At 33.5% G+C, this 59,600-nt stretch overlaps 1 protein-coding gene across 2 annotated transcripts; it reads left to right on the plus strand.

Moving 5' to 3' along the window:
• The first annotated feature begins 6,786 nt into the window (after positions 1 to 6,786).
• Positions 6,787 to 47,344, plus strand: LOC113231676. 2 transcript variants are annotated; one of them, XM_026466133.1, is made up of 7 exons: positions 6,787 to 7,035; positions 24,951 to 25,111; positions 25,863 to 26,037; positions 26,962 to 27,193; positions 30,417 to 30,560; positions 43,108 to 43,891; positions 46,596 to 47,344. In XM_026466133.1, the coding sequence occupies exons 1-6, from the start codon at positions 7,018 to 7,020 to the stop codon at positions 43,863 to 43,865; spliced, it is 1,488 nt and encodes a 495-aa protein (XP_026321918.1). In that variant the 5' UTR covers positions 6,787 to 7,017; the 3' UTR covers positions 43,866 to 43,891; positions 46,596 to 47,344. The 2 variants fall into 2 exon arrangements, with proteins under 2 accessions (XP_026321918.1, XP_026321919.1); XM_026466134.1 differs by lacking the exon at positions 43,108 to 43,891.
• The last annotated feature ends 12,256 nt before the right edge of the window (positions 47,345 to 59,600 follow it).

Raw genomic sequence — 59,600 nt, forward strand, 5'->3', positions numbered from 1 at the left:
GGGCCGTGAGAAATATTTGTATGGCCTATATTTGTTTCTCTCGAGAGTTTGGGTGTAAATTATGGTTGTTGGTGTGTCCATGGCACCCCCGATACAGGGTCTCAATAGTTTCAGGGTTTCGGTATGTTTTTAATCACTACTAGCTATGATAGAATATCACTTAGGGGTATATAACCCATAGTTCTCCATCTAAGTAAAGTTTCATTTCGGTCGATTTTAATTTTGATCTCGTACAATTCTGACCTTCTCAACTTTATTCGATTATCAAATTCAATCAGACAACATTTTTTTTTCGTTTTGCTAATGTGGTATTAGTTTATAACTTATAACCGAATGAACTTATAACACAAAGGGTGCGTTATGTTAGTTGTTTCTGTTCTGTCATCAGATGTTCTTTCACTGGTTACTTTACCATTGACAATCGTCATCATTTATTGCGTATAGCCTTGTAAGCGGTATTTTTTTTTTCAAAAAATTCTGAGTGGTGTTTGTAGCAGGTGTACTGAAAAGTGACATAACGAAAAATAGTTAATTTTCATTACGTGAAACGATAACGAATAATGTCTATTACATTACATCATTATTTCTCAATCAAATAATTGACCGAGAGGTACAGTAACATACTTTTGATAATCCCATACGAGAGTGTTAGTGCATCCGTATAGCTGCGCAAGAGACTGAATAGCTTGTACTTTATATTGACGAGTTATCTGGCTCAATGGTTAGCACTTTGGTCGTTTAACAAGAAAGTCTTGTGTTCGATTCGCGGTAGGATCTATTTGGGAAATTAACTTGTCTGAATTGGTCTGATATCAACGGAGGGCATATTTTTGGTACTCAGTAGTACAGGAAATTCGATAGTGTGTGATCAAAAATTGGTGTGGTGCTTAGGCACGTTAGTAATATGGGTACTGTGAAAACATTCATGGAGGTTTAATTATAGCCCATGCCAAGCGAAGCTTCATGGTCCGACTATATTTCCTTGCCGGTCGATTTATACTGGGTACTGGATACGGAGATCCCGAGTTAAATTCCCGGTAGAACCAATGTCGGAAATGAACTTTTCTAAATTCATTCTGGTCCGGGTATTCTGGGAAATGCCCCAGAGTGAATTCCGTTACTCCGGTACAGGGAATTGCCTAGTTTCGGATCAGGCAATTGATGTGGTTATGTCACATTATTTATTCATTTTAACCGAATTCAAAAAAGGAGGAAGACCTCAATTCGACGGTAATAATTTTTGTGTGTATAAGAGGGTACCTTGGTATTAGTCCCATTTAAATTCGAAGAAAATTACCTCTAAGGGTGGCAAACTAACTTCATGTGATAAAACTTTTGACTTATTTTCACATGTGATTTTCTTATACCAAGGGAACAGGTTTTATCTTTCAGTCTTTATCTTAGCGAATACAGATAGTTATCAATAAAAACTTCCACAATAACATTTTTGGAGGACGTTTCGAGTCCTTTAGTTTACGGAGAGATGTTGGCTATTTATGTATGTTCTACTGTCTGTGTGGGAGAGCTCAGTGTAATATAAATAAAAACAAAAAAACACTAAAATAGCATACGAACGTTTATGCGAAATGCAAAAGTGCGTGGCATATGCAAAAGGATCTCATTCAGCTAAAGCCACAGCCGAGAATGGGCTGTGACGCTGGTTTTCAATGCATCCTAGCGAGTAGTGAACGCGTTCTTCGCGAAATGAAATAAAATACTACGTAAACAACAGAGGAACGTTTTGAATAGATGCCACCGTCACATTTCCACCACCGTACCTTCCGCCAAAGGAGTAGAGGCCATCTCCACGTCCTCGATGCTTGGCATACAAAGTTCCTTCATCAAACTTGCAAGGTATGGAATAGTCTTCTACCTGAAATATTTCCTTTGCACTGTGACATGGGGTTCTTCAAAAACCTAGTCAACAGCGCTCTCAAGGGCTGACAATGCATAGGCAGCTACCCTAATGTTGCAGAGTTCCATGGGCGACGATGACCACTTCCCATCAAATGGCTCGTCTGATCGTTTGCCTCCTATTTTGCATTTTTTTTAATCCTTAAAGAAGACCTGTGTCCAATAGCGGAGCGTAAAATGAGATGATGATAATGACTCTGTTGTTTGGCAATAGTTGATATCGATTAAGGCCGCATTTCTTCCGTATATCATAAAGCTCGTAAACCATTGTGCACTAATAAATTGCATTGTCACAAAGCTCAAATAACTGCCTCTCGTTTCCCATTTTTTTGTTTATTGTAAAAAAAAGACAAACGATCTATGTCAGTTTCATCAGAAACAGATTTCATAGCAATATGATTGATCCGTTCACAGCTTAAGATTTTGTAGTGTAATCTTTAAGGGTAACCTGTTTTAAGACGACGACTTAAGGTGTAACACGATGTAGAATGAAAACAAAAACTGTTAGAAAATTAACACTGTTTTATTTATAGTCTACTTATTTTAGCCCTTACATACTGACGTTAAAAATTGTTAAAAATTCTCAGCTAGAGTGGTATATTTCTATAAGCACACTTGCAGTCAATATTTCAGACATATTCGCAGCACATGTCTCAGGTTTGTTAAAGCTTCAAAATTACTATAACTCTAGCAAAAGGTGTCAGTTGATTTAGAACGAGTCACGTGACAGGATATTTATTCAGAACTACACTATTATAAAAAAAATTGAGTAAAACTACGTGTGGACTCTTGCAATACATAGAGTTGTGAATTTATGCCACTTTCACTCCACTTGGCCTATAGACGAGTTTTTGAACGATTTGACACAAAGTCAGTTTTCAAAAAATATGCTTAGTTTAGTCTCACTCATTATTTGAAAATATCAAACAGTTTTAAGCAAATACGTAAAAATGTTCAGACTTATGCTCTTAGACTTGAGACTTGAGACTTATGTCTCGGAAATCTACATTGCGTACTCTTAGCGGATCCAGACTACTCTAAATATTGAAATTGAATTGTCATATTATTGCCATTTGCATAAATGTCAATCAAATTTATTGCTCCATTACGTAACGTACTTACTGAACTTTTGCTATCATGAAAGAAAAATCGTAATAATAAACAATGTACTTCAAACATAAATAATTTACAGCACATCTCTGTAACTCGCTCAATGATGTGAGATGCTCATTATAAATTGTTCGAATAGGTTAGCACATTATAAAAATATAATCTTCATAGCAGATATTTTCAATATATTAACGCAGATGCATCATATATATTTTGCATTTACATGTACGTACAGGCACGGATTTAACTGCACAAACTGTATTTTTTAACCGACTTCAAAAAAAAGGTGGAGGCTATACGTTCGGATGCAATGTAATTAATTATCTATGTTTTCTAATTTCTCCGTCAACTATGGACCGATTTTGAAAATCTATTTTTTGTTTGAAAGTGTGCACTCTCGTGGTGGTCCCATTATCACCAAGTCAGAATCTAATGAAGGAATCCCATAGAAGTCAAGGGAAATCCTCAAATATTATAGGCATGTCAGTGTATTCCCCAATTTCTCCGTTAATTGTGGACCTATTTCTAAAATTCTTCTGACTATCGAGGTGGTCCATGACGGTGACGATGCTGTTCCGGGTCCGTTTCGGCTATCACAAATTACTGATTATTCATACAATGTAATTGTACGCTGTGTAAATAACATAAGGTACCATTTTTAACTAGTTATTTTGCATTGTGGCAAATCCTGCGGTCACCATAATGATTAGGTTATACTAATTCACTGAAAATAAGGACTTGGATAGTTTAAATAACAATGTTTTTGGACATTTTTGGTTTCGCAAAGAAAAATCAGTTTAAAAGTCAATAATTATAACGAATTAGTGGAGTAATTTCACAAAAAAAATAATTGAATATTATGGTAGCAAAACATAGTGTCATTCAACAAACTTTAAAAAGTCAATTGTCTTAAAAACGAATGACAGATACATAAAAAGAGGAAACAAAAAAGTGACATCATTGGTTCCACAATAACTAAACACGGACCCAAAAATTGTATATATAAGTAAATATATATAATTTTTTACAACTAGTAAGGTGTAACTTAATTTCTTATTTTCTGAAATTACTTTACTTTTTCAATTCCATATTTTCCAGCTGACTACTCAGCCGTGCTGTCTTCTCAAGTAAATCTATAAACTATATCACTAAATATCGTACGTATTCCACTAAACTAATATAATATACATACAAATAATAAAGATGTCGCACTGCAAATAAATACAAAATAAGCTATTCAGTACTCTTGCGCAGCTACAGGGATGCACACTCTCACATGAGTGTACTGAAAGTATGTTCCTGCACAACTCAGTATTTTTTTTAGTGAAATATGACGTAATGTAATAGACATTTTTATTACTAGTTTTATTAATATTTTTTTGTTTTAATATTTAAACCATATTTTTAATTAAAAGAAAGACACTGTTTATCTACAACCTATGCTAAGAATTGTAAGGATTGTAGCAATAACGGACCGAATTTTGAGTGGTCTTGTTGTAGAGTGCATTTTTTGGAACTAATTTTGTTATGATTACGCAAAAATTCATTTGGTACGTTATTATTATTATCATTATGTATTGTATAAGTTTATAGAATACAATGAATTAAAACACGCGATTTATATATATATATATATATATATATATATATATATATAATTATTATAGTTTTATATATAACTCTCGTTACAGGTGATAAATAGTAAAGGCACTGAAAAGAAAGATTGCATGTTTAACCTGCTCTAGGACATATTTAAATAATAGCGCACCTAAAATGTCACTATTTTCCTTAACGTACTGCTTACATTCATTCAATATAAAATGTTCATTGTAAATTATTGAACTTTGTCAGTGCGTTGTTGGTACATTTTAAGGAGACGCAGTAAGCGGCAACTACACAGAAAGCAATTAGGAATTGCACTGTACCGCTTCTGTAGTCATCTGTCCGTATATGAGGCACTTTTGTGTGCATTGCATTGTACCCTACTAACATTAGTATTCAGTAATTTACTAACAATTATATTAGTCAATGTTACTTGAATTAATAGTACATTGTGTATTAAGGGCGGAAAATAAGAATTTACTAACGAGAGTCTATTAGAAACCCGAAGCCGAAGGCTGAGGGCTTTAAAATTCTAAGTTTGTAATTCTTACCACCCATGCTACATACAATGTTTTTCATCATATTTGCTAGGAAATAGATACGATAATTTATTTCTTGTATGAATAAATATAAGAAATTTTTTTTAAACAGATTGCCATAATTTCTTCAATAGATAATACTATTAAAATAAATAACTAAATAACCAAAAAAAAATAACCAATAAATAATAACTCAATCTAAAATGTTATAAAAGGCACAGACGCATGCAGCCACAATGTATTACACACTACTTAATAATTAATAATGACACTAATTCATAATTTCCAAATTCTAAAAATACTGCAGAATTTGAATTCATAAAATAAACTTAGTTAAATATATTTAAATTGCAAATATGTTTAGTTTATTTTATACTTCAGGCTTATGAGAAATCTTATAAATCTCAGATTTTTGAGCATAAAGACTTTTTGCTTTAATCTTGACGTCGAAAATCAATAGGGCAATAATGTAATGAAAAAGTCCGTGGACATAATAGAGGACATTACTATCGACTTTGCTTGCATGTTATTACACTGTTTACGAGCAAGTGTGATTTTTGACATTATTCTAATATTCTGAGAGAGTATTATAATATTCTGATATTTTAGTTTACGGTAAACGCGTGACTGTCCACGATCGAGTTAACGCTCGTAATGGGTTAGTCTGTTGATGGTAAGTGTAAAGGTAATACCGAATGGAGAATGTAAGGCGGAAATGAGGTAAATGGAGATTTGAATGCTTTTATGGTAGACCAACGTGTCGAAAAGAGGTGCTTTTGACTGATTATTGGGGCGTGTTGGACCTTGATGCTATAGTGAATGTTGGATGTATCAAAAATAGCGTAGAACAAGTAGGGTGAATGTTGTAGAAATTAGAGCGTTGCGCAGCCCATGTGGTGTAAGCTATTAGAGAAAACCAAGGAACAGTATAATAAATTGTTATTGTGGTGTCAAAGATGTAGTGAGTAGATACAATAATACGGTTTTTTTGGTCTCTAACTAGGGAATTCCCTGTCCTATGGGTACAAGAGCAACGGAATCCACTCAGGGGCACTTTATACCCAGAACCAATTTAGAAAAGTTCATTTCTCGAATTGGTCCAATCGGGAATCGACCCCGCCACCTCTTCATACGTCCTGGTACATGTATGAAAATCCTGATGCTAGTGGAGGAATCAAATGGGGTGTAGCAGGAGTATGGCTGGTGGAGGGTCGCAGTCCCTGCCTCCAGCAATGGGAGACATACTGTGTTATTTATTGTATGATGATTTAAGTAAATAGTTATCATTATTAATTAGTTTAGAATTGCGCAATGTAGTGGTACCTGTGTCAAGCACCTTATTACAGTTTTCTAATACCTGCAACTCTAGGAAACTAGTTACGCTACTCTGTGGTCACTTCTGGATTAACAAGTTCAGATGAAACCGAAAACTCCCTTTCGATTTCTATCGAGGCCACGTCTTAAAGCGGATCACTTTGATTCCGGTCATCGTCCCAAATTACTATCAATATCATGATGCTATTATGTTATAATACACAATCGTGCAAAAAGAGCGGGGAGTCATAGCTTGAATAAAAGAAAACACCACGTCCACGGCTCGGTGAGAGTGACTGTTGACTCCGTCCATGACGCACGCATTACTGACGCGAGAAAGTTTTTACGAATTTGGCGGTAATTCAAATTTAAAACTCAATCATACATTTTGGAACACTACGTCTGAGTAGTGATCTTATTGGGTTATAAAGTGAAATTGAAAGTCTAGCTGTGTCCCTTTTGCACTTAGGTGATAAGTGTAGTGACAGACGTGTGTGTAAGGTGCGAGATACTTTCGCCGCTTAGTTCACAATACAGGATGACGCGTTATATCAAGGTAAGGATTAAATAGACATTGACACTAGAAAGAACATAACTTTCATAGCAATAACAATGGTTTAACTCAAGGAAACACTTAACAGTAAAATAGTTAAGCGTGCGGTAGAAAGCCCTGGGTTTGCATTATTTTCCATTTTACTTTCTTACCACGCTGTTAATTGTTTACTGAGGAAAAATATAAAGTATTTAATAAGATGCTTTTACTGTAGAGTTAATTTCATATAGTAATAAACCTATACAATATATAGCTTATTCTAACTGGATATAATTAAACACGCGTACTTTTGTACTCTGTCAACTTATATAGGTACGTTTTACTTCTGGGCAGGATTCATACCAAAACGTTTCTTTTAGGCGATATTGCTGGTACAATGTGGATTGAGTTTTAGTAATACAGGGTGTAATATAATACAGGGTAATAATTAAGTGTGCCCATACGATTATTCCGTAAATACATGAGATATAAAAAACCTTAAAACTGATATCGAAAGTACGTTACATAATGAGTAAAACGACATTAATAACTTTTTTTAAATAAAACTAGAAATATACAAAATTTTAACTCTAAACGCTCCCACACATTTAGTATTGGTTTTAGTTTCGAACAACTGCTGATACAATATTTTGTAGTTATATAAAAATAAATATCACTTTGTATTTATTAAAAAAAAATAGTTTTATTACTTTATTTATAGCAGCTTCGTTATCTGTAAACTTATTGTTACCTCTTAAGGTAGATCACAAAAATTGAGAATTCCTGGCATTATGAGTAGCAGAGTAACGGAACTCACTTCTAGTCACTACCCAGAACACACAATTGAACCTGGTACCTTATCCAGTTATTTCAATCACAGAGGTCCACATAGTTTAGAGATAGTTTGATAAGAAACCCAAAAACGTTTAACCAATTTATAGTAAGTATTATAGGTAAATTTAAAAAAACTGTTTTTACTGTTGGTGGTCATGCAGTTTTATATACTAAATCATTACAAGTTTACACTCTACATGATCACGGACTGACTGGGTCCCTTCCGAAACATCGTAAAACAATAAGAAATCTAATGTGGTAAGTAACCCTATGATATGATTAATGATAAACAACTAAGGGCGCGTTCCCATTATGTCGTGACGACAGATAATCATGTGGTTTAAATTAGCTTGTACATTTAAATAAAGTTGTTCACACATAGAACATCACGATTAACTGTCGTTCACGACTTTTTTGACGTTACGACGACAGACTTTCGTGACAATGGGAAGAGCCAGAACGACAGTCGTCTGACGATAAAAGAATCGTCATGATAAAAATGTGACAAGGCGGCTGCGTGGACAGATAAATAGTCGTCACGATGTAGTGGTAACAGCTAGACACTACATTCGCTCAACGATAAAAAAATGTCCACGACACAGTTACGACAGATAGTCGTGACATGGGAACAGGCTAGACGCGACAGTCGTCTAACGATAAATAAAACGTTACGACATGATGGGAACGCGCCCAGAATATCCACGAAAGTTTTAAGGCCAATAAATTGCGTTGGTAGCGCGAAATAATAGCTTTTTACCATTTTTTTTACAATTTTCACGAAATTGGCAGCCAAAAGTTACACCTTTATTGCACACGCGTTTGGGGCAATTCATAATACATCTAAAATTCATATAATTTTTCACGTACAATCTTTAAATTAATCAAAATATCATTGTTCGCAAATAATAAATACGAAGGTCGCGTCTTTGTCTAAAGTATAAATACTGAAATTCTCGAGTTCATCAGGTAATCGAATTTTTATTTCGCTTTTCTTTAAGTTACTAGTCAGAATTTTTCTTTATTATTATTTGTAAATGCAATAAAACACCTTTCTATTACCAAGATGCTTTCATTAAAATGTTATATCAAATCATGTGTGAATAAGAAAGATTGTACATATATATCTCTCACACATTCGCCAAGTTTCACTCATCAAAACAATAGTTTAAAAAAAGTGTGATCCGCCGTCGGCATAGATGGTAATTATCAGGTAGGTACACGTCGTATCACAAAAGGTTTTCTTTAGAATAATAAAAAGTTCTCCAATCTTTTAAATGATATGATTTCATAGTGTTAGTTAAAATGCTTATTGTTGTTGGTTTACGTTATACGTTGGAACAAACTTACATAAACTTATTAGTCATAACATTTCTACTTAATTCTATAACTGAACGAAACTCAAAGTAAGTTCAGTATTGAATGTCTTCTGTGTTGATGCTTTTTTAAAATTTGCATTTAAAAGATTGGCGAGCTTTTCAATTTTTAAAGGTAAGCTAATGGGTTTTTTACGGGCTGTAGAGTATCTTTTTTGCTGACGTAAAGCAGCACTGCTGCTACATTCATAAATATTTCTTTTTTATGATACTAATTGGCGGGAGGAAAAAGTCGTACACGTGGTAGTAAGCGCCATACTTGTCCATAGCAGTTGCAGCGCCGTCCAGAGCTTTAAATCGCAAAAATCTGAGGGACACTGCCACTACGCCCATCACTCTGAGATATACGTTGGCAAGCCCCATGTGCATGTAATTTCCAAAACGGTACACTTGGCGGCAAAAATAGGTAAGGTGGCAGTACTTCCCTAGACGAATTCTTTCATATGGAGCTCTACTGTTGCTACGATTAGGACTTTGAAAAAGAATAATTAGCACGTGTCAAAGGTTAGGGTTCTCCCGGCAGCAGACCTTACAGTGAGGTGGTTTTTGTACTGTAGAGTAAAGGAGAATCATATATTTTGACCATCATTAGCTTACACTACGTTTTTCTTGGCATGGCCTCCACTCTAGAAACACAAGTCTGCTCCATTACGGCCATCCGCCCTTTTGCAGACATGTTCGCTCACTGCCACTTAAGTTTACTGATTTTGCAAGTTATGTCGATCACTTTAGTTCTCTGACGTATGTTTTCGTTAAGAATTCGATCCATCAGAGAAACCCCAAGCATAGTTTGCTCTGTCACACGTTGAGCGACTTCGAATTTGTGGATGAGGCCTGTTGTTAATGGCTACGTCTCGGCTCCATAGGACATAATTTTAACCATAAATATAATATTAAAATATAATTCTTAACATGTCCTAGTGTAAACTTTTCATAGTAGACATAGAAACGAAACTCCAATGACTGTTACAAATTATCCAAACAAAACTAAACCACGTCCTTTCTCGTCAAATATGTTTTTCACAATGGCGGCCGCCGATCGATGGCGATGATATCGATTTATTTTTTATTTAGATAAAACTAATTCTTAATGACGGAAAGTAAGTTTTCTAATAAAATAAAATAATAAAAAAAAAAAAAAATTACTTAATGTCACGATTCGCTAACACAAGAGTATGTTGGGAAGTAGGTCAATAATTCTGGATTTTACCTTACCGTATGTATATAAAATATCTAGCAAACCCACAGCTTATATTGTGTACGTAATTCCTGTGTAGTAATAAATTAAAAGCCACAAGGTTCATTGAAGATTACGTTACATGAACAGAATTCTCGCTGCGGGAATTTACCCTTTACATAAAAACAATAACAATTGTAAAAATTTATACAATATACATTAATGAAAAATTTTCATGATAACTATTTCCTCCATCATTAGAAACCAGAACAATTGAATTGGACCATTTTTGTTACGATGTGACGTGACGTGACGTTCAGCTAGTAACAGATTATTTGGTCTGTGGTAACACATCATTATTATAGTAATAATAAAGCGACGTGTTTCCTACGTGTTTAATAAAATATTGAAACACACTTTAGGTTTCGTTTTTAGAGGGAAAAAACCTTAACCAATATCTCGGATCGTTCTTTTATTTAAAGTTATGTAAAATTATGTAATACGTAGCTAAAGACTTGCATAATAATACCAATCATTTAAGTTAATTAACTGTATTGATTTTTTTTACGTAATTACTCCACTAGTATCTTAAGTAAAATTAATAATTATCAATAATAATAACGTTCACACTCAACATAGCCCCGCACTAGGGAAACCCTGAGTCGCGGGTGCCATGGCCGTACACATATAGAAAAATTACACCCAAACTCACGAGAGAAATAAATGTAGGCCATATAAATATATTCTAGGGTCTGCTAAGTGGTAATCGAGTATGGTAACCGTTCGGCCACAGAGGCAGTAGCAGGAGAGCTCTTTGCAGAAGAGTTCGTCTAGGGAAGTATTGCCACCTTACCGGTTTCTGCCGCCAAGCAGTTATGTATGCATTACTGTTTGTACTGTGTTCCGGTTTTGAAGGGAAAGGGTGCTGATGAAATTACAGGCACATGGGACTTGTCAACTTATGTCTCAGGGTATCTATTTTTATCACATAAAAGTCCTAATATTAATAACAATATCGGCCGTAATAACGCCGCCGATACCTTTGTATTTTTTTTTGTATTTTACACTTTAACATGTATTTTAGCAGGTATAATGAACGTAAATGTACTTAATATTACATTTAAATAAAAGTATGAATAGGATGTACAGTTGAAGATAAGTCTAAGGTGAAGAAGAGATCATTGTTCACTAATGATACAATCTGGAAGTCATGCCAAATGAATTTTACGACTTACAGGTTAAATGTTAAGCTTGTTGTCTATGTCTGTGTCCATGGCACCCGCGATACAGGGTTTCCCTAGTGCATTAATATTATAAATTATGACACGCTGGAGTGGAGATATCAAAATAACGTAATACTATTGATTCCTGAAACACCTCTTACACTACTTTTGCGTTGCTAAATAATAAAGTTGACAACTCCACAAGTAAGGAAAAGTTTCATCTTTGTAACCAGTCTGGTCACGCAGTGAATGTTACTTTCAAACATTTTAAAAACGAATTAGCTTTTAACTACCTCTTTAGTAAATTTTGTAATCTTTTATTAGAACGTACCTCGCAGGAAGTGAATGGTGTCTTCGAATTTCATAACAGAATATAAATAACTGTATGGATATATACGTAAGTGAGTGCTCGTCAATTCATAAAGCTGTTATATATATATATATGAAATGTAACTTCCAATAAGTGTAAGGTGAAATGTAGCGATTGTAGATGGTACAAATATATTTTCAACTCACGTAGTGAATTTGAAATTAAAGATTTACAGATTCATTTACAAAGTATACGTAACCTATATTTACTTATATATTGAATAAAAAATATTTAACTAGGTATAAAACAGAAAGACATTACTGTAAGATAGATACAATGATAATGATGGACCAGAAAACTAAGGAATCCCATGAAGTAATGTATAGTAACAGTATTAAATCCGGGATAATACATAGAACACAAAGTCTTACTGTTCCCTTTCTTAACATTAGAGATCCAAACACACTGGAGGCATATCGTGTATTTTTATCATGCATTAAATAATAGTAATCAGAAAACTGAACTAGGTACACATTTTTTTCTTATTATCGTATAAATGGCATACATGATAATGCTTGCCATAGCGGTGAAAGGATTTGCCAATCGTCTGTTGACTGTTGTCGCTTTTTTTTCAATTACATTACATGCAAAAACAATAAAATTTGATAAATATATGGAAGTAAACATTATAACACATTTATTCTCTTCTTACATATTCAGTAATCAACTATTATATACATATATTTATTTAAAAGTTGTTTAGACGATATCGATGGCCCAACTATTTACTTTGTGGACACTGGATGAGGAGGTTTGAAAGCCTAGCAGCATTATTTGGGAAATGAAGTTTTTTAAATTAGTTCTGTTCCAGGTAAATTACAAAAAGACTTAGGTGTTAATAGAAACACTGTATTTTTGTAAAATCTGACGTTGTTTAGGAATTGAGCTATACCTCTATAAAGGCTACTAGCGTTAATAAAAAAATTCTCTGAATTACACTGTTTTAAACAATCTGTATATTGTAATAGTAAATAATTTTTATGTACGAGTTTTTCGAAGTCGATATCGTAAACGCCTTTGCCTTTAGGCAAAGTAAGTATGTTGGCGGCAGCGAAGTATCGCCTTTAGAGCATTTTTACTTTTTCTAAACCAACGAGCTGTTTCTAGTACTTCTTCTTCTTATCATATCAATGGTATACACTGTAATGCTTGCTAATATTAATAATAATAATGTTTTTTTTAATTTGTACTAATTAATTAATTATTGTTTACATAGTAATATTTTCAGCGGCAGCGGCGCGTCACACTCTAATACGTACTAATCCGAAATGTATTGTTTGTTGTAATGTATTGATGTCATTTCTAGTGTGATGTAATCTTAATACAAATCTATATTTTTACATGTACGTTATCAAATCAAAACACAGTTTCCAAATGGCAATTTTTTGCAATGACAAATGACCATATGGTGTACACGTACAATCGAATAGGCCATCGACTTGGTAACGTAACCGAATGAAAGTGAAGTCGTCTTGCTTTCTGACTGCAGCGCTTGCGCTGGTATGCTGAATTATAGGTATTATACCATTTGTCATTGCCACATATTGCTGTGACATATTGCCGGAAAGATATCGGTGGAAAGTTGCACAGCCCCAAGAATAAACGATGACAATTGATGCTTTGATGCCAACGACAAGTCTCTGTGATGCGTAAATATTACAATCCTCGTAAGAAACTGTATTTACAATTATATACCACACCTTTGGTGTAATAAAACCTACATAAATAAATATGACTGCATCCGTGGCCAAACGGTTACCATGATGGGCTGCCACTCGGAGGTCCCGGGTCCGGTTATGTAAATATTTGTATGCCCTGCATTTATTTCTCTCGTAAGTTTGAGTGTAATTTGTGGTTGTCTATGTGTGTCCATAGCACCCGCGATACAGGGTCTTCCTAGTGCGGGGCTAAAAAACGCATTTGCAAAATAACAACTTTTGAGAATAAAGAAAATTTTCACGTATACATAACTCCGTGTAACACGATTTTTGTATCTGGGTTAATATCATTTTCTAATTGATAATAACACAAAAATATGAACATAGTTTATTTCCATGCAAAAATTTTACTTTCGTGATCAAAACAACGAAAATTAAAAACAGTCAGTGGGTCAGCGTGGCGTACTATGGCCTAAAAAACCCTCGTCTGAAAGGAGTCCCGTGCCCAGCAGCGAGTCGTAGAAATGGGTTGATGATGTTGATATATATATTTCAACCAAAATTCCACTCTTTCAATAGCTGCTCTACTGCTACGGAGTATACTTTGCCCCTTAAATGAATTTGTGACTTCGTAAAGACGACTGTCAAGAACAGCTTGTTTATTTTTATTCCTTCTTCTCTTAGGATATTCTCGATTTGTTTGAGAAACATATTTATTTTGTGTATGTGTGGGAATAGTGATATGCTTAATTAATTTTAAATGAAACAACCATTTGTTATGAATTACCTAATTAGAGTTAGGTATGAGAAACAAATCCAGTGCTCTCACGGGGCATTGTGGTGTGTAGAAATTGTAGATTCTATCATAAAGCCTATTGTCCTTTCTTGGTCATACAATTCTGGGCAATCACATGCCCAAGCTAGGGGAGTCTATGGCTGAGATTTATAAAACGAATTTTGCCGGAGTTTAATCAAGAAATTAATAAATATTAAACATCACATACGTGTTTTCTGATCCCAAAGTAAGTAGCTAAAGCACTGGTGTATTGGAAATCGGAAACAACGACGGTACCACAAACACCCTGACTCGAGGCAATATAGAAAAGTTTTTTACATTGACCCGGCCGGGAATCGAATGCGGGACCTCAGACATGGTGACACCGTGAAAACCGGTGTGCAAGCCACTTGACGACGGAGGCCGTCAACATTTGCATGGCCTTTAAACTTTTTTAAAAACTGATTTATTTAAAGATTGCTTTTTTAGAGACTGAAACATTTCTTTTTTTTAATTAAAATAAACTGTATAGTAAATAATAAATTGAATATCACACTACTGTCACACTGTCTTACTACCATAATATTCAATTATTTTTTGTGAAGTTACTCGACTAGTTTGTTATAATTATTTTTAATACAATGATCGAACACTAAGAAAAATTCCTTTAATTCGCTTAGATTCGAACCAGCTCCGTCAGCGTACAGTGCCAGACGCTCTCCTAACTGAGCTACGGAATGAACCAGCAGACCTTACAAATTTTTCTGTGCTCTTGTTGTAGATCACTGTTTTTACTTCATCATTTTTTGCTTAACCTTAATAAATCGTTTTGTAAATATCAAAGACTTGCTTAGTTTGCCATTTTTGCTTAATCAAACTTAAAGTTCGTTTCATATGACAATCGAAGTTAGGTATTAGGTGATATCTTACTATCTTTTAGACCTGGTTGGCCTGGCTCCGAGATGTATTTTATACATTTTCGTTTTGCAACGCGGTAGAGTTTTTTAATCATTTTCTCAGAGAAATCCTAACCTCACACAAGAGTGAGTTAAGTTTAAACAATGTGATGATTTCAAGTGTAATTTACTTACCTATGTAATAAAGATATGTTCGAATTAGAATTAGTGGTAACCACAATAGATCTGTAGCTGGTTGAAGTGATAAAGAGGTGACAGGCCCTGTATAGGCCACCCTCATATATGGAATAACGCCTCTTCCATTTAAAAATGAAAACTCAGACCAAAACCAAATTAGAAACGTTAATTTTCCAAATTGGTCTTAACGGGCACCGCACCCAGGACTACTTACTTATTCACCGCCATTGCGGGGCAAACCATTGAGTCACCGAGGTCGTGTATGTGATGATTTAGTAATTTTAGAAAAAAATTGGAACAGTAACATGTAATGGTATCTAATGTAACAGAAAAAAAAACTAAATTAACACTCAAATTGTTCACAATCTCAACTAATTACTAATTAAGTAACAACTTGTCAAGCCGAAATGGTTAACAAAAATAAGTAATTCTTCGACATCCTGACTACATTTTTCACACGAGTTTTTAGATAAAAATCTTTGTTAAAAATGTGTTACGTGCGACTAGAAACGAATACGTAATGTTAAAACATTCTCAAAGCTACAATGTAACGTTATGCAATTTTTTTCAAAGAAAATGATGCGCTGCGATTGTTTCTAAATTGGGAAAAGTTGAACCAAAAACCACCGTCAAGTCTCAATGCTCTGTCCACACATGGCCACAAACATCAAGGCTTTATGTAATAAAATAGTGGGTGTACTGGTTGAAAGTGGAAAAATAGATCAATAATTTAGTATGCGTGTAATAAAATACGTTCTACATGACATTATTTTTGTAAATACGAACAATCTGACTTAAACGTTACTACATTAGCTTCGTCACTATACGAACATAAAAAAAATTAAGATTTACTGAACTTGGACAAAACGTTTAGTTATGTATTACGTAGTTACGCAATCCATAAAACGTACCCTTAGTTATAATAAAGTCACAAAGGTGCTTTTATCACAAGAAAGGCAAATTAATGTGAAATACATGAAACAAAGTATTATACATACGAAATTATATTAATTATTGACTAGTTAAATTCGTAAAATCCTAAACCTCTCTTCTGAAAAGTGTGATTTTGCAGATGTGGCCCTATTACACCAAAAGAAAAATCTATGTACGTATAAAAATCCACCTATATTCTTATATAGGTACTATATTACTGCATATTTACTTGAAAAGGTAACTGCTACAGGCGTACATTGTACATAAATTGCATGACAATAAGGTAGAATTTAAAATATACCGTTTAATAATTAATATTTTAACAAGTCCACAAATTCTACAATTATAAAAATAGAACTGACTACTTAAATTCAAATAGTGTACGAGTTCGACAAGTCCGTTAAGTATATTTGCAAGTTAGTTCATAGAAAATTACCGTGTCGTCACGCTATACGATTATTTGTGTATGAATACTCAATTCGTTGTGGCTAATCGAATATTTTAGAAGTGTTAACCTGGATGGAAAAACGCTTGCCGAAATAGGAGGACCCGCATGTTATTCATACCGGGTTACTCACATAGTTACTTTATTAGAAAACAATTGCAATCTAGTTTTTAATTAATTTAAGCGACAGTAGAGCTCCCCGTGAAAGAGTTCGCTCAGGCAAGTATTGCCATCTTACCTATTAATGCCGCCAAGCAGTAATGTAAGCGTTACTGCGTTTCGGTTATAATGGGTAAGGATGCGTCATGCATTACGTTTGTTATTTATCAATTGTAGTTATATTTTATTGCTGTGGCGTCATGGTAATGAAATTATATTGCTTGATGAAACTTAGCTCGTCTCCGCTCTGATTGGGGTTTAGCGATAATTCCTCTTCTGCCAGACGCGGGTCACCTCAAAAGAGAGGGTTTACGACATAGTTGTAAACCGTCTTTGGTAAACAGGTTTCGAAACCACGTTTTTCTTCGTTGTTAGCGAGAGGTATGGTAACTAAACTTTCACAAACATGCTTAGGGGCAGTGGCAGTATCCCTCAGAAATTTTGTGGACAGGTGTCACTTACCACCAGACGGATGACTTATTCGTCCCGTTACTTTGTATCACGTCACATTATCCGCTTGGCGACAGAAATAGTAGCAGTAGCAGTAGAACTCCTGGTAAAAGAGTTCGTCCGGAGAAGTACCGCCACCTCACCTATTTCTGCCGCCAAGCAGTAATGTGAGCGTTACTGGGTTCCGGTTTTGAAGGGTAGGGGTTCTTGTCAATTTATGTCTCAGGGTGACGGGCGTATTGGGAGTGCTCCTCCGATCCTTGCGACTTAAAGCTCTGAGTGGCACTGCAACTGTTTATTTATTTATTTAATATTTACCAACGTTTGAGTACATTGTAATAAACATAGGAACTTACGCTAGGAACAACTTAAAACTAAATGCATCAAACAATTACAGGTAAATACCTCTTGCAATTAGTTACTAGACAATGCAAAAACAACTTGAATTAGCATCAAACAAATTTAAAGTATACTTAATAGAACATTTGGCGTACTACAAAAACATGTCAAGTGTAAGAAATATTTTTGAATTAAAAACAAAGTCACTGTTAAAAGATAAATAAAATAATTAAGTAATTAATTTGGAGTTATAATAACAGAGCGAATCGTGTTAGGTGAGTCCTCTTCGTCCCGTTAGCTTTATATCATTTAAAAAAAAATAGATAGGCGATGGAAAAAATAAATAGTACTTCCCCGGACGAACTCTTTCATAAGCATCTCTACAAGTACTAAAGTGTGGTTTGGTCTACTTGACATGATTATGATTAACTTGCTTCGGAAACTTTTTTCTTCAACTTATTAGTAGGTAAGTCTGAAAAAGAATATGCCTTGTGATGCATTATTTGCTGCATACCTACCAAATCGACTTTAATTGAATATCACCATTCACAACATCATTATTAAATAGTACCAATTGATACCAAGTCTATTATAAAATAAATATTATGATGTGTTAAAAGTAATGCAAAAGTATTTTGATGGCAGATGAAATACGACAGTGACTAATTAAACTAGATTGTAAAATAAAAGAAAGTTGCTTTCTCGGTTTTCAATAACCGGCTACTGCGTAACATGTGTCTCCGCTGGAACACTCGCAGGAATGACTTTGAATAAGATACCTTATCTAGAAACGATATTTGTTTGAATTAGTATCCTTATAGAGTATTTCTATCGACTCGGTAGTCAATGCTTTTGCTGCAAACCGTAAAACAAGTGGTAAGTAAGTTAAATTGAGATCGTAAAGGACCTTGTAAGGGCACAGCAAAAAAACAACATTTTTAAGGAGCGATTATAATTTTTTCTTTAAATTACTTCTAATTAATTTTATTTCTCTTATGTTTAATAATAATACTAGCAATACTTACGCACATTTAAATATGTGCGTGTGTAGTAGTCATAAATAGTGTCATAAGTAGGTACCACTAAAATGACGTAAAATATTCAACAATAAATTAGACAAATTAAAATCGCAATGTAAAATATATTTTTTGTTTTAATTTAACAAAAATGTTTGTTCTGAAATATTTGTACAATCACAAGTTAGAGTTAAATGACCCCTTGTGTTTCATTAAAATAAGTATATGTATACACGAACAAAACGCTATTCATCTTTAAGCACAATCCTTTCTGCAGTTTATGCACTTAATTAATGTTTTAGTCTAGTAAAGACATTGAATAGAAACAAAATAAAATAGTATAATTAGTTCGTTTTCATTATCTCGATAACTATAAAGTTAAGTTCGCTAATTTTTAATTTGATGTTTAATGTAATTATGTAATAATTAAATTCGTGAAAATTGTTTCTATAATAATTTAACTGCATTTCAATTTTTGTTGAGTAAAATGTTATTATTACTAACATTATTTTTTAAGGGACATTGTAACTAACACTATAGGTCCAAGTGACTTGAAATAAATGAATTATTATTACTATTAAAGATTCAAATTTGACTACAGTAATTGGAGTGTTTCTCGGAAATATAATTAAAACCCTGTTCTATGAACACATACCCGCAATTTTAAAATGTTACAAATGTAAAACCCTCTAAAACATCTTTTATTGGTTAATGAGATGAATTGCACAGTGTAAAGGAATTTCTTTCGAAGAAATTGTAATTTTATTTTTGCTTGACGTCGTTTTATTTGGGAAATATTTTGTGTTTGTAGGTTTTAGTTCTACTAATTATAACTGCTTTATATATTTAGGTAATAGGTAGGCGAGCACCGCTCTCACTCTCAAAAAAGGTTTAAACCATTTTTGAGCTTTAAAGCTTCGATTATGCAAAATAATATTTTTTATACAAATGTAATTGTAAATATAAACGATACAGAACAAGTCCATTTACTCTTTATAAAAGCTGCTGCTCTTTACCGCTACCAAGCCCAGGAGCAAAGATAGACGAGGTCGCCCAAGAGACGCCTATTCAGTCGCACCGAAGATACTCGAGTTGATGTAGGAAATTCCACTCCTGGGCTGTGCGCACTATAAAAGTTGACGAAATGAGCTAAGTGCGCCTGAAGGGAATATTGACCAAGTGGGCAAAATATCCCGCCGTAGTTCTGGATATCCAATGATAAATAAGGGCAGGCGAAGTGAGAATGAACATGGAATGAACTCATGGACGCAATGCTTTATGAGTATGATGTTTCTTTAACATCGTAATCCCTTTTGTTCAATAACTTTCTCTTCTTGCTTGCTTCTATTTTATAAGATTTAAACGTGTAAGCGAAGACGTACTTTATTGTCGTCTTTAGAAAAAAAAACGTAATATTGTGAATTATGAAATGTGGTTACGCAATAAGTGGTGGTTAACCAAATAAGGAAAACATGACTTCTTTGAATTTATTTCCCTTTGCACGTCTCACCTCTGTCTGACGTAGTGTAATGTGTATGCATGCACTGTTACGTCACGGCATACGCGCTGAGTTGCTTTGGTGAATATAATTGACGATTTTGCCTACTGTGACGTGATATCTACGCTGAATTACACTTACTCATTCAAACCTTTATCATAACAAAGCCACATGTGATCATACGTCTTTCACGTGAAATAATACAAACTACGTGAAGCAAATTATGTATATGTGTAATTTTATAACTCTCCTATTTAAGCCTAAAAAAGTCAATTATTGCGAATTGGAGAGACGCCGTTTTTTCGACGTCGGGAAGTGAGCGTGGTTTACTCCGCCACCAATGTGAAGATTAGGATTGATAGTCTATTACGGAGGCAGTCTATTACTGTAACTTATTTTTAAAGCATAAAACGCAATTCAGCCATACGACGCCCACTGCTGGACATTGGCCTCCCCCACCGCAATATATAAACAATTTAATAGGCTAAAAATTTAGTTCAGTGGATCTAACGCAGAACAGTATCTCTACCATGAGCTTACTGTAACAGTTGTGGCTAGCGATTAGTATTTGACAGTTTAATATGGCGCCCTGTGTAGTGGTTCCAAGAAGTAACATTTTACATATTAATGTTTTACGCGGTCGCTAGCGACAAATGTGACATATATTCATGGGAAAGGTACAAATCTTCACAAATTCTCTTCAAATATCGTTGCTCGTAATAAAAGTTTGAGAAGGAGAACGCATTGCACACGGAATCGTAACTTAAAAATCGTAACTTAAAACCGTAACGTAAACGAAAATCGTAACTTATTCTCCACACATAGAGACATGCAACCTACATAGGTACCTACTTATGTAATGGTAACAGATGTTATATAATCAAATTAATCAAATTTTACTGTACTCTGAAAGTCAGTCAAAATATAGTAAGATACATAAGAGGAAATAGCGGTCTTATTTCTTCAAGATTAGGGTAGCTAATAGAGAAAATGAAAACAATTTAAGTGTCTGTTACAAAATTAAAGAAAAACATATCTGCAAACAAATATGCATGGAAACATTGGCGCAATATATAAATGACAATGTTGATAGTTATACAAATATGTACATATATACTATGAAACATTACATATACTATAAAACGTCACCTCAGAGTGAAAACCTCTGCAACGTATTTTAACATAGTTTTTTTTTACTGATTTGTTGTTGAAGGAAAACTTTTTTATACTACCAACTGAAGGGACGAACCATTCTTACGCCTGGTGGTAAGTGACGCACCTGTCCATAGCAGTTGCAGTGCCATACAAAGCTTTAAATCACAAAGATCTGTGGGGCACTGCCACAGCGCCAGTCACTCTGAGACAGAAGTTGACAAGTCCCATAAGCTTGTAATTTCACCAGCACTCTTATCCTTCGAAACCTGAACGCGGCAATGGTCATACTGTGATTTAACCACTTAAAATGTTAACTTCCACATTATTGTGTATAATCACATACGAGATATTATTATTTAATCACTCTTAATAATAGACTGGCCTTACAGATTTCAACTGTAAACTTACACACATAAGTCAGAAGAGAGAATGAAGAATGGCAATAAACTTTAAATCGTGTTCGAAAAATATATTTTTTTGAAAGATTAAAAACTAGTAACCTAACCGCCTAACGACCTAAAATAACAATAATAACCCACAGCCATGAACATTAAAAATTATAATTTTAGGTCAATCGTGACTTAATAACTATATTATGTGAGCATCCTTTCACTAGTACATAGACTATTACGACGAATATTAGGTAGTCGATCAATTTATTACAATCTTCGGAAACTTTTCCGGTATGGCGACCCGGAGCCGTTACTACGAGTTGGGTAGGGCCATGAGGCATTGTTTACAAAAGAACAATATACATTTTTTTTATTATACTAAGTAACAGGACGGACGAGTTGTGCGCCGGGTTGTAAGCGACACGTCTGTTCATAGTAGTTGCAGTGCCCCTCAGAGCTTTAAATCGCAAAGATGTTACACCCACACTTACCCTTCAAAATTAGACCGCAGTAATTCTCTCATTACTGCTTGGCGGCAGAAATACTTCCCTGGACGACTATTTCACAAGGAACTCTACTGCTGTTCGTTCCCTGGCTTAGTTGGCACAGCGACTGGCTCGGTTTGCTAGAAGACATTGGTTCGAATCCAGCCGGATTGAAGGATTTTTTTCCAAGTGTTCGGTCTTTGTATGATTCATTATAAGAAACTAAGTACTTGAGTAATATCACAAAAAAAATTCAGTATCATGGTCGTGGAACACCTTCACATTCAATAAATCTTACTGTTCCCTGAAGCGTAAGCGCTTCAAGACCGGCACCCTTAGGTGCTGGTGAAATTACAAGGACATGGGCCTTGTCAACTTATGTCTCAGGGTGTCGGGCGCGACTACAACAGATATGAACCGATGTGTCGCTTACGATCAGGCGCACGATTTGTTAAAAAAAAATTCTCTAACTTATTATTCTAATGCAAATTGCAAAATTGCAAAAACTTAATTTCATTTTTTTTCACTTTAAATAAACTTCCAGTTAAAGTCACTAATTGTCAACAACAAACAAAAGACATCCAAAAATCTTATCTCTGGCCGCGTATTCCGTAGCCTCAAGGCAAACGGAAGACGTTCCAAGGCTCAAAGATTGCGCGTGCGCATAAAAACTTTCGCTTTTCACTGCCAAGGCTTGCCTCACTCGATGAAATGATCAAGCGTAACATTTCGCATTTTGTCAAAGCGATCAGTACGTGAAGAACCTTTTCTTTTTTTAACTTAAAATCATTAACAATAAATTCATCTAATAATGTACTTATTATTATTTAGGAACATATCTATGATGACATTAAAAAATGCATTATATGAGATTTATTATTACATAAATAATAAATCACCTTAACAATAAATCACAATCTTTGAATCGTGTGCACTGGGTGCGTACGATTCAAAGACAATTTTGCAAAACTTTACTAGGTACAGAATGTAACACAGATTTTTTTTTAATATTTTAGATGATTTAGTATTGTTTATATGTTTAAGTGTAAGTAATTTTAATTCCTAAGTCATATTTTGTGTCTTTATGGTAGTCTGTGTGTTTTAAACATAATTTTCGTTGTTTTATAACAGGATGCTGTTTAAATTAATCATGATTATAGTTAATAAGCCGTAGTACCCTAATGGTTTGACCTACCACCTCTCAAGAAGAGAGTCGTGGGTTCGAATCCGGAATTGCGCTTCTGAGATTTCCGGAATTTATATGCTAGTTTAATTAGGAATTTACCATGCGTTTCTCGGTGAAGGAAAACAATGTGAAGAAATTTGCACACATCTACCCAGCAATTTCCCCTCTCATTGTGGAAGAAGTTCAGTGCCCAGCTGTGGGAGTATATCGACACTGGAAAGGTAAAGCGTCTAACGTGCACTTGGAAAATATTACAGAAGAGCGATTTAAAGCATTTTTTTAAGAAAAGAAAAATTATAACTTTAATTTTATTTCTTACACGGACAAGTAAAAAGTTTCAGCTTTTCATATAACAAATAAAAGTAGAGTTATGACTTTTCTTCTTAAAAAAATACTTTAAATCGCTCCACTGTAATATATTCCAAATTCACGTTAGATGTATTACCTTTACAGTGTCGATATTATTATTATATAATGATTACGCAAAGAGACACCTAAGTGTTATTAAATAGCTGTTACTTTGTAACTGCCCAATATTTGCAATCCTGTACCTAAGTACATATTTTTCGTATAGATAACCTCGGAAATTACAATAGATATTTAAATTTGGAATGTGTTTACTTTTGTAATGTTTACTATAAACTCCCACTTGTTTGTGTTTACACTTGAGTGTGTCTTTTCTTTAAATAGACCACGGATTATGGGTTGCACGTTCAACCACTAAACCTCATTTTTAATATAAAGCGTAAGATTGTAATACGGAGAAAGCGAGGTGCAACAGCTTTTACGACGGAAGTATTTGTTTTATGCTTTTTATACCTTCTTTCTATCTTTTTTTGATTTTTTACCTCGTTCCTTTTAAGAGGGTTCCGTGTTAGTGAACTACAATTGCACGGCAGCATTACTTGGATAGATAATTTTGTAGTGATTTTAACTTTGTCACAATGCATATAAATCTGCCGACCTCGGTGGCCCACTGGTTTTCACGCTGGATGCGGAGGTTCGAGGCGGGTTCAGTTCCTAGTAGGATTAATTTGGGATATAAACATTTCTTAATTGGCTCTGTTTTGAGTGTTCTGGGAAGCGCCCGGCGTAGTTTTTTTAATTTTTTTATTTTTATTTTATCAAGTGACGGGAGGTACAATTCGTGCGCCTGATGGTAAGCGACACGCCTGTCCATAAGAGTTGCAGTGCCACTCAGAGCTTTAAATCGTAAAGATCTGAGGGGCACTGCCACTGCGCCCGCGCCGATAAGTTGAGTACAGGGAATTCTAAGTATGAGACAGAGCAATTGATGTGGTTGTCTGAAACAAAAAAAAAATGTTTTCTCACAACAATACAAAATCAATACATTCAAAATATCTCCTTTGTCCCCAGGTATGGCTCTATGTGGCGTGCTTCACTACGTCTCTAGCGGCGCCGGCGCAAAACCAGCCTATGCTAGCACTTGATATCATCGACATGGCAGCCATAAGTCGAATGTCGCCACAGCAGTTAGAAACACTCGCTGAGGGCTTGGCTGCTGAAGAGATCATGAGGTAAAAAGATATTGTTATACATTTTTTTTTATATCATTATACACTTATAGCCGTGGTAGACAATTGATACCGCCTCTAAAGCGAAGGCTATGGGTTCGAAAGTTTCTTGGAATTTATGTGCGACATTTAATTCGAAATTTATCATGAACTTTACGGTGAAGGAAAACCTGCTCATCGAGGAACGTTCACAACCCTCGGAAAATAACAACAACGTGCGAAATCTTCAATTCATATTGGGCCAGTGTGGCGGACTATGGCCTGAAACCCTCACCAGAGAGGAGACCCGTGCCCAGCAGTGTCACGTATAAATGGGTTGATGATGATAGTTATACTTACGGGAAAAATAGTAAATGGCAACCAACAAGACCGCTCGACGCGATGCATCCATTTTTTACTACGTAGATACATAACGCAGTAAAATTCACAGACAGCTGTTTATCATGCAGATAACATAAAATGATAAAATCGAAGATGAAGACAATAAATCTAGTACCCTGTTGAAGTCCAATACAATAAAAATACCTAAGTACCCTTTATTGTGCACAACCAAACTTATACCCAATTAAATTTAAATTTTGCCCCATACTTGGACAATAGTAATTACTGATTGAATAAAACCAATCTACTCAAAACATCAAAAATGTAGAAAACTCCACCCAATGTTGGCTACTCATGGTATGCATCATCTTTTAATCATTTTTCAGATAAATGAATGTGGACTTCCCCGGCTCAAATTTTTTCTTATTTTCAGAACGAAACGATCATCAGCTCAAGCTATTTCATCTGTAGTGTCAAAAGCATCAACAGGGCTACAGAGTAAAGTGGGATTCTTAGGCCAAGCTTCAGCCGGGGCGGTCTCGTTCCTCGCGTCAGCTTCAAGCAAAAGTGGACATGGTGATGATCATCATGGATATTCCTATGAACCGGTAAGCGTAGATATTTACTAACATAGCTGAAACTTCCAGGCGCTATTATGAGTTCTCATAAGTAATAACAATCATACTGATTGACTAAGAGAAGCATGATAATTTATCTGGAATACTCAATATCAACACTTTTATTAATAAAAGTATCATGTAAATTAATCCAAATAAAGAATATTAAAACAAAATAAAATTAAGATGCCAAGATTAGAAGAAATCTAATGATACAATATAAAGGAACTAAAATACAAATAAATTATGACATATTGCAATCAAATACTGTAAATATACCAAAAAATAATTCAAACTAACGACATGATTTATTGCAAGGTGGGAAAAGTCAGCGTACCCATTTTTGCTGTCAAAATGGTACTGATGGATGTCTTTAACACATTTTTATGACCACCCATTATACACTCAAAATACGTGCGATCATGTTTAAAGCGGTATTATGGCCAGTCGTGAAGTCATAGCTGCTGCACTTAATAGTTTCTATGTGCATAATAATGCCGCCTCCTTGGCCCAACAATTAATCATTAGCTGGACAAAGGTATCTTCGCTAGAAATAATGTTCACATTAGTTATCACCCATGACCTGATTACTGATACGTAACAGAAGATGCAATCTTGAGTCTTAGTACATTGTGCACGTATATTAACTACAACTCGTCGTTTCGCTTGATTCGAAAGATAAAAGACAATGACTGTAAATGTCAATCATGTAGACGTTTACAGTTTTTATAGATGTTATTATTTTGTCTTTAATTTCAACTATTCTGTTATCTTCTCCTACTATTTTATTAATTACTTTGCGTTTTATCACATTGACGTCCTGCTTATTGGCTTATTTCCGTTAACAGCTTCCTTGTTGGTTTTAATTAATAAAGTTAAAAGCACATTATGATCGTATATTGTTTTTTACAACAGCATAGCGAGAAAGTCGACTACTGGGGTCTTAAAAAGTCTATCCTCTACACACTGTTCCAAGCAGTGAAGGCTATTACTGGAGGAGTCACCATTCTCAAAGGCCAGCTCATCAAGGGCGGTGGGCACCTGGCCACCACTCTAGGCAAGGTGATTGCAGTTAAGGGAGACGCTGTCAGCAACTTTGGCAAGAAGATTGTCAGCTCAGCTGCGTTGAGCCATAAGAAACCTCACGGTAAGTTTTCTCTGATATAGTAAAAATAGAGCGTATCTTGATCAATTTCACATTAGTTCTTTTAGACATCTGTCTAAAATATTTCAACTTTTAGATTACCGTTTTGCCGTTTGATAAATAGATCATAATATTCAAAGCACCAAATAAACACAATAGAAGTATTAAATGAACGGATGGTGAGCAAAGGTGAACTCATCTCTAAAAGAGACCTCTACCGGCCAACCCAAGACAGAGAGAGCAAAGGTCATAAGCGGGCAACAGAGAGAGAGAATGAGACCTAAATATTACAAACTATATAAAAAATATAACCGTTACACAAGTAAATAGCTATTGTAACGTATAAATAACATCAACATGCATACACGTACACATAGGTATACATACATAAATATATCTAAAAAACAATAAGATGATATATATGTATAACCAATTAATAATCTTTATAATAATCAATTAAAAAAATTAAAAAATTACAAAGAGAGAAGATTCAATAGATATCGAGTTTTCACCCATGGTACTTAATCATAAGGTAAATAAATTTACCTTTAAGGTAAATTTACTTTTGTTGCTGATTCTTCTTGAAATTCATAAAATATGAACATTGTGCATCATAAATGTGCGACATTATTGTCTATAATATTATTCCCAGTCATTGGATTGGATAAGTAATGGCAATAATGTCATTACATTATGCGATACCACGTCCCGACACAGACTACAGTGACGGCAAATGACATAAAATTTTCTATCGCTCCTTGACCAAAGGGTCCTCGTTAACTTGCCTTTTGCTTATGACATTAAGTTTATTTGGAAATTTTCACAGTCGTTAAAACAAGTATAATTTAATGGCCCTGCATTAATAGGTTTGTAAATTACGTAGAAAAAAAAAAGATGAAATGTACACTACATTATTAAACCTAATTTACGGTATACCATGAGTTCCTACTCACTACTACTAGGCATCCTTGCCTAGAGTCAATTAACGCGTCAACTTTGCGGTGGCTCGGCCTTACCTGACCATGACCGACTACCCTACACAAGAAATCGACTTCCTTACTTAAGAATGAGCACTTGCGCAAAATAATCGAGAATCGCGCTTCAGTGGGAGTTTTGAGCACACGTTTGAACAATTCGATACCCTCTTCAACAGTTAAGCACGCAAGCACGTCGTCAACATAAACCTGGACAGAACCGGCCTCAATGAAATGCTGGTCAACGATCGGGGAATTTGTCTGTCCGAAGGGCATCTTAAGAAATTCGTAATGCCCCTCTGGCATACGGATAATGCCTAATCCCCAGTCGCCATATTAAGACTATAACAAGACGAGACAATCGATCATGATCATCTATGAGTGGCACGGGGTACCGATAGTGTTGTTAAAAAATCGTTTTTTTCTGAGGTGAAAAAAAAAACAATGAAAAAAATTTTAAAAGATACCGTTTTTGTCTGGAGTTCGTTTTTTTCTAAAAGTATGAAAATTAAAATATGACAATATGACAATTGTAGTTTTTTGCTACATTTCCTCTTTTGTTGTTAATATTATTCTTCATAGATAAATTGCTCAAAATAAATGGGCAACACTTATGGTGTTGTCAATTTTTGGCGAATTCCCCAGATTGCGGGGAATTTCAACTCGATTGGGCATTTTGTGGGATTGACGCTATGTGGGGAAAATGCGGGAATTCTAACATTTTATCTTTTTTTTAAAATCTATCGATTGCTGTTGTATCGCTACTTTGATGATTATTGATAAAAACACTACTTGTTTATTTATCTAAGAGCGATATAATTTTTTTTCCACGTCGCACATACCCCTTATATTGCAACATTTACATAGAATTATTAGCAAGCCGCCTATAGCTATATATAAATTATTCGGTAGAATTTGACTGAAGGAAACGAAGACAAAGAAAACGCCACAAATAAAGATTAAATTTTTGTTATAATTATCATGGTAATTGATTTTTATAAACATATACATATATATATATATATATATATAAAACGTATATATAGTTTCTTATTTAATTTTTAATTGTATTACAGGCTACATATCTTGTGCGGTAAGGGGTAAAAAACCTGGAGTCCATATTTTGGAGTTTAGATGTTTTTGCAAACATTGCTTTAGAATGCTAAAAATCACGCAATGGTAAAATTACTATATAACACTTTAGGTTCTTTACCTCGCATTCACAGATACTACGGACTTTCAATAGGAATAATTTATTAATAAATTATAATTGCTCATTAGGAAATCCCACGCAAATATCTAAAACTATTTTTGTCTTCAGTTGGACTTTAGTAGCAAAATATTTAACATAAACAATCATAAATATTTATAGCTTCCTCTGTTATGAACATTGAGGTTTTGGCATGCATATTGACAGCAGAGGAGAGGGCATTCTTCAAAGAGAATGCTTTTTTAAATGTAAATACCTAGTTTTAAGTATATTTTGCATTAAAATCCAATAATTTTTATGTAAATTAATTTCGTGACTGTACTTCTGTTCTTTACTTGACTTGACTAATATTTGGAAGTAATTTTCGTTCATATGTTTTTCGACTGCAATATGGTGAATCAAAATTGAGAACGAAATTAATTTATTTCAAAGTGCGATTTGTTAAATTATAATTATTTACTTATTGAAATTTATTGCTTAGTTGATGGTCGTATTTCTTATGATAATGTTAATAACTGATGTTATATTTTTATATATACTAGGTACAATTAAAATCATATCAGGTTTTTACTCCTTACCTTTCATCTAATTCGAAATGTCGACAGAGTTGCATCCATGTTTGTCGTTGTCAAATTGCTGTTAATGTTGTAGTTGTAATAGTGACTGCGAATGTCTTTTAAAAATTATAAACACAATAACTTTCTAATAACATTGCCAAAAATAAAAAAAAATCGTTAACATTTATAAGAGTCTTCTATATCTTTCACCTATATTTGTAATCTTTCTACAACATCAGTGATAACGCCATCAACATTTTTTTTAATTCTCGCCATCTCTGAGGTCCCGGGTTCGATTCCCGGCCGGATCATTGTAGAAAAATTAAATTTGCTCTGGATGTTTGTGGTACCGTCGTTGTTTCCGATTTTATAACACAAGTGCTTTAGTTACTTATTTTGGGATCAGAGCAACGTATGTGATGTTGTTTAATATTTATTTAATATAATGTTGGTAAAAATCTTATATCCAATTCTTAAATTTCCAGCTACTGTAGTGTACGGGCCGCCGCCAGTTGCCCACGTGGAGTACCCGCCCTCATCGTATGGTGCACCAACAGCATCCGCGCATTATACCGCACCATCTGCACCGTCCGGTTACGCGGCGCATAAATACCCTGCACATGTAGACGGTAAGATTACTTATTTTTTTATAATTAGACTTTATTTTTCTAACTAATTTGCGAAGGATAAACAACTACGCGAGGAATAAAAAAAATGTAAAGTTATACTAAATACGTGAAAGTTATCAAATAGATTTGAGTCCATCTGAATAACCTAACACAATTTTGGCAAGATAATTTAGTTGCGCAATAGATACGATTACTTCCACATTTCTATAATTTTAGGTTAGGTCTGTATATCGATTTTATCGTATGGAAATCTTAAAAATAATATAAAGTACATGAAATAAATGATGTATATGTGAAATTTGATAACTCTCCTATTAAAGTATAAAAAAGTTATCGGCTAATTTTCTTTATAGAATCTTTAGGCATCTCTCCTGAAATGTTGCTATTTTGCAGGTGTGACCTTATAAAAAAGTGACCAATATGAATTTGTTACATATTTAAAAAAATGACGTAAAATACAATACCAGAAAAAGAAAATGCAAATTGAAAAAACAATTAATGGCTCTCTCTATGATTTACTTACGGAGGACTTTAGAGCGCATATCAGCGAAGATATTCTGTGATAGTCTTAAAATAGCCCGTAATAATAAAGATTACAAAAAAAAAATCAGCACGCACTTAAATTTCAGTAAAAACTATATAAAGAGAAAAACGAGTTAATGCACAAATACGCAACATCGAAAATACGAACGATGGGTAAATCATTGCATAATAATTTACTATTACAATGGCTTCTGATAACATTAGGCATTTTACTTCACGATGGATATGAATTCGGAAATTATACATAATTTTCAAAGTATATACTATGTTGTAATGTCACCCATATTTCTTTGTTCGCAATAAAATTGTAAAAGAGACAAAAAAAAAACAAATGGTCTATAGTTGATAACCACAACAAAATTGTAGAACATAAAGATAAAATTAGTGTTACATAACAGTGAAAAAGTAACAAACTGGAAATGTGTATCCAATAACGATTGATGTAGAACTTCTTACGCAACTTAAACGATACATTTCGACAAAAAAGAAGGTAATGTTGATACAACAATAAAATTGGGTTGTATTATTATTTGTTTGGAACTAATGGGGATATGTCGATATAACCGCGAATTTTAATAACATAGGAAATACACTGCGACAGTTTATTGCACAATAATAATAGTAAATGTTGCAATTTACATTAATTTTATTTTGTTGGTGCAAGTTAAACTCGCGTATTATTATGAAACAATAACACCTTCAATCCTCAAAATAACTTAGTTATAAAAAAAAACAATTAACTGAAGGGCATGATTTTGAAAAGGAATATGGGATTAAATGATAATAGTAGTGTATAAATAAGAAATATCAGAAACAGGTTCTTCAGGAACTATCAGAAACCTGTTCCTGTTCTTCAATAAGTAATTAACCGAGTTAGATATTTATGATTACATTAGTTTGTTCTTATAATTATGTGTCCATGTTGTAGGTAAGCTTATCACTCAGCGGAAATACTACACAATTATAAACATTTCAATTGTTTAAAAAAGCATTTGAATAAAATTTAGATTTATTAAATAAACGATTAAAGTAATCATTACAATTAATTATGAAAAAACAATAAACAATAAATTGACTTTTCTTGCGCGCTGACTCACGGATAATATTGTTATAATATATGTATGTGAATTTCAATTCGTTATCAACAAGACTCCCAAGTCACGAATTGCCTGTGCCTGTAGGAGAATCTAAGTGGAAGGGATTGGCAGTCTTCTTCCGGTGATCTTCACAAAGCTGCATTTACATAGCATATTACTTTTGTGAAAGCTCATGAAAAAAATGTCATCATGATTCTAGCTATTTATTTTCTTAGACACTGGTACGGCAATTGCAATGAAAAGAACCTAACAAATTTTAAATGGTGATTGTAGTCAAGATAACAAACAACCGTAGCACAAATATATTTTTAAAACAGTGATATTTTTTCCCTTCAAAAAATAATCATTTGACCTTGCACGTTTTGTAATGTGTAAAGTAAATAGTTCTGTTATTTATTAAAAAAAATGTTTATTATGACTACGATCACTAACTGAAATATGGTCTGATCTCTTTGTGGCAGCCTGTATAAGCTATCTCTTATGAAGAATGTAAAGTGCCAATATCGTATTCAAATAAGGTTCATAGAGGGGTCATGAGTATTGTTAACAAAGCAAATATCTACTGGCATGATCATCTCTACATAAGTCTATGCGTATGGAAATCCGCTTGTAAAAAAGAAATGTAAGATGTGATTAAATAACAAAAGATCAAAATTTGTAAACGACGACCTTTACACCGGAACCAAAAGCTGTAAAAAGTATAATATTATATAACACCTGTTATATCACGTGTATGAACGTGATGATATAGTTAAGTATTACGAAATAATTTCGAATCTGGGTTACAGGGTTAGATGTGTTTAATTTATCTTATTAATTTATGTCATTAGGAAGCTAATCAGCTTCCGTTTAGAGTTAGATAACTTTTGTAACCGTGACAAGTTTCTGTACTAATTGCTTTAGTTAAATAACAAACAATAAAATTACAAAACCAAAATTATATGCACACATCATCGTAAAATTAATATAGTTTTGTGTTTCCATTGAAGCTGTATCATGTTTGGTTGCATTTGCTCTGAAATGGAATTCGAAAATGTTTCGATACAATGCCGTAGAATAAATTTAAATGCGATTTACTGTTTTCAGTTTCCGAAATGTTAGCAATAAGAGCAGTGGTTCAGGACACCATAGAGGAACCGATGCCAGAACCCGATGAGGAGTTGACCGATCGCTACTACGATCTCGTTAACTCGCTGTGGTAAGATTCTTCTAACTTGACCTCTTGTCAGGTTACTTCTCTGTTATAGTTCTCTTGTTTCCCTAGCGCAATCCTCCTGCACTATTCTGTGTAGTTCCTTTAGTATACTCTTGCCGAGGTTTATTTCAAGTATTTACCTACGTGATTTTTTCCGAATTCAATTTGCTTGTAGATTTTATCACGATAAGTACTGTCAAGTTACTTCTCTGTTATAATTCTTTTGTTTTCCTAGTGCAATCCTCCTGCACTATTCTGTGTAGCTCCTTTAATATACCTACTCCTGTTGAGGTTTATTTGAAGTGCTAACATGATTTTTTCGGATTCAATTTGCTGGTAGACTTTATTACGGTAAGCACTTCTTAAAGCTATGTTTTTCTATGATTCTATTCCTCGATTGTTCAACATTTTCATTCATCGAGCAGTTGCCACAACCTTTCCTGTCATTTTTATAAGCTTCTGATCTTAAAATCTGTTCATAATCTACTTGATTTAGCTCTATTGCCTATTAGCAGTGATTTCACTTATACGTTTGTCCTACATTCTTGTGGCCTTCACGACGCTTCCAAAAATTAGTTGTGTCTACTTTACATAAACGTCCACTTTCCCTCTCAACGGAAATAGGCATTTTGTTGACGACATCAATTTTGAAATTCTGCATACTAGCAATAGTATATACAATCGTGTCGTTTACCCAATCATTTTGGTTTTCGTCAGACAAATATTACATTTTTGAAGTAACCCAAAAATTTTGCAGTTATTGAACTCTTGGTGAATCTTAAAATCCTCAATTATATCAGCAATTCAAGCATTGGGGAGATTCAAAGAATAACTTGTGTGCTCGCTTAATATGGTCAAATTGAAAGAGGTTAATATAAAATTTAACAAAAAAAATATTATGAATGTAAAAAACTCAACAATTACTACTGGTTATCGTCAGTCTCCTTTTACTTTTCCTATCATTAAAACCCAGAATGATGCAATGATGTTTCAAGTATCTTCCTATCCCGTAATCTTACAAGTTTTTACTTTTTTTCCCTACACATGTTATTTCATTACTGACCTTATTTTAGTGTTTGAAACTCAATCACATTAATGAAACTTTTTAGATGCTGCAACGATTTCTCGTCATGATAATTCAAGCTTGTTACAAAACCACTTTGCTTCTTGTTTATTTGTATTTTTTAATCTTTCACATGTGATCTTATTTCGTTCACTGTGTATTATATAAGATTGCTGATAGTATGTAATATTTGAAAGCATCAAGTTAACGTACCGATGCAATGACGACTCACGTTCATTTTCTAACGGCTTTGGTCTGCTTTTTTCGGGTTTCTTTGCAACTTTAAACCGACCCCGGGTGCAGATGCTACAAACCCTTGTTTAGGTATAATAAGGTCTTGTTACTTCTCAAATAACCATTCATGGGAAACTTTCTATCTCGATGACGTCTAATTCTGAATGATTTATTTTTACAAAGTTCTATGTCCATATTTCTTGCTTAAACAAAGTAATACATTATGCTTATTCTTTGTCAAGTCTGACTCCTATGACCTTCAATTATATAACAAAAGTATGGCGGTAGAACATATCCCGTTATTCTCCGGTTTTGTATTACGGGGTCCCAGTGAAAGTGTTACATCACGAGACCTGTTGGACTTGTTACATGCGATTTGATCTTGTGGTTTTTCCAAGTGATATCCAGTCGAAAGGGCATTTCGAGATTTGATGGTGTGGTTTTTAAAATATTATGTTGAGAGTTAGATATTCTTCGGCTCATTTAACTGCTCCTGACTCTGTAAGATAGCGTCTTTATCTTTTTTAAATTGAATACGTTGAATTCCTCTATTCAACATTCGCATAAAATTTTTGCGACTCTTTCTCTAAATGTTTATTATGGATTTATGTTACGTTATCTTATATCTGTATAGATATACACAAAGATAGTGCATTTTATGCACTGATACCAATTAAATTAATTGATATTTGGAATGAATTGATGCTTGGAAGATAAGTTACATTTATACTTTATAACCAAAAAGAGTTCATATAGTAAACTTTGATGAAGGCTGATTTCAATTAATTGTACTTTAATTTATAGTATTTTTTAATTCTTACATTTTAATAAAATTTTGGGCTTTCTATTCATAGACATTGCGTAATTACTAAGAAAGATTCATAATTAACGATTTTTCGGCATATAAAATGGACATAAAGTGCTTAATATATGCATTTGTATGCAAGAAAATGTTTAAAAAACATCGATTTCGCAAAATATTAGCAAAAAAGTGAGAGGAACACAAATGAAAAATACTATATTATTTGGAAATTCGAGTCCTAAGAACTCGATACGTATATACGTATAATATATTAATATATATAAAAAATATAATATTTAGATAAGAGAAAAATATATAACATTTAGAAAGAAAATGTTTTTTTCATTAACTTTGCGTGCAGCCGGCAGTCACATACGGGTGTGCTTATGGATGTCTGTATAGTCATAGATGCCGCACCTTTAATGAAAATGACCTAATTAAAAAATATAATAGTTTATACCGTAAATGTATTAATACGTATTAAAATAATCAGCAACAATATTTGAGATTTATTTTCCAGAATTAACCAGGCCATTACCTTTAGTACCTACTTCAAGAGTACTAAATAAAATATAAGTAATGAGAATAAGTCACAACTTCAAATCTTATTTTGGGTATTCTAAAATGGAATTTGAAATTTCGTATCGGGTCACTTTCATTCTAAAGGTGCGACGTATGAATCAGATATTCGGTCTCTGCCAGTGCGCAGTGTCCAATATCCTGGCATATACTATTTTGTAAAGTAATCCGCAACCTACTTTACAACGTTTGATAGCAGTGAATTCACGTCAAGGTCACTTTGTTACAATTCAGGGAAATGTTGCAAATTGCGTTACTTGCAGGTTGTCTTTTACGTCACAGTAGTTGCAGATTCCGCTTAATCATCTATATTACGTCTGGTTCCTGAAGCGTAGTCGAGTTCTTTTTTGGGTTTTCAGTTGATGAATTTGTCTGACAAAGGGTTAAGTAAGTTTATGGTAGCTTGTAAGATTTTATGTTGATGTTTGTAGCTTTATATTGTTCAAAGATATTTATAAAAACTTCCTGAACCAAAAACATTGGATAGAATCCTGAACGGACTTCCAGGTTTATAAAAAAAATACAGTCAGTAAAATGTAAATATTTTCATGTTTTCTTTTTTATGATGCATGTCTCTCCTGATTATGTTTATAAGGACAAATTCTACTATTGCACATATGTTATTACGAGGAAAGTAAATATTTTGTAGATAGAAGAATAAAAGAATTCCAAATCCGATTGTGTAGTCATTGAATTGGAATAAAGAACGCAATTTTCTGCGGCATATTATGCGTACCTACCACCCGGTACGCAACCGGTCGCGCACTTTCATCCCATATTAAATCATTACACGCTATGTTTAAAATCATTTTAGTGAAGAACTTTGTAATATTTATTTTATTGAAAATCATGTTTATTTTTATTGTAATGGTATTATTTTGTTTGAATACTACACTAATTGATACAAAGAGCGAAAAAATTCAAAGAAAAATTCCTTCGATCGGGCTGGATTTGAACCAAGACCTGTTTGCCAGAGCAGAGCTACGAAACGAATCAGCAGACCTCACGAATTTCTCCAAGTGCTTATTGCCGATCTTTCTTTTTTAACGACATTTTGCCGTAGCGCCATCTGTTAGAACCCTACGAAAGTTTTTTCTTCACTCAGCTTTGTAATGTCACAATATTATTCTTTTTTAAATTGATATTCAAATATGACATTTTGTTTAACATTGTAGACATGTATGTAACAATATATATTATTATACTCACGTAGACCCTCAAGGGTGTCCTTGAACGAAACAGTTCTAGCAATCGCATTAGTAGAACATTTTAACTGTGACGCTTTTATTTGTAGTAAAAATTCTAAAAATCCTCTTCGAACTCGTAAAATACTCAAAATTAGGTTAATGTTTATAGGATAACAGTTATTAATAGTACCTAGTCAGTGAAAGCTCTTGCATAATTGTCTAAAGCTTAGTCACTTTATGACTGCGAGGTTAGTTAACATTACAAATAAGTTACAACGAAATTGGTTACATCATCCCAAAGACCAGCATCCGATTATGATGTCAACAGTCCAACATATATAGGCCTCTTTAAACTATTGGCTATCAGCAGCCAACTCGGTGATGTTGAAAATATTGTAATTTAATACACAGGGAAAGTTTTAACTCAATTCTTACAACAAAAGATAATAAGAAAGTTATGGGATTGCCCTCTTCATACTAAAGACTTCGTGAAAATGCGATTATTATATATTTTTTATGATACCAAATGATGGGACGAACAAGTCGTGCGTCTGTTGGCAAGCAATACGCCTGACTGTAGAAATTGCACTGCTAATCAGAGCTTTAACTCACAAATATTTGAGGTGGCACTGCCACTGCCCGTCAGCCTGAGACATAAGTTGACAAGTCCCATGTGCCTGTAATTTTCCCAGCACACACCTTACAAAATCGGAACGCAGTAACTCTCACTTTAGTGCTTAACGTGGCAGCATACTTCTCTGGACGAAATCTTTCACAAGGAGCTCTACTGCTACTAAATAAACTTAGGTAAAACCAAGATATCGTTAGGTAAAATTAGGATTTTACTATTTTTAATTTAACCATGGTAAAACCTCTTTGATTTGGTGTTCATGTACTGAACGTGTCATTAGAATGAAATTGGCTAATAAATTTGGATCTTATTGAATGTTTAAGCACAAAATGTTTAAAAAAGACGTTTGGTTGCATGTATTCCTAAAAGTCGTCCAGCAATTCGCACCTTTGGTGTAATAAGGTCATATCTATAAACGGCAACTTTTCCGGAGACATGTCTTAAGATTCTGCGAACGAAATTACTCCATAACATTTTTATGCTTAAACAGGAGAGTTACATAATTTCACATACGCATTATTTTGTTTCACGTAGTTCGTATTATTTTTATCATTTTCATGTAATAACAGCATTTTTTATTTATCACATATAAGGTATGATTTTATGGCCAAGGGCACGATTTGATTTTTTTTATAATATCAAGTGATGGTAATCTACACGCCTGTCCATAATAGTTGCAGTGCCACTCAGAGCTTCAAATCGCAATGATCTGAGGGGCACTGCCACTGCGCCCGTCACCCTGAGACCTAAGTTGACAAGTCCCATGTGCCTGTAATTTCACCAGCATCCTTACCCTTCAAAACCGGAACACAGTAATGCTAACATTACTGGTTGGCGGCAGAAATACTTAAGGTGACTGTACTTGCCTGGACGAACTCTTTCACTAGGAGCTCTACTGCGTACAGTATGTAATCTAAAATACTATATTAGTAAAGGCCTATATTATTACTATGAAAGTCGGTAAAATAATAGCCTATTTTTTGAGATATATTCCTTTCAATGTTGCAACCACAATCTACTTTTCACGTCTTTGTCTTGTCATAGTAAATCTACGGATTGTCATATTTATTTATGGCTAAATGTGTTATGCTATTTCAATTACATTAGTGAGTGAAACTTGCATGTTAGTTACAATTTTATTTCATTCATTGTGTTACATCTAATTTATGCTACTTTTACAAATCGCATGTAATTTTTATGAAAGTCGCGTAAGCATCTAATAATAGAGATATTTATTACCTCTTACAAAAAGAAGTTTATAGTTTTAAAGAAAAAGGTAAAGTCCAGATACCTTTAGCATGATATCGAAGTGCGTACTAAGTACATACACCGAAACAAACCTGCAGCCTCGTTAAATTAAATATATACTAATAGAAAATTTAACATAAGATTGCAAAATTATTGCTTTACAGAAAATACCATTTCCTTAAGCTCTAGCTTTGGAGTTGTTTGAGTTTTACGGAATTTAACGATTGCATTATTTGATTGATTAATTCATTCCAATAATTTTAACATTCAAATTTTCTCCCTCGATAGTTAGCTGCATAAAAAAATACCTAAATTGTATGGACATAAGTTTAATATTCTTATGTAAAGCAGAGACATTCTATATTTGAATGTTTGGATGTTTTTATTGAAAACATATCGTAATTAATCAATAAAAAGTTTACCTCACACATAATATTTCATATAAAATATGTAAATATTTAAATTACAAAAAAAATCTCAATATTATTCATTCGTTCGTTGGTTCTTTGTAAAACTCCAATGATTCTGAAGCTTGGTTTTGGAGAATAATGCTGTACAAAATGCATTACCGTTTTTTTGTTTTAAATATGGTACCCGCATTTATTAATATTACGTAAATACATTAAGGTTAGCGTGCTTGTTCGTTCATTATCGTCTTCTTATAAGAGATCCGTGTCAAACAGTGTGTTGATGAAAGCAAACGAACTATTTATCCAACAATTCATCCCTCGAAAAAGTTCGTCTAGGGAAGTGCTGCCACCATACTTATTTCAGCAGTAATGTGAGCATTAGTACGTTACGGTTTTGAAGAGCAAAGGTGCTGGTGAAATTAGAGCAATTGGGACTTGTCAAATTATGATGACGGCGGAGTGGTAATGCCCCTCTGAGTGGCATTGCAACTGTTATGGAGAGGCTTAACACCAGACAGCACGACGTGTTCGTCCCGTTACTTGGTATCATACAAAAAAACCTTGAAGATGAAGTTAAGTTATTGTTATTAGAACGCGTTTGTACATTTGTACAATATACTTAGTAGATAATACAGATTGCATTCAAAATGTTCCTAAATAGTGCCAAACTACACGGTCGAATAACCACAGTTAAAAAAAAACTAAATGGTAGACATTATCTTTTGTGGACCACGGCTCGGATATTGCGCAATGTTACCCAACTTGTCGGTGAAAGAAGACTGTGAAAGGTTCCTTCCGGTCATTAATATGAAGAAGTCCCACGTTTATAATGATTTTCTAAGACATTTTGCGACTTAATGTAATTAAATTTTTATAATGCAATACCCGCTTAATGACATACAATTAGTCTGAGGATTAAATGTTATGAAACTTTAAAGTAGAAGGTATTTCCTAGATAAACTTACATATGATTGCGAAGTTTACACTTTGTATAATAAAGTCATATACATATGATCATACGTTTATAGTACTTTTATCAATCGAAAGTCATAAAAATAATACGAATTACATGAAACAAATTATGTAAAAATTATGTGTTCGATTTTTGTATTAATAATTATAACAAACTAGTGGATAATTTCACAAAAAATAATTGAATATCAATTCAATAAAAATTTAATTACCATTAATAGCGATATTTCTAGCCAGGGGTGGTAGCTGTAAAGGTATCTATCTGGGTGACGAAATACTTTCATGGATTTCTCATAGATAATGCTACAGCTAAAAAGTCGTTGAAAATCAAATATAAAGATGCATCAACAAGCACATAGAAAAATTTGTGAGGTCCGCTGGATCGTTCCTTGCTTAGTTGGTATAGCGTCTGACACAGTTTGCTAGGAGACGTCGGTTCGAATCCGGCCGGATCGAAGGAATTTTTTCTGAGTATTTGATCTTTGTATTAATAATTATAACAAAGTAGTGGATAATTTCACAAAAAATAATTGAATATCAATTCAATAAAAAAATAAGTTATAATATGTAATATGTTAACTCACCTTTTAAAGTATATAAAGTTCAAAATAGGAAAGGCTGAGTGAAGAAAAACTTTCGTAGATTTCTTACAGACGGTGCTACGGCAAAAAAGTTGCTAAAAACCAAAAACAACGATCGGCAACAAGTGCATAGAAAAATTTGTAAGGTGCGCTGGTTCGGTTTCAATGGAATTTTTCTTAATGTTCAACCTTTGTATTAATAATTATAACAAACAAGTGGAGTAATTTCATATAAAGTAATAGATTATCATGGTAGTTTACCATCGTCATATTCAATAAATATCGACTAATTTTGTTCATAGAATCTTTAACCTTTTCTCACTGAAAAGTTGTCAGTTTGCAAAGGTGACCTTATAACACAAAGATGCAAAGTATATTACATCCAAAATTGTACATAGATTTTTATTTCCTCAATGTCTGAGGTGACAACCAAAGCCATGTCAATCCAAGCCGTATACGTTTATTAGGGCTCTTTTAATCACAACAAGCTGAGTGAGGTCTTATTTCGAACGCTACATAATTACAGAATTTCATCATACAACATACATTTACCTTACTTTTTAATTATTCCAATTAAGAATAATTTTCTGAAAATAGAACATGGAACCCTGGGTGTTTGATTTCTAATCTCTTTTTTTAATATATTATGGCATTTTTTTTTAATATAAAATAAACACAAGCTGGGCTACAATTACACCTGGTGTACAAAAAAAAAACATATTTGTCTAAAAAATGTGTGCTTACTTTGACCTTGAATAGTATCATATAGTTTTCATGAAGAATGTTGGCCGAAATGTTCCACTTTATCATCTTATTATACCATGAGATTATTGTGCTACTTAATTGTGATGTACTTATATTATAATAAAACACATTTTTTATTTGGGGAGGCATTTTTTCTAAAATCAAAATTACTTTAACGTCTTATGTTAATAACTTTTTACGAACGTTCCAAATTTGAAAACGCTAGGAATAATTTTAAAATATTCAAAAATATTTTCTGTTTTGGTCACATTATTTGCAACAGTCACAAGACCACTTTTTTAATATAGCGATTTCCATTCAATTACGAAAATATGTTGTCGACAGGATGTAGGCAAGAACATTCACGTCCATTTTTTATATCAATTGCGTTATGAGTGGTCTAATTATTAAAAATGTCTTATTTCTTTTGCAACTTTCAATTTTATGACTACTTTCGTATTTTATTATTCAATTAGAAGTTTTTTGTTTGAAATATTTTATACATTATATATATTTTTTAGTATATTATTTCTTATAACTTACTTTTATTTAACTCCATTGTTTTTTACGTTCTAATATTGCTTTATGTATTTTATTCCTTCTAGACTACGGTGTTCACCACACGATGCCTGTATACTTTCGTTCAATAGGTACTCCTTACGTTCATGCACAAAATTGTATGACTTGACTCATTATAAGACACTGAGAAATTCGGACAATTGACTGACGTAATATAATAATACTTAATAGGCAACTAAAAAATAAATTGTATTACATATATTCTTAGATGCACTGTAATGGTCATATTTTACTTACAAATAATGAAGAGAAAGGAAGTGTCATGAAGGTTGGCAATAAATAAAACTTATTCAAATGATATAACAATATGTACATAGTATAATAAGACAAATATGGTAACTCCGTACAAATGTAGCAGCGCGGTCTGTTTATGTACGCGCCAGGAGCTTGTCGTAACGGATCGTATAATTTCGCGATGCACTCGCTTTGCACAGCGCTGGTCGACCAACGCGTCTATCGTTATTATACGAATGTGTGCGTCCGTACACGTCCCGCGGCGGGCATGCACACATATAAGACGCGCTGCTGCGCATGAATGGAGTTACCATACTCGTATTTTTATTCTATGGTACACACGTGTAAGCGATTATTTTCAATATAATATACTAATTTACTGAATATATTGTGAATATTGACTGACATATAACGTGTATAACTGACGTTGACAAAATTTTTGAGACAGGACGAAATAAACTGAGCGGAGTACAAGCAGGCCTCGTGATACTGACTCCACTGAGCGATGTAGCACCGGGTGAGACGCTGCATACCGCGCATTCAGGACATGCGACCGCAGGCTCTACTCCGTCAATACTGAACAATGTCTTCAGTGCAATTAAAAATGTATTCTCTGCGGCACCAACGGCACACGCAGAAGATGCTACTCTAACCCACCATCCGCCTCCACCACCTCTTCAATCTTTCCCTACGTTCCAACCAATGTCATGGGGTGCTGTTGATTCGTATGGCTTGCCAGCCGCTACTGATACGTACAATAACTATGATCCACATAATCCTCATCCGCCTTTTGACTACGTTTCATCCAAAAAATCTGTTTACCCCACAAAGCACATTACTATCTCAAATTCACAAGGGCTAACTTCCGATAAGCTTCACAAAATCAATCACAATCTTGAGAAACTAAATGCATATCTCCATGATACCCACAGATCTTCAGAAGTTCTTCCAAATTTCAATGGCTTGGAGGCATATAAGGATTTACTTAAAGGCAAATTTCAATTACCCACTCCTGTAGTAACTGACAATGACATTGGAGTCCTTCCTGCGGACCTCTTTCCTGACCCAACCACCACAATGACAGCAACGACAACGACTACAGCAAAACCGACGTCGGAATCGGCAACGGTGGGGGAAGAAAACAAAAGGGAAAGAAAAGATTTGAAATACTACCTACGAGGGAACAAGATCATAGTGCACGGTTGAACTGACTGACGGTTGACTGACAGAAGGTGGGTTAAGACTAAAAGACGACTACACTGACTTATAATTTTGACTTTTTATGACTGTTTGAATTCAAGTCTCATCATATGACATTTATAACATAAATCACATTGTAATTTAAAATAACCAATGATTGATAAGAACTAAATCCTTTTCATTTTCCATCTACTTTGCTAGGTGATAACATTGTATTTATTTAGCTGGGAATTTCAAAAATAGACTGCATTTTTGTACAAATAAGGGTTTTAATTATTAATATATCTTTTGATAAAATACCTTTACTTGTATGATCAGTGATAATTACAGTTATAACACTCCGTATTTACTGGTCTCTACTAGCAGGTGCATTACATACTTTAGACTGATCCTTTAAAACTACTTTGATTACATCACTATACCTCCTAATTTCACAATTTTCGACGACCTCAGTGGCCTAGCAGTTTGCATTGCGGGCGCTGGATGAAGAAGTCCTGGTTTCGATTCCCAGTAAGACCAATTTCAGTAATTAACTTTTATAAGTTACTTCTGGTCTGGTTAAGTTGGGTTGTGCCCCAGAGTGAATTCCGTTGCTCATAGTACAGGGAATTCCTTAGTTTAATATCAGGTGATTACTGTGATAGCCTGACACATTATTTTAGTTCTTTAAGGAGCGTTTTTAACTCTATATAAACATCAATGAAATCTAGGTACAGTTTTACAAACAGATAACTAGTTATTCCTTTGCATATTTACAGTCACTCGGCAAGTCTTTTATACCTTTATAATTAAAACATACAGTATATTCCATTCAACTAAATGATGAGACCTGAATATCTTGACCTATTACTTTCACTTTCTTCTAGTCTACGGTGCCACACACATTTACATACACAATCAGTAGTTTCAATTTCATGTAGTCAATATACTAGTAGTTGTGTGTTAATTTTTCAGTACGTCGACTACAGTGGGTTCTAGTATTACACATAAGTAGTTTAGTATACATGTTTTAACTGTGTTTAACCAACCTATATATACTAACCTAAGGCCCCGTGTATGTACTTACAACAAAATGTACATAATAATGTAATGTGTTTCAGACCCAGACAATATTATTCCTCTATGATCACGTACACGCCCAATTTATATAAAATATCGCATTTAAATTTAGCACTATATTATATTCTACGGAATTATTTGTAAAACACAAACAGCTTCGTAGGATTATACTACTAATGTCATAAACGACAACTTTAGTCCATGACTTTTAATATTTCATCACATTTTATTTTTGTGCAAAAGTAATACTATTTTATGCAATTGTTGTATAATTAAAGGCGGTTCTTAAAGTCGAATACTATGTTTACGCTACGAGACTTTGCCAAGTGACCTAAGTAATAGGTAGGTTCAAAATTTTAAGACCTAATAATGATTGCATACAATACTTTTTCTACGAGTAAATAAAGTAATAAAACACTACCAATATTCAATGTATATTTTGTTTGTTGTCATGGATTGACAACAAATGCTACAAAAGAAAAAAACCGAAGAGATAGAATAGTAGTGGCCAAGTAATTTTCTTTTTTGTAAAGGTTTTTACCATTTAACCACTGACTTACAAATAAATGGACGACGGGTCTAATACAAAAAACCACGAAAAAAATGTCCCAAGTCAACCTATTCGAAATTTAAATTGTAATGTCATCGCAGTATCGCGCTGTCAGTCGAACAAATGAAGACTAAAGCGGAGTTTGGCGCTCTGTATACGATTTTAGCGCCTTACAAGTGCGGACACTTTTTAGCGCGGACCCGACGTCCATATAATTGTAAGTCAATGCATTTAACCAATTAGGCGGCAGTAGAGTGATTGAGTAGCGTCATTAGTTAAAAAAATACGACGTTCTTTTTTGAAATTTGTTGACATTTTCCAGTTAAGTAGCGAGTACCATAGACAACAAAATTTTGATTCAGATTTAAAAAGAGCGCTTTTGTGATATGGTTTACCAAATTATGATTGACAGATATATAGTACAGGAGTAAAAAAATATTTAAATGTATCATTTTTGTACTGTTCTAATGTTTTGTTAAGAAGTTATACATTAACAAATTTAATGTTGTTGTGTATGATGTTAGTAATATAGTCCTGCGAGGTTGTTAGTATTTTACAAATAAACTTGTATGTGACCATAAAGAATCTAGAAAAATACCTTTTTCATACAAACTAGTGTGTACTAAACATTGACTTACAATTATATGGACGTCGGGTCCGCGCTAAAAAGTGTCCGAACTTATAGGGCGTTAAAATCGTATACAGAGCGTCATTCAAGCTTTAGTCTTCGTTTGTTCGACGGACAGCGAAGCAAGCAAAATTAGACAGTGCTGCGATGACATTACAATTTAAATCCAACGTTTTAGCTTTTTCATATTCCTTTAAATGTCGCTACGTTTAAATAGGTTGACTTGGGACATTTTTTTCGTGGTTTTTGTATTAGACCCGTCGTCCATTTATTTGTAAGTCAATGGTACTAAAGCATGTATTTTAGTGTTTAGCGCTTTTTCCATTGTAGTTTGTTGGGTCTTAGGAGGTTACCAACAAACACTAACATTTTTCAGAATATTTACACTTATTATAGCACCTACGTAATAAACACAAGGAAATTATCTATAACACGTAGAGATGTACAATTAACTAAAATAAAAATAAGTTTATTAACTTAAAAACCAAAATTTTTACAGAAGTCCCGATACAAGCTGCTGTGCTGGGCGCGGAGGAATTGCAACACTACCACGCATAGTTTAAGACTAGAAATCCAACAACGGTGATAATTTTACCAATAATTTTAGTTGCAGCTCTTAAGCGAATTGACGAATATAAACAAAAATGATATCAAATGACAACTTTATAAATAGCTTGATGGTGATATTGTCTAATATTTATTAAAATGAAACTTTTACTCGAGTGACGTAGTAACGAGTACAGCCTTTTGTTATTTTTCTATCTATATTACCAAATATCTCAGCTGCATGCCTTAACTTGTACAGTCATGTTCAATAATACGTAAAAATATATATGGAAGTCAATATTCATACGAAAAAAATGTTGAAATTATAAAACAAAAATTTGCTAAAATAGTAATCATAAAGCAATATACTGTGACGGTGATTAATCGATTGTAATTTAGACAACTGTACTTACTTACACTATCCCATAATCTTTAGGTACAATGTATTAGGTACTTATTTAGTTTTCACAAATTTCAAAACGGGAACAAATACAATCAGGTTATATAAGAGTAAGGGTCGAATTATTATAGAGTAGAAAGATTAGAAATTTAAAAAAAAACAAGACGCAATGACTACCTAATGCCTAGTTTTAAATAGTTTCACTGTAATGGAACAGAGTTGGATCTAATATTAAAATTGCTAAATTCGAAATGATTTTTTACTAAATTAGGTATTGTTCTATTATTAAAACATATAGGTCACACGGAAAGAGTGGTGTACTTACACCACTCTTTCCGTGTTATATTCGATTAAAATTTTAAAATTAACGACTTTTTTACAACGGTTTTGACTTTTTTCAATAAGTTGTATCTCTTTTGTTTCTGGAAATAACGCTACTAACGATTAGTAATGATATCGTTATTAGAATAACAAATTAATGTAACAACTACGGCACTTTTTCCCTACGGCTTTTATGTAAATGCTTTCTATGACATTATTTTTGTATTGTTATAATATTAGCGAAAAGTCTATACTAAATTGTAAATATATTTTACGAGCAAATGTTGTTTAGTTGTTACGAAATTATTTTTGACAGTTCTTTTATTATTAACCGATGAAATTGTAAGTTATATTACTGTACAAATGGATGCAGGCAGGAGTCGTGATTTTTACGACGTCACACAATTTTTTTGTGGCTCAAAGCCCTCCTTAAGTCCTAAAAAAGGTTCGAAAAGGACAAAATTATATCTCAAAATAAACGCAGAATTAACTAAAGACAGTGTTAAAAGTATATATGTCCCAATAATTTAATTATATTGTTGTTATATTTATTTTCCAAATGACGAATGTAAAATAATTGATTGTAAAAAAAGGTTGTTATTAGGTTTTAATGTAAATAATGCTCAACTAACTATTATTTATACATTATGTGCATAAAATTGTAAAGAATTTTTTAATGCTTTGTAAATAAACTATGATGGGAGCGAGGTGAAATATTGTTTTGGTTATTTTACATATACAATTTAAAATGCGATTAGAAACATATTTGTGTATTTTGTCCTTTATACAATAAATAACTTAAAAAAAAAAAGTTATAGTATATACGGTAAGGTTATTCCTTTATTCAAAAGCGGTAGGAAAGTTGATCATAGTAACTATAGCCCCTTTCAATTCTACAGCTTTAAGTAAAATATTCGAAAAGGTTATGTTAACTCAACTACTGTCGTATTGCTGTAGGAATCATAGTGAATAATATGGGTTTACTAGTAGTAGATCGACTAGCGATGCGGGGGTAGCAGTACTAAAACATATCTTTGATGCTTGGGAAAAGTCCCAGAACGCTACTGTGGTTTTCTGTGACCTCTCAAAGGCATTTGATTGCGTGGATCATATTACTCTTATTAGGAAGCTGGAATATTACGGAGTAAGTGGCAAATCGTTGGAACTTGTCTCGTCATATCTTAACGGTAGAATTCAGAAAGTAGATATAAATGGAGTGACTTCTTTGGGTACTCCGGTAAAAATGGATATTCCGCAGGGCTCAATATTTGGACTTTTCTTATTTTTCATTTATATTAATGATCTACCGCTCTTTGTTAAGGACTTTTGTGAAATAATATTGTTTGCTGACGACACATCCTTGATTTTTAAAACAGACAGACGACGTTAACTATGACAATATTAATGATACCCTTTCAAAGGTTTAATATTAACAATTTATTGCTCAATACCAAGAAGACGAAATGTGTCAAATTTGAATTACCTAATGTAAAATCGACTAGCCCAATCATAGAAATAAATGGAGAAAAGTTAGACCTTGTTAATAAAGCTGTCTTTTTGGGAGTGACCTCAGACAGTAAACTCCAATGGTTTCCACATATATCGTCATTGGCCAGCAGATTAAGCTCTGCTGCATACGCAGTCCGTAGAATACGTGAACTTACCGATGTTGCTACTGCTAAACTAGTTTACTTTAGTTACTTCCATACTATAATGTCTTACAGGATCATCATGTGGGGTAAAGCGGCAGATATACAAACCATATTTGTGTTGGAAAAACGAGCGGTTTGTTCTGTGTACCGTTTAGGTTCTCGGATTTCTCTCAGAGAAAAGTTTAGGCAGACAGGCATCACAGTACATGTACTCAAATATTTTGATGCCCGTAAAAATATGCATAACTTCGTTAAGAAAGAAGATATCCATTATATTAACCTTAGAAGTAAGTCCAAACTCATGCTACCACATTTTCGTTTAACTAAGGTAAACAATTCTTTTATGAGGAACTGTATACGTTATTACAATAAGATTCCAGAGCATATATTAAGTTTACCATTTCCTAAGCTTAAAACTTACATTAAAAGTATTTTAATTAAAAAGTCATATTACAAAATTGTAGACTACATTTTAGATAAAGATGTATGGAAAGACAACGTGAGTCTAGATTCTACACAAATATGATTCAAAATGTATTCTATAGTATTTAAGTTTATTTGAAAAGATCAATCCCTATAGTTTCTTGCTTGTTCTTCTCAGGGAGGACAGCGTAGTGAACGAGCATTAGCTTAAAAAAATGACGGTTTCAAGTGTAAAAATTTTACCTATGGAATAAATGATTATTTGACTTTGACTTTGACTGTTGCTATCTCAAAAGGTACATACTGCCCTCCTAACTAAGAGAGCAGCAACTAAGTCAAACCTGTTTTAGAGAAAAAAAGTGGTTAAAGAAAATAATTTTAAATTTATTCTAGCTTCAAAACTACGCAAGTTACAGACAGCGACATGGCGTATATCAATAGAAAGGAAAAAGAATGAAGAATTGTAATGCGACATATTTATATATGTATGTTAAGGTTATGTATGATAATATTTCAAAAGTATACTTATGTTTAGTAACTGCTCTAGTAACACAACTGATTCTCCTAACCATAACGGCAGTAAGTACCTTAGATAATGCTTTTTGAATAAACACATTTGCTTATTCAAGGAATAAATGATTTCTATTTCCCAAGTCGGACAGTGTTAATTTGATTGGGAATATAAAGAGATGAGAAAACATAGTATTTTATATAGATATATTAATTTCGTACATTTATAAAATTAGAATAAAACAAAGAAAATTCTTGTATTATTTATTTGTTCAAATTTCAGATATATTATTCATGAACCCTTAATCACATTTCGATTCACAATATACAATAGAAATAAAATCAAACCTTGCCTTATATTGAAGTTACTTAGTTATAGTTCAGTCTCCATATAACAATTACTTAGTTGAGGAACTATAATTTGAAATCACGTTTCTTTATTAAAGAACTATATTATTATTATTAATGCTATGACAACTGCTATAACATTCAGTCTTCTCTGATTAATTATTTTACTTAAGATCAAGTTTATATGTCAAAAATAACACTTTTTCACAAGTATTTATAAATATTACGTACAGGAAGCGGACGACGCACAGAGGAGTACTTCACCTGTAAAGTTGCTCAAAATGATTTTATGATTTTTATCGATTTGACATGTAATAAAAAGCAGTTTAAAGTCGTTATGTTTAAACATATTATTCGTTGTATTAAAAATTAATTGCAAAAAATATATTATTAATGGGATTCGTCGTTATAAGACCCATCGTCATCTTCATTATTTCTAAGTTGATGTTGCATCCGATGCTTCCGACAGCAGAAGTTCCTATGTCTAACTGGAGAAAAAAATTACTTTTTTTTTCTGTGGGATTTGCATTGTACTACTCAAAAAAGGATCAGAATTTAACAAAAGTCTGTTTAAAATGTACATACGGCACTTTTTTATTTAAAAACATTATCAAGAATAATTAAGTTTTTCTGACTTTTTATTAACTAGGCTTAATTGATATACATAACCATGTGTGAATATAGTGATTACAAAAAAAAAACGTTATTTTTTAATGTGGAATGTATACGGTAAGAAATATCACTTTATCAAGTGCAATCCGGAAAATATAATTTTAAATTAAAGTACGTACCTTTCTCTTCAATATTCATCAATAATAGGTATTACAAAACTTTCACCACACATAAACACAGAATTGGGTTGAAAGATTACATTTAAACAGGAGCGCTGGAATTCCCGTTTAGTGGTGTAACGGTTATTAATCTTGAACGATGCACGTTTCATAGATGAATTTAACAAAACTTTTTAAATCGACTTTTGATCGGTTTTTGCTTAGAAATACACCTCTGTGTGATGACTGAGTGCCACTAGCTTAGAGACGTCGTCTCACCAATTATAACTGCAGTATCTATACGAATTACTACAGTTTTATTAGAATTGCCACTACAAAATGTTATTGATTTCCTCATAATAACTGCAGTATCTAATAGATACTGCACTTATAATTAGCTCTAAGATGCTAGATTTTGTAAAACATAAATAAAATTAGTGCAGTAACTGTTAGATACTGCAGTTATCATTAGCTCTGAGATGGTAGATTTTGTAAAACATAAATAAAATAAGTGCAGCAACTATTTGATACTGCGTTTATTGCTAGAATTCCATCGCCATTGACTCAAATTTGACTCAAAAATTTCATAGTAAATAATCTTACAGCACTTTAAATTAGCAAATGTGATATATTATACTAAGTTACTGTAGTTTCACTTCCTGTATTACAGGGTTCCCATGGGAATTTTGATACATGAGTTAGAGCCAAATATAGATGTTGATTTGGTATTAACGATTATGTATTTAACTCAATTTCGTCAAAAATGCTAGTTACTGCACTTTCCATTAGGACGGCAGCATAGATATTATTAAAGAGTACGACGTTGTGAAATATTCGCAGTACCTTCGGCGCGTACAGTGTCCCATAGGAACTCGCCGCTGCTCTGTGCCCTCAGAATGCACAACGAACTCTTGGCATCAGCACCGGAGTGTGATCTGCTTGCGTGACGATGGGCTGATGTGTTGTGAATGCTTGAGATTGTGTGAAATGATGGATACTAGGGAATCGAGTGTATTATTATAACGTATTTATCTTTTTTATTCTTTTTTATATCTTATTGTTGTTATTATCATAATGCGCATTAGTTTTCAATGTGCATTAGTTCTTAACTGTTATACCGTGTAAATATATTTAAAATTAATTACTAAATCATAAATAAACATAGTACCTTAACAATATAATACTTACATTTCAAAAATTACAAAAATTAATGTTGGGAATCCTGTTTAGTGAACTAAATATATATACGGAAGGAAAATATTATATTACTATTTGTACCTGAACGTAATTTACGTCGTTTTACACCAATTCCTGTTGTTTTTGTGTGTAGTAACTACCGCAAAGTTCCATACGCAAATGTTAAAGGATATTTACTTTTTGTCATATGTATATTAATGATTTGCCAAAAATAACTGATCTACTGTGTATTTTTTTCGCAGATGACATTTCTCTACGTTTGAAATGTCTCAATGGTAATAATCTTTCAGAACTAGTCGAAACTATCAATACGATTTCTGTATGGCTCTCTGATCATAACTTAGAAAAAAATAATCAATAACCACTAACTAATGTTAAGGAAGCAGAGCACTTTACACTGTTATGATTGATAATAGAATAGACACTGATTTAATTGGAAAAACACATTGAAATAATAAAGACCAAATTATCACAGTTCATCCATGCACTATCAATATAACACAAAAATAGAAAGAGCCTTGTCAGCCCATTATGCCTATGCCATGTGCCACAAGTGCCATGTGCCTGTAATTTAACCAGCACCTTCACCCTTCAAAACCGAAATGCAGTAATGCCCGCATTACTGCTTGTTGGCAGAAATAGGTAAGATGGCAGTACTTCCTTGGACGAATTCTTTCATAAGGAGCTCTACTGCTTCACAAATTAATTAATATATTTATATCGAGTTCTTAGGTTTTCGCGATTGTTACACATAGGAAATGAAACTATTTTTCCGGATTTAAATCGCGTATATTTGTTTTTAGTCAAAGTTTGTAGTCAACCGTGACCATGGGACCTGTAAAGGGCCCGAAACGTCGGTTTGTTTGAAAAAACAAATATACGCGATTTAAATCCGGAAAAATAGTTTCATTTAATATATTTATTTCAAATATCATAGATCGAAATAACCTGCATGAGCTAAACCAAGGATTTTTATCATCCAAGTAGGCAGAAGCAGTACGAAGTTTTTGTTGCAAATTTTGTATATCGAGCGGTTTCTTATTATTGAAGCGTATACATTGCCTCTTAAATATTAGAAGTTAGAAGTAGTAGTACACTAATGTCAGAGGCAAACCTTGAAATTAAAAAGTGAAATTCAAGATTCTACCATTGCCGAACGTAAAATTGGATTATCCACACTTGAATAAAACTGTCGTTAGAATATTTTAAGAAACAATTAAAAAATATCTACTTAGCTCAAAATGAGACAAACGTTATGTGAGCTAATTCTAGACAAGACAGTCTTTACTTAAGTATATGAAATTATTTTTTCACTTTTATTTATAAGTATATTTTGCAAGTTTAGTTGTCTGTAATAAACTTTAGTACCTAAAGATAAATACTATAAATAGTATAGATAAAATTGGTCTTTATGTAAACCTGGTCTTTATGTAGGGAAATTTTTTGTTGGAAAAAGGGTAGCTCAATGGTCCCATTTAACTTTTAAGAAAAGATTCCACCGCTAAGAGTGGCAAACAAGAGGATGAACGAGATGAACGACTTTTGAGGTCGGTTTTTTTAGTACTCTGTACTGAGATTATAAAACCTCGTTTCTCAAAATGGTCCTACCGGAGTTCGAACCCGGCACCTCCTCATCTAGAGCCAATAGTGCTAACTAATATGTAACTGGTATAATAACTGACATTTATATTATTTTCTGACGCCTTATAAAACATTTTTTTCAAATTAGCAAACGGGTGTTTGGTTGAATGATTTTTTTATAATAGGCGCTTAGTAGCTGCAAAAACGCCTGATCTTTAGATATGAGCAAAATCGAAAGCCATTTACTTTCTTTGTGAAAGTAACTTACCAAGAAAATGAATATGTACGACTTACGTCGTACACTGAAAAATATTAGATACCTAGGTTTATTCCATGCAAGATTTAATTCATTCCTCTGATTCCTTCGAAATGCATTTAAAGCGTTTCGAGAAATATTTTGGCCTGCACATTTTCGATTGCAACAATATTTACATGAAAGAAATTGCATACAAGCATTTTTAGATGATTGTTATCTAGTACTAATGTATTTGAATTTCAGTTTGTACCTAATACACTATATCATAAATTTTATTCCATAAGCCACCTTACCTATTTCTGCCGCCAAGTAGTAATGTGAGTATTTACTGCGTTTAGGTTTTGAAAAGTAGGGGTGCTGGTGAAATTACAAGCATATGGGACTTGTCAAGTTATCGTCGCTGTGTGACAGGCGTATTGGTAGTGCGCCTCAGATCTTTGTTATATAAAACCCTGAGTTACTTTACCTACTTACCTTACTACCAGGCGCACAACTTGTTCGTCCCGTTTTGGTATCATAAAAAAACTGATTACAGAAATGAAACGTAAAATAATATCAACCGGTATAAGTCTACGCACAACCGCAAACGCAATGACAGTGTTTACCGCATTTCCTGTGCCGTCGACGGAAAAGCGCTGTAGTTGCGCAGAAGCACGTGATCAGTACGCAGAGAAATATAGATCAGAATAGTATAAATATGAGGAAGTAGAACTTGTAATGGATTATGGGAAATGTTTTGGTGTGTGAAGTGAAAGTCGTTCACTATTAATCCATTTAAGAGCTATGTGTTCATCAACATGTCGTCGCCGACTACTTCCAGTGAGGTGGACTGTCTGTTTACAACTGATTATATTAAAATTAAATAATTCTTAATTAAATTTTTATTTCATTGATATTCAATTATTTTTTGTGAAATTACTCCACTAGTTTGTTATAATTATTAATAGTAGTTTTTTCTGACAGTCAGATAAAACAAACTGTATTCTACAGCCAACGAGTTCCATTTTCAAATGTAATTACTTTTTAAATATTGTTTATGTAAGTGGCCAGTACCGGAAACTTATATTGCTCCTTATGTAATTTACAATATATAAATCATGATAATTATCATGATAATTATTATCTTGATATTTATAAAATTAATTAGAACAAAAAATGTAAGCGCTAGCTCTTTCGTGCTATGTATTTTTAACAGAGATGTCTCAAAACCTATAAATATTTATTAATCTTACAAAAAGTCACAAACCAAATCGTTTTCTCAAAATTTTTCTGCGAGTTTATTGAGTTTTCTCACTGTTTGTCATATTTAATCAAAAATTAAAGAGACATAATTATCAATCAGTGTGGATAATTATTACACGATTATCCAAGAAAATAAATATCGTTATAATTTCGAACCTGATAATAACTAATGACATCGACTTACTATGACTTACAACGGGACAAAGCCAAATTTAAGTTAATACGTTTAATGACGTGTACTTAAGTTTTATGCTTTAATGGATTATGAAAATAGATATATCGAAATATTAGTATGAACCCTGGGCAATATACAGGTGTAAATTTGAGACGGGACAGCAAGGCCAGCTACTTTAATCGTTGTAGTTACAGGAAAACGGTTCTAGAAGACTGTCCATGAATTTTGAAGATATTTTGACTGGCATTCACAGATTTTTTAAAATGGTACAGTCAGCAAGATAAAAGACAATCTATACAAAACTTTTTTATGCCATTCGATCCCGTCTCTGGTAAGGATAAATAGTCTCTATGGGACAAACTGAGGTAAGAGTACTCGAAACGTCAGAGATCGCAAAAAACTTTTTACCATGCATTTTGTAGGGACATATTTAGTAATCGATTAACTTCAAAATTAACCTTAACTACCTAGAATAACTGATGACTACATACGTCCCTACAAAATGTATGGTAAAAAGTTTTTTGCGATTCCTGACATTTCGAGTACTCATACCACAGTTGGTCCCATAGAGACTATTGATCCTTACCAGAGACCGGATCGAATGACATAAAAAAAGTTTTGTAAAAATTACCTTTTATCTTGCTGACTCTACCATTTTTCAAAATCTGTGAATGCCAATCAATATATCTTCAAAATTTATAGATAGTCTTCTAGAACCGTTTTCCTGTAACTACAACGATTAAGGTAGTCGGCCTTGCTGCCCTGTCTCAAATTTACACCATGTATAAGAATGACGTCAGCAAAATTTAAAATGGCTGGCACGACACGCCATGATGCTATTCGTAAATTTTTGTTTTTGATGTCTATTTTGTTTCGCAAAATGTGGCGGAACTTACCTACAATTGAAACATGTTGTACTTACTGATGATGCCAAAGAAATTTAAAAAAAGTAACATTAAAATGAATGTGCAAATAATAATAATAATAACCTACACACTCAACATAGCCACGCACTAGGGAAACACATAGACAAACACAAATTACACCCAAACTCACGAGAGAAATAAATGTAGGCCATACAAATATTTCTCCCAGCCCAGGAATCGAACCTGGGACCTCTGCGGCAGTCCGGGCATGGTATCGGTTCGGCCACGGAGGCAGTTAAATGGAAAATTATTGCTTATATTCTCAGATAGTAGTCTTAGGCTCAATTTATATTGCGGCAGAAGGGAGTGGAAGCGAATTTTTGTAACATAGTATAATGAACTTAATGGACAATTGTGTAACGTTCAAACTAGATACGAACCAAAATCGTCCTTTCTTCTTACATAATCTGTTGTACACAACACACCTGGGTAGGTATCACAGCCCTATCTATTTTTACCGCAAAGCTGCACTGCCGTTTTACGGATTGAAGGAGAGGGAGCGACCGGGAATGCATTTGTGAAATATATATCTATAGTCTCCTTAGGCCTCATGTAAATCAAAATGTATATAATATGTGAAGTGATTTAGACCCAAATAATATTATACCTATTACTTATCATGTAAACGCTCGGTGTATATTATAATGAAAATATCGCATTAAAATTAAAGCTAGGTATATAATTTATGTGACCACACGGTATCTGGAAAAATGGGTTACATACAAAACAGTTACATATAAAACTGAGGGAATGCGTGCTTGCGCCTGACGTTTGGCGCTTTACCACTGTAGCTTGCTGGTTCATAAGAGGATAGGCGACATAGATATTTTTTTTGTGTGATCAAGAGACGGGACGAACAAGCCGTGCTTCCGGTGGTAAGAGATACGCCTGTCCATAACAGTTCCAGTGCCTCGCAGACTCAGAGCTTTAAATCACAAGGATGAGAGGAGCTAGTTGCACGCGGGCTAAACAAATCCACCCCCGGACCTGCAAGACGCGGCCAGGGTGCTGGGGGGTCACGCGAATGACGTGATTCGCGATTCGCGATTCGCGATTCGCGCCGCGCGCGCATCCGGCACTGCGACTCGGACCGATTTATGCGCTCGAGTACCTAATTCATTTCAATACAATAAGTGTTAATGTAGTTCGCTAGTTCTATTCAGCTGGATACGCCTTGTACGTGATAGGGCTCTGGTTCCCACTAGGAGCACTACCATTGCGCCCGTCATCATGATTCATAAGTCTCATGTACCGGTAATTTCATCACCATCCTTCAAAACCGGAACGCAATAATGCTCATATTTCTCCGAGCGAACTCTTTCACAAGGAACTCAATTGCTGCTAAATATTAAATACAAATACATATAATATTAAACGAAAATATTAACAATATTTAAATGGACCGTTTCACTGCCTGTCAGTTTAAGAACATAACATAACTGTCAGTAAGAACATAACGTAAATATATATTTTTTATTAAAACAAGACAACTTAGCTTCCGCTTTTGCTGTGTTCGTTGCCGCGGCCTCCTTCACGACAAACGCAGATGTCCTCGTCAACAACCAAAGACGAGATAACTACTGTACACTCTTGAGGATTTCCTCTTATCTGTCTGCCATTTCCATCGTCAAGTCAGCTCTAGGTCACCAAATATTTTATTGTCATTGGAGTTATCCATATGCCAAGTTTTATTAAAATCGGTTAACGGTTGCAATAAACCAGATTCATCCCCTACTTTGACACCAAAAGAGGTTCAACAAAAAAAAGAATCATCGAAATCGGTTCACAAATGTTTGAATAATTGCGTAACATGCACACAAAAAATACAGTCGAATCGAATCAACTCTTCCTTTTTAACGGACTATCTATAGGTATATATTCTCAATTCAACTGCATATTTTTTTATATATTTGTTACGCAATAACTCCGCCATTTGTAAACTCATTTTGATGATTCTTTTTCGTTGTAAAGACGGTACCTCAGTAGTAGTTCTATTTAAATTTCAAGAAAATATTTCACCTCTATGATTGGTAAACTAGGAGATAAATGACTTATGAGGTCGGTTTTTTAGTACTCTGTACTGATATTATTTGAAGTCGGTTATTAAAAGAGACAATTATTCTAACAGTCCTCATATTTGCCCATCAAAGTCAAACTCAAAGATTTTTATTCCCATAAGTGCTCCAATTACGTTTAATTGTAAAACAAGGCTAAGAAGCCTTTATTTATTGTATAATGTTGAGTGTGTGCGTTATTATTATTATTATTTATTATTTGCAACGATGCTATGAAATGACTAAAATTTCTATATAGAGTAAGTACTTTCACTAACGACAAGCTGTTAAGAAAAAGTAATTATTATCAAAACCCACGGACGCAAGAGCAACTTTCGCTAAATTTTACTTATGTTATGTGTTACCAACTCTTGCCTTTTATTATTAGTTGCAATGCATGTTCACAATTTCTTTCGTAAGAGATGTTTAAAAAATAACGACTAAGTAGTTACATAAATTATCAAAGCTAAATGTTAATAATAGAAAAACTACCTGTAAATTCATACAATAATAATAATCATAATAATTATATTTATTAATCATAATTAAAATTCAAAATTATTCTTTTAGGCCATGGGAGAGACGACAATCTAAAATAGGTATCCAAAATAATAGTGACATGCCAGACAACCACACCAATTGCCTGGTCTCAAACTGGGGAAGTATTTGGTACACTTCCCAGAACACCCAGGCCAGTAAAGTTCATTTCAATTGGTGCTACCGCGAATCGAACCTGGACTCCCTCCCCAGTGCAAACCGTTAGGCTACCGAGGTCAATATATGAAAGAAATTATTTATTGGTAACAATGTTATAAGTTACAAATCAGGCTATATCATTCAATTTGTAAAACGAACAATCATCATTTATTACGCTACATCACATTTTAAGCCAGTGTTTATGTCATTGAAAATTGGTTATAAAATAAATAATATATTGCAATTCATTTACAATAGTCACATTTACATTATTACATTACGCCATAACAAATAATAATAATAAAACAAAATACAATGACAATCAAAGATAAATCATAATACGTTAATCATTGTTACATTTGATTTTTGAAAATGAGAAATTCTTTAATGTCATAGAATTATTTATC

This window comes from Hyposmocoma kahamanoa, unplaced genomic scaffold, assembly GCF_003589595.1.
Source record: "Hyposmocoma kahamanoa isolate Upper Pololo Valley unplaced genomic scaffold, ASM358959v1 66, whole genome shotgun sequence".
Classification (NCBI taxonomy): Eukaryota; Metazoa; Arthropoda; class Insecta; order Lepidoptera; family Cosmopterigidae; genus Hyposmocoma; species Hyposmocoma kahamanoa.

Coding starts and splice junctions, on each gene's coding strand:
- LOC113231676 (XM_026466133.1), top strand. Junction 26,038..26,961: donor ATGGATATTCCTATGAACCG/GTAAGCGTAGAT, acceptor TTTTTACAACAG/CATAGCGAGAAAGTCGACTA. Junction 30,561..43,107: donor ATACCCTGCACATGTAGACG/GTAAGATTACTT, acceptor TTTTTGAGACAG/GACGAAATAAACTGAGCGGA.